Raw genomic sequence first — 72,089 nt, 5'->3', positions numbered from 1 at the left:
CCTATTCACCCCCCTCTAGGTGTGTTTGGAGTCTGTTTAATTACTTTCAAAGTATTTGATTGGAAGCAACACCATAGATAAAAGAACAAGTACTGAAACAAAAGACACTCTTTGAATTTGCTACAAGAACACACAACCCAAAGAATTCTATATATTTACAAGGAAAGGAACCGGCACGAAAATCTACAATTACCATAGAGCATCAACCTCCATAACTGTGTGCAATACAAATACATGATCAAGGAAAGAAATAAGCATCAAGCATGAGCAACACCATATCTCATTAGGAAAAATTATATCCAGCAAGTCAATGGAAAGCCATAAGACATTTTAATTCTTCAACATCACACAACCAAAAAGAACTGTCATCCTAAATCAGTTGACATAAGTAGTGGGGTAGTTACTTTTTGTGCCTGCACATAATTTACAAGAGGGTGACATATGCTATGCATGTGCTGACATTATGTATTCCTTTTTCCAGTTATTTATAGCCTAAATTTTCTCCACAAAAAAAAAAAAAAAAGAGCACAAAAAGGGTTAAAAATAAATAAACCTTGGACGCACCATTTGAATAATATGTAAGTACCTTTTTACATATGAACACATAAATCAAGAAGGACACTTTAGTAATTCAAAGGATCATCATAAGAAGACGGACAAAACTTGACCACTATTCAACATGCATGGAGAAAGAAAGAATTTCATCACCATCATTATCAAACTAGATGTCCATTGACACTTCTCTAAAGCAACCATCATTCGTAGGATTTGTATAACACATACACTTCCCATCCATTCTCAGTCTGTTCAACAATCAAACATGCAGAGAATTTTATATTGCACACAAGTTCAAGAAATACACAGGAATGTTAAGATAGTTTCCTCATGAGTGTCAAACATAAAAAAAATCACAATCAAAAAAGAAAAGTTCATTGAAACAACTTAAAAGTATCACAGTTCATCACTAAATCAGTGTCAACCCCGGCCCATAATGTCCCAGAGCTAAGTCCAATAAAAGTACCTGGATTCCACAGATGTAGCATCCCCGGATGGTCCCTCCTTCTACAACAGTATGCGAGCCAAATGATTATAAGAAAGGCTCACGGTATACACACACACATTAGTTTATTTCAATTTAATTTTTAAACAATTTATTTAAATAACTTTAAAATTTAAAATTTACTAATGTGTCAAAGTTTGACACGTCAAAAATTTCTGATGTGTCACTTTGACACGTCAGAAATTTCTAACGTGTCACTTTGGCACATCAGAAAATTATTGACGTGTCTCTTTTGCACGTCAATACTTTCTGACGTGCCAAATATGGCACGTCAAAAATTTCTTTTAAATTTTTTTTTTTTTTTTTTTTGGTTTAATATCATGTTTATAATATATTTTATATATTTCATCTAACTTTTGTTTTTTATTAGGAAGGATTTTAAATGAAAATGAGACTCAAAATCTTTCCAGATCTTTATTAAATAAAACCATTAATGCTGCTCTTGGCTTTGATTTATTATTCTTCATTCGCTTAGTATAGAAATAAAAATCTAATTATCTCTGTCTTTTTTTTTCACGGAAAAACACTATTTATTTGCAGATAAAACAAACAAACATGAAATGAAATTGTCATTGCATCTAAATAGGTTTTCTTCTTAATTCATGAATTCTTTCTTCCTTGTCTTGATCATCTTCATTTCGATCTTGTCAATCAATCGGACCATTTTACAAAGTTGTTTTAGTGTACAACAAACAGTTATATATAATACGGAAACGATGACAACTTGATATATTTTTCCTATATATATATATATGTTAAAACTTCAATATGAATAATGTTAATTTAATTATTTTAATTATATTCCAAATGAACGAGGAAAATGTTACATATCCTTTAGGTTTGAACCGCATGCACGTTACTAAATTATTATCAATTTAGTGATCATTAGTGTGGTTTAATTTAACCACATCGTACTTATTGAGTGGATGCATTTTTTCGTTCACATTAAATTATTTAGACTATTCAATTTAATTTTCACCGTCGATCACCTTACTTATTAATTTGACTTTGCCAAAAACATAAAATAGAAAAAATAGAAAAGAAATTTATGACGTGCCAAGGGATGGCACGTCAGAAATTTCTTTTATTATTATTATTATTTTTGTTTTTTTTTTTTTTGGTTTATACAACGTTTATTTCATATATATATATACTTCAATATGCTTAATGTTACTTAATCTTATTATTTTAAGGAGATTCCAAATAAACGAGGTTATTATTATATATCCTTAATTTAGGTTTGACGTACACATGTCATTTTTATAGCTTTGATTTGGGAAATTTGCTTTAATCCAATTTGAAGAAAAACTTTGTGATTTATATATATATATATATATATATATATATACACATTTGATTAAATTACAGAACCAATCATTCCAAAACATATTTTATATATAAATGTACATGTCGTTTAACTATTTTTGTAAAAAATGACATTTTAAAATTGGAAACTCAAATGGACCAATATTTAGTATACTATATTTTTTTTGTCAGAAAAAAGTTTAAGATGGGATTTATTCCTAGCGTGCCAAGCTGGCACGTCAGGCATGTGGCCTTGGGAAGGCCAGCGCTTGCTGGCCGTCCCATCGCCCACGCCTTCTTTCTTTCTTTTTTGGTTTTCTCCCTCTCTCCCTTAATTAATTACTCTTCCTTCTCTCTCGCGCGCCCTACCAGTATTCTTCCCGCCCCCATTTTTTCTTTCTTTTCTTCTCTCCTCTGGCCCTCAGCTCCCCCTCATCTCCCTCTCTCTCTCTCTCAGCTCTCTCTCCCAACTCTATCTCTCAGCTAGCACTCTAGCTCTCGAGTTCACTCCCCATCTCCAGCGGCCAGCTCCATCACTTCGCCGTTGCCGTCTTCGGCGGTTCTCCGGCCGAAACTTCTCCGTCAATCTACTCCATCTCTCCTGCAGGCTCTGATACCAACAAGGGGAGGGGAGGAAGCGCAGTATCAAAAGATGCAAGGATTAGGGGAAGGTGATGTATTATGCAGAAGATAATTTAAAATAAAGCAGTAAAACCAGCCATGAGGCGGTAATGACAATAATATAATGAAATTAAAAAACAACTGAAATTAAAATAGTTGAGAAGCTGAAATCAAAACTTAAGATTGATAAGATATCTTACAAAAGTAAGTGATAGAACTTACAGAAGTGATAGAGGAAGAGATACAAGAGGAAATCGAAATAAGAAAGCAGGGAATGGCTAGAAAGTTTCTGAGAAATTATAAGTCTCTCAAAAAACCTCTGCCTTACAATGGGGGAGGGAAGTCCGTTATATAGGCAATTATAGAAAGTAAAACAAATTACAATCATGCAGCAAACAGTAAAAGTAGATTCCGCAGTACTGTGTAGTCCGCGGTCAAAAGTAAACAGTAGAAAGCAAGTTCGGTGCCAATCTGGAACAGTAAAAAGTCTTCAATTTGAAATAGTGTTGTCGGCACTGTAGTGTTGGCAGACAAAACACGAACAGTGAGTGGGAACAGTAGTCCTGTACATTGTCGTTAGCAACAACGAACAGTAAAAGTGAACAGTAGTTTAGCGCAGTAATCTTCAAATAGTGGTGAATAGTAATCCAGAGAAAAAACTTTAGAAAATTCTTTTTGGAGAGGAAGGAAATCAGCCGTCATGAGCTAATCTGCAAATCTGAACAACAACTAGCCGTTATGGAGCTAGTCTGGAAACTAAGAAACTTAGCCGTTATGAGGCCAATTCATCATAAGTCTTCTATCCCTAGGTAGGGATAATAATCTTGGGAATCTTCGAAATATGGGGGAACTTGAACAAGACTTTGAGACGATGCTTCAAATTTTTCTTCTTCATCGTCATTATCAGAATCATCTTCAAGGGCAGCAAGGAGAGCTTTGATCTTTTCTTTCTTCTTGGAAGAAGACTTCTTCTTTGAAGAGTTGGATGAAGCAGTGGGAGAAGAATCCGGAGGTTTAGTCTTTTCTTTCGTTGGGGAAGAAGTGAACGTACTAGGAGTAATCAATAGAGAGGATTTATTCTGGTGCAAGATAGAAGCCTTGGGAGCTTGAGCTAATTCTTTAACAGAAATGACAATGGAGTCAACTAGTGAGCATTTATCCCACCATTTGGCATACCAATGTCGTTGAATCTTATCTTCTGAAAGGATATATTGCCATTTTCAGAATCCAAGGAATTTTGAATTTTTTAACAAAGTGTAACATGGGGGGGAATTTGGAATTATAAGAATCAACTTTGTAAGCAACTTTAAAATTCTGGAAGCTTCAATTAATTGGAGGAGAATATCAGGGGGAATACCAAATTGCATCCACCACCTAGAGAACCAAAGAGGAAGAATTCCGCAAAAGTTTTTATCAAAATTAATGAACCAAGAATGATCAAAATTTGAGGATTGGTAAAGCAAAAATTTAAACCAAGATTCAACATAATCATAATAAGTAAAAGGAATGCTAAATCCGTTAAGGGATTTTGGAGCAGAGGGATGATTTCCCCATTCTTTTTTCAGAAATAATTCTTTTAAAGTAAACACTATGGAAAAGCATTTTTTGAGGATTAATTTTATTATAAATAGTCTTAAAATAGACAGAGTCAGTCTGCTTTAAAATAGTAGAATAAAATGCTAAATTCTTTTGTGGGTGTTCATGTATCCAGTGAAAATTGGGGGGAAAATAGGAGAGGGCAATATCTCCGGCAGATTTAGAAGCAGATGACCGATTTAATTCAACAAAGAATAAATTCTGGGAATAAGGAAGAATCACATAGGTAGACGTTTTATCATACCTAATGAAAGGAGGTCGGGGTTTATCAGCAAAAGGATCATAGGAAGAAGCAAGGGTGCTGGAATAAGAAACCTGGGAACTAGGATTAAAGGGGGAAAATCTGTTTGTAATAGCAATTGAAGAAATAGGGAGAGAAGTAGCAATAGTGGACTCTGGTTTCAAGGCCAGAGCCTTAGAATTAATCTTTTCTTTATCCTTTTTGCTTGCCATTTTGGCACTGCAAAAATTCAGAAGAAAAGAAATTAGGAATAAAGTTGTTAAAATCTTTAAAAATATGCAAAATAATGTCAAAATTATTTTGATGCAGTATTTTAAACTAGAAACAATAGTAATAATATGCGCCATGGAGCCACATCATAGTTAAAAATAACACCCTTATATATAAGACATCCAACGACATGTAAAAAAAAAAACACGAGATTATATATACTGCTTCATAAAACAAACACAGTGGACACACCAATCTGGTCCTACAAGATACACATCCAATTTTTGGTTCCTCTTGGTTAAGGTTCATCACTCACAACAAATCTGAACAAATGCAATGAGGTTAGTAGCATTTCAATATCCGTACTCTTTTTGACTCCTCTGTTTTTAGCCCTATTACTCACAGCAAATAGTAGATACTTGATCAGGTAAAAGACATCAAATGAGCTTACTTTCACATCCATATAAAGTAAAAACGAAATTGTGATATTATTACTGAAAAGCTTGACTCATTTATAAATTGGTGGCTAGGTGGACATATAAACTATATATCCTCAAATGCCAAGGGAATAGAAAAGTTGGCCATAAAGCATGCATAGTGGACACTGGACATACCTTGTGGATCGAAGTTGAAGATCAAGTCCAACTCACAGACATGCAAAGCATGAGTAAATTACAAGGATGTCCATCCTTTTATCATAGCCAAATGAAAAGGAAGAAAAGTACTCATATGAATGAGTCACTAATAGTACTACCAAAATAGTGATGAATTGTCAATGTAATTAATGCAGAAATACAGAGTAGCATAACTGCACAAACACAATATTGGAATTCCAGCTCAAAGTTCATGTTAAAGATGGCCAAAAATATTCCTCAGGATAGAGATTCACATTCTTATACTTTCTTTTATAAACAACTTTCTATCCTCTCTATTCAACAAAATTACTGAGTTTGAACCCTGAACTAGATAAAGCCACTAAATGTCTCCTACCAGATTTCTGCTCCATTGCTCTCCTTGTTCTAGCTGCAACAAAGCAATCAAGAATACACCTTATATACACCCAGCAGTGAAAAACTAATTCATTACATTCATTGTGAATTCATAGAGGACCAAAATAACTGATGGAAATTGTAAAATCCACAAATTAAGGTTAACGAAACAAACAGATACCAATTGGTTTAAATTACATCACCTTATAAAGTCATACCACTTGTGCAATAAGAAATAAAAGTAAGAAAAGTAGAAGATAAAGCACAAATGATAACAATGCATTTGGGTGGACGTTATCTTATTGGAGTGTTGTGCTATTGGTAGTTATGTTTGCCCTTGGTGATGTACACTGGACAACGTCAAAACGCATGTGTCTCTAATTGCCCTCAGTTTGTTGACAACATCATTTGTGGGCAAACTCTCTTGAGGTGATGTTGCAGAGCACAAGAGTCCAATCTACAACACTGAGACCAAGCAATCCTCCACTCTGCTTCTTGCACTGAAATGATGACCAACTTCTTCGATTCTTGCGCTTTCTTCAATGTCATTGTTATTTGTCACATCACCGGCACTTTCTACAAAGGGCATTGACAAGTCCACTATATCCATGACATGTTCCAACAAAGCCATTGTAGTGAAATTGTGAGTGCTCAGGCCATCTGATGTGGTATTTTTGTGACCAAAAATATCAATAATAAAAATAACCACTCTCAATAGGACGAATCTTTGTAGGATACAGTTATAGAGAGGGTGTCGAACCTCAATGATTGCAGGGGTTTTGTTATCAAAATTTGAAAGATCCAAATTAACTTAATTAAAAAGAGAATTGATTTGATTTTCTTTAAAACTAAAGTGCATGAATATAAAAGAGATTTAAAATAAGAGAGAGAGAGAGTAGGATATTGACTTCACCTCTATCCGCACAACAATGGCTAATCATAATTAATCCAAGAAATTCATTCTATGCATGTTATAAATAAACAAGAAACTACCTTATTAAATAATAAGCATAATCTATCTTCGGTTGACACGGATCGTCCACCTAACCACTAAGATGCGGTACGACCTGTCTTCCCTAGGTATAAATTATCAAATTCTTTAACAGGATACATATAATCAATGAATAAGTGTAACCCATCTTTGGTTGGCACGGATTGTCTACCTAAATTACACTAAACTAGGGTGTAGTACAATCCGTCTTCCCTAGGCATGGCCTATCAAATGCTATTGATCATGTCAATTAAACCTATTGTATAACCATAATTCTCATAATCACAGAAAACAAGAATGATTTGAGATCAATAAAAGTAAAATACTTTCTAAGACAAGAGAAGAATTTCACAAATATTGATTTTGGAATTTAAGAACAATTGCATTTAATATGAAGAACATAAATCAATTGTAGCAATCCTCATAGTTATACAATCAACATGCATAAATTGAAAATCTAAAAATTATATACAATCAAACTATTGTGCTTGGATAGGGTTACATCAACACCCCACGAAGAGGTTTAGCCGCTCATGATCTTCTAAGTTCCAAAGACAAATTTCTGATTTCTAGCTCTAGGAAGCGGTGTGTCTTTTTTCTCAACGCTTAGAGGCTTATTTATAAGGATTAGGAGAACCCTAGAAGCCCTAAGAATCCCAGAAAAATCGTAATTCAGTCTCCCAGTCGGATTGGGAGACCTAGAAAAACTTTCCTTATCAATTTCAGACTCTTTTTAGTCTCTACCGCGCGTGTGCGCTTGAGCACACTGTAGCTGCGCTCAAGCATACTATAGCTACAGTAACGTGCTACAGTAAATTGCTACGGTAACTCACAACAGTACTGCTACAGCGATCCCGCTACAGTAACTGCTACAGTGATGCTACAGTACTTGAAATACATTTTGAGACAAAAATCAATGATTTTCTTGTATCTTTATGAACTATGCTAGTACCATTTATGAACAAACTGTCTAATGAAACTGCTATCCCACTTGAGAACTGCAGGGAAAAAGAGTCGCACATATTATATAGAGATGTAAATCACATGCTCGATCTTTAACCACAAATTCAGAATTCCTTTCATTTTCTGAAAAATCATACGTATTCATATTATTATTCCAAAATCCCAATATTCTCTCAAAACAAGTAGACAAAGAATGAGAAAATGATCACCATCTGCCTCCTTCTATCACTTCCTTGTTAAAATGGCGAATAGGATTCTGACAATTCAATCCACCGACTCTGTCAAGCTTTGAAGCAATTTTCCCATCACAGACCCACCCTTCTTTGGGATTTTTTTCTCCCAAAGAATCATCCACAGAATCGTCCAAAACATCATCCCTGGGTCCTTTGTCTTTTTCCAAGGCAAGCTTGGGATGAAGATCAAAGTCACTCATCATGGAAATATGGGTCTATACATGTAATATAGAAATTCTAAAAGCAATTATGATGGGTCTAGAGATAATAACTATTGCATAATAAGAAAATGAGAGAATGGTCCCACTCGAGAAATACCAGGAAAAAAAATCCCAAAAGTCATATTATGCATAGAGGGAGACGATAATCAAATGCTCTTTTACTACAAATTCAGAAATCCTTCCATTTTCTCAAATTCAATGATGATTATCTCAAATTTAATAATAATTTTAAAAGCCATGCCATATTTAAGAGGACAAAAAAAAAAAAAACTATAATACTCTTTCTAGCGCTATTTTCTCATTTTTCATAGCTATGGCCTACAGCTCGCGCATGTCTTGTGCTGTTCATATAACTTGCAATTACAATGAAATGAATGAATTGCATTTACTGCTTGTTTCACTTTAAAGGAAGACTTGATCCCTTAGTCAACTAAGAACTAATGTGTGCCTCTGTCCAAAGTCTATTTTGTTTTCCTCTATCCACCTTTTGCTTTACATCACTTCTTGCTTTAAGTCTCTTCCTACTTTCACAATAGCCTCGACTCACCCTCATTGGAACTTCTTAATATTTTCATTTCAATCATACTCCTGTATCAGACTTGGTCCTTACTTGAAAATTATATTTCCAACCAAATGAAGCACTCTTGTCTGCATTCCAAGTGGATTTTGTTTATATTCTTTCACGGAAATCTTCTTTTGTTTATGAGCTCAAGTTTGAAATCTGCAACAATTCCAGCTTTTGAAGACGAATCTGATCGCTTGGCTCTGCTTGACTTCAAGAATGGGATTAGTAAAAACCCACTTCAAATCATGAGCTTTTGGAATGACTCCATCCATTTCTGCAACTGGTTTGGTGTTACATGCAGCCCCTCCACTAAAAGAGTCATGGTTCTCAACCTTGAAGATCAAAGATTGGTTGGCACAATAACACCTTCTGTGGGAAATCTTACTTACCTTACTAGAATCAACTTGGGAAATAACAACATCTATGGTGAAATTCCTCAAGAAATGGGAAGGCTACGGCGTTTGCAGCATGTCAACTTGAGTTACAATTCTCTTGGTGGGAACCTTCCAACTAATCTAAGTTACTGTACAAAACTTAGAGTGCTTCATGTTGGTAGCAACAAATTTGTTGGGCAGATTCCAGAGCAGTTTAGTTCATTGTCAAAGTTGGTTTACCTGAATCTTGGTGTGAATAACCTTACAGGTACTATCCCAGAGTGGATAGGGAACTTTTCTTCTTTGCATAGTCTTTTCCTTCTCCTGAACCATCTAGAAGGGAGCATACCTAATGAGCTTGGCTGTCTATCAAGCTTGGGACTTTTTCAACTTTATGGGAATAATCTGTCTGGTACTATCCCTCCTCTGATTTATAATATATCTTCCATATACTATTTCTCTGTTACTCAAAACCAACTGCATGGAAGCCTTCCACCAGATGTTGGCCTTACTCTTCCTAATCTTGAAATATTTTTGGGCGCTATTAATAGTTTCACAGGACCTATTCCCGTGTCATTGTCAAATGCTTCTAGGCTTACCGTGCTCGACTTTTCTGAAAATAGTCTCACTGGGACGGTGCCTCAAAATCTAGCAACTTTACGTGGCTTGGTTAGACTTAATTTCGAAGGAAATAGACTTGGAAATGGGAAAGTTGGTGACCTGAGTTTTCTTGGTTTTTTGGCTAACTGTACTAGTTTGGAGGCCCTAGGTCTTGCTCGTAATCAATTTGGTGGAGTACTACCAAACCTCATAGCCAACCTTTCCTCCCAGCTGAGTTTGCTTACTATGGGTGGAAATATGATACACGGAGGCATCCCCATTGGGATTGAGAACCTTGTAAACTTGACCCTTCTAGCATTAGAAGGTAATTATTTGGGTGGTCCCCTCCCGAATGCTCTTGGGAAGCTGCAGCAGTTACAGGTACTATCTTTAGAGTATAACAAATTTTCAGGACCCATCCCTTCCTCCTTAGGGAACTTAACTAAATTGACAAAGCTCCTTATTAGTGAGAACATATTTCACGGAAGTATACCCACAAGCCTAGGAAATTGCCAAAACTTGCTTCAACTACACCTTTATAATAACAATCTCAATGGTACCATACCAAAACAAGTTATTGGTTTTCCTTCCTTTTTAATTTCTGTGGACATGTCTCACAATTCTTTGACGGGAACACTACCATTTGAAGTGGGTTACTTAAAAAATCTTGAGAAGTTAGATCTCTCAGAGAATAGATTATCAGGTGAAATTCCTTCTTCCCTTGGTAATTGTATTAGTTTGGAAAGTTTGAATTTGGAGGGTAACTCATTTGGAGGAGCAATTCCTCCATCTTTGAAAACATTAAGAGGTCTAGAAGAAATTGATCTTTCTCGCAATAACTTGTCAGGACAGATTCCTGAATTTCTTAGTAGGTTTTGGTCACTTAAGCATCTCAATCTTTCTCATAATGATCTCGAAGGGAAAGTGCCAAGTGAAGGGATTTTTTTGAATGTAAGCGCAATTTCAATATTTGGAAATAATAAGTTATGCAGTGGTGTCCCAGAATTACTTCTTCCCAAATGCTACAAAAAGAGTTCACGTTCATCCATGAAATACCTCGCACTCAAAGTAGTAATTCCTGTCATATTGGTACTTGTTTTGTTGTGTTTTTTCCTCACATGTTGGATGATTAAAAATTGGAGAAAGAGACCTATGGCAGCAGCTTCTTTACAGGATCAGCGATTGACCTGCATATCTTATGCAGAACTCCAAGCATCAACTAATGGTTTCTCTGGGAACAATTTGATCGGTTCAGGTAGTTTTGGTTCTGTATACAAAGGAGTTCTTTCTAGCAATGGAGCAGTTGTTGCAGTTAAAGTGTTAAACCTTCAACAGCGAGGAGCTTCCAAGAGTTTCATTGATGAATGCAATGCTTTGAGAAGTTTACGCCATCGTAATCTCCTTAAGATTATCACTTCTTGCTCAAGCATTGATCATCAGGGGAATGAATTTAAGAGTCTAGTTTTTGAGTTCATGTCAAATGGAAGCCTAGACCAGTGGCTGCATCCTATTCCTATAGAAAATGAGAATCGTGAATGCAAGAGATTGAGCTTTATTCAAAGACTAAACATAGCCATAGATGTTGCTTATGCATTGGAATATCTTCATCTCCATTGTGAAACACCGATTGTTCACTGTGATGTAAAGCCAAGCAATGTCCTCCTCAATGAAGATATGGTCGCCCATGTTGGCGACTTTGGATTAGCGAAGTTCGTCTTTGAAGCATCTGATAATCCCTCAAAAAATCAAGCCATGTCAGATTGCTTGTCAGTTGCGCTAAAGGGTTCCATTGGGTACATTCCTCCAGGTATGTTTTCAACTTGCACTAACTTGGCTTATGTTTGACATAGCAACTATGAACAAGAAATCAAGTTTCATTTTTATAGGACCAAGTCTAATTTTCAAGTCCGATATATATATATATACATATATTCTTAAGTTTAGTACTATAGTATCCAGTAATCATGTATTAATAAATTGCAGAGTACGGAATGGGTGGCCAAATTTCCATACTTGGAGACATATATAGCTATGGGGTACTCTTGTTGGAGATGTTTACTGGAAAAAGACCTACCGACGACATATTCAAAGATAGTTTGAGCATTCAAAAGTTCACTGCAATGGCTTTGCCGGAACGTGTTATGGATATAGTGGACTCATCAATGCCCTTTGAAGAAGATGAAGCTGATGAGGAGACAAATAACGTTGACATGGTAGAAAGCTCAATAATCAAAAATGTTGATCGTCATTTCAATGCCGGAAGCAAAGTGGTAGATTGCTTGATCTTAGTGCTGCAGATTGGACTGTTGTGCTCTGCAACATCACCTCATGAGCGGTTGCCCACAAATGATGTCGCCAACAAAATGAGGGCAATTAGAGATGAATTTTCCCGGAGTCCAAAGTACATCACCCGCTAATGACAATATATATCTTGCAGGTTATAGCCTATATATATCCTAGGTTTGCACCCCATATATAGCATGTGCATGTTCAGTGGCTTTATCTAGTTCTGGGTTCAAACTCTGTAATTTTGTTGAATAGAGAGGATAGAAAGTTGTTTATAAAAGAAAATATAAGAATGTGACATGGTGAGAATCTCTTTCCTGAGGAATATTTTTGGCCATCTTTAACATGAACTTTGAGCTGGTTCCAATATTGTGTTTGTGCAGGTATGCTAGTCTGTATTTCTGCATTAATTGCATTGACAATTCATCACTATTTTGGCAGTGCTATTAGTGACTCATTCATTTGAGCACTTTTCTTCCTTTTCATTTTGCTGTGATAAAAGGATGGACATCCTTGTAATTTACTCATGCTTTGCATGTCTGTGAGTTGGACTTGATCTTCAACTTCGATCCACAAGGTATGTCTAGTGTCCACTATGCATGCTTTTTGGCCAACTTTTCTATTCCCTTGGCATTTGAGGATATATAGTTTATATGTCCACCTAGCCGCCTATTTATAAATGAGTCAAGCTTTTCAGTAATAATATCACAATTTCGTTTTTACTTTATATGGATGCGAAAGTAAGCTCATTTGATGTCTTTTACTTGATCAAGTATCTACTATTTGCTGTGAGTAATAAGACTAAAAATAGAGGAGTCGAAAAGAGTACGGATATTGAAATGCTACAAATAAACCTCATTGTATTTGTTCAGATTTGTTGTGAGTGATGAACCTTAACCAAGAGAAACCAAAAATTGGATGTGTATCTTGTTGGACCAGATTGGTGTGTCCACTGTGTTTGTTTTATCAAGCAGTATATATAATCTCGTGTTTTTTTTTTTTTTTTAACATGTCTTTAGATGTCTTATATATAAGGGTGTTATTTTTAACTATGATGTGGCTCCTTTTTGGAAATGTCCTTAGTACTTAAGTGACTAACATTTTTAAAGGGGGAATAATACATCTTGACTGAGTTCTCGGGATAAAATCCTATTAAGCTTTTCTTGATGCAGCATGATTTTTTATTTTTTATTTTTTTGGCACTGAATGATCAATTTAATGGTTTTAAATGCAGATTTATTTCATGGAAAAATGCACAGTTATCTTTATATTTAGGATGCTATCGCAAGTCCTTATGCGATCCTTTAGTTGTTTAAAGGGATTTTGACTAAAAATGTATAAGTTTTCCAATTATCTTTATAGTTAGCTGTTGTCAACTTAAAAAGGGTCATCTATACCCATTAACAACCACTATATCCTCAAAGATGGTGCAGTAAAAAGCTTTCAGGAGTTTATGTTTCAATTTATGTAGAAGTCCTTTACACACTATCATGATACTTTTAGTCTATAATTCTACTAGTAAAGAAGTTACATGTTTGTCCAGAAATTATGTATACATAAGTGATAATTTGTTTCATTATGTCCAGAAAAAAGTCAAGGTATTTACTCTGGATGTTCCTTAATTAACCCACGAGTTATTTGAAGCTATTCAAACCCAGACTTAAAATGAGGTAAGGAGACAACATATATTGCTACCCAATGTCCAAAACCATGACAAATAGAAAACTGTCTTACATCTATTAAATCTTACATAGAAAAGTAACTTTTTTTTAATAACAAAATCTATGAAAGGAAAATTATACATGGGAAAAATGCCCACTTATACAACTAATTCTCCCATTTCCTATTTAGCCCGCTGAGGGGCTGTTCCTTTTGTTGGATAAATCTTGCTTCCCTATCTCAAATTTATGAGCAGCTCTGTACTTGTATTTATGTGCTGAATATAGTAAAGCACAAAAATTTAACCTCAAAACTGTAAGCAGCCAACACAAATAATCAAATCTACCATATATATATAAGGTGATTCTCTTGCATGTAAAGTACTTGATGTGTCTTGTTTATTTGGAGGCCTTTTGCCTTCGGTTGCTTTAGTTGTTATGAACTATGCTAGTACCATTTACGAACAAACTGTCTAATGAAACTGCTATCCCACTTGAGAACTGCAGGGAAAAAGAGTCGCAAAATTCATATTATATAGAGATGTAAATCAAATGCTCTTTTACCACAAATTAAGAATTCCTTTCATTTTCTGAAAAATCGTACGTACGTATTCATATTATTATTCCAAAATCCCAATATTCTCTCAAAACAAGTAGACAAAGAATGAGAAAATGGTCACCATTTGCCTAATTCTATCACTTCCTCGTTAAAATAGTGAACAGGATTCTGACAATTCAATCCACCGACTCTGTCAAGCTTTGAAGTAGATTTTCCCACCACAGACCCACCCTTCTTTGGGATTTTCTTCTCCCATAGAATAATCCACAGAATCGTCCAATTAGAACATCATCCCTAGGTCCTTTGTCTTCTTCCAAGGCACGCTTGGGATGAAGATCAAAGTCACACTCATCACAGAAATATGGGTCTATACATGTAATATAGAAAAGTCTAAAAGCAATTATAATGGGTGTAGAGATAACAACTATTGCATAATAAGAAAACGAGAGAATGATCCCACTTGAGAAATACCAGGAAAAAGAGTCACAAAAGTCATATTATGCATAGAGAGACACGTTAATCAAATGCACTTTTACCTCAAATTCAAAACTCCTTCAATTTTTTTTAATGATGATTATCTCAAATTCAATCACGATTTCATATTTAAGAGGACAATATATATATATATATATATATATATATATATATAATACTCTTTCTAGCACTATTTTCTCATTTTCATTGCTATGGCCTAGCTACACCTCATGCATGTCTTGTGCTGTTCATATATCTTGCAATTACGATGAAATGATTGAATTGAATTTACTGCTTATTTCACTTTGATCCCTTTGTCAACTGAGAACGAATTTGTGCATCTGTCCAAAGTCTATTTTGCTTTCCTGTATCCACACCTTTTGCTTTACATCACTTCGGCCCGCTTTAAGTCTCTTCCTACTTTCATAGTTTCTACTTTTTCTATCCGAATAGCCTCGACTCATTTTCATTGGAACTTTTTAATATTTTCATTTCAATTAAACTCCGGTAAGAGACTTGGTCCTTGCTTGAAAATGTAAAAATATTTTTAAAATTAATAGTTATTAAATATTATTTTGTGAACCATAGTGCAAAACTATCGCACCATGCCGCAGCCCAAAACGACCCCTTGGACAATAAAAAAATAATTTTTTTTAAGTAATAATAGAAAATTAATTAAATATTAAAAATAATCTTTTCCTTTTCTTTTTTTTTTCTTTTCTCTCTCCTTCCTTTCCCACTTGCCGACAAGCTCCACCGCCCATTTCTTTTTCTTTTTTTTTTTTTTGTTTTGTTTTCTTCTTTCTACCTTCTTCCACGTAGCTGTCCCTTTCTTTCTTCCTCCAATTTTTATTTATTTATTTATTATTATTATTTTTTTCTATAGTTCTCTCCTTCTCCCCTTCACTTTTCTGAGGATGAAGTGGGAGAGCAAAGCAAACTGAAATATCGTTTTTTTCATTCATGTTGAAGAGGGATGCAGCGCAGTACCTCGTGGGAGTGAGCTGGGTCGCAGGACTTGCAAATGTGGGCGTCTGGTGGCAGTGGAAGATCCGTAGATGGCGATAGCCAACACAAATAATCAAATCTACCATATATATATATAAGGTGATTCTGTTACATGTAAAGTACTTGATGTGTCTTGTTTATTTGGAGGCCTTTTGCCTTCAGTTGCTTTAGTTGTTATGAACTATGTTAGTACCATTTACGAACAAACTGTCTAATGAAACTGCTATCCCACTTGAGAACTGCAGGGAAAAAGAGTCGCAAAATTCATATTATATAGAGATGTAAATCAAATGCTCTTTTACCACAAATTAAGAATTCCTTTCATTTTCTGAAAAATCGTACGTACGTATTCATATTATTATTCCAAAATCCCTATATTCTCTCAAAACAAGTAGACAAAGAATGAGAAAATGGTCACCATTTGCCTAATTCTATCACTTCCTCGTTAAAATAGTGAACAGGATTCTGACAATTCAATCCACTGACTCTGTCAAGCTTCGAAGCAGATTTCCCCATCACAGACCCACCCTTCTTTGGGATTTTCTTCTCCCATAGAATAATCCACATAATCGTCCAATTAGAACATCATCCCTAGGTCCTTTGTCTTCTTCCAAGGCACGCTTGGGATGAAGATCAAAGCCACACTCGTCACAGAAATATGGGTCTATACATGTAATATAGAAAAGTCTAAAAGCAATTATAATGGGTGTGGAGATAACAACTATTGCATAATAAGAAAACGAGAGAACAATCCCACTTGAGAAATACCAGGAAAAAGAGTCACAAAAGTCATATTATGCATAGAGAGACACTTAATCAAATGCACTTTTACCTCAAATTCAAAACTCCTTCAATTTTTTTCAATGATGATTATCTCAAATTCAATCACGATTTCATATTTAAGAGGACAAAATATATATATATATATATATATATATATAGTTGGAAATAATTTTGGATGGTGCACAAATTCTCATTGATATAAAATAATTACAATATGAATATTAACAATAAAATAAATAAAATACAAGAGATGAAAATAGAGTATGGAAAGATCTCACAATGCTATAGAATCACGCAAGAGCGTTGTCCTTAAAGGTTGATTCGTGCCTCCCGGAGTGTATAACTCGGTGCGATCGGATCCTTTGACACGCAACCTCCCAGGATTAGACTATAGCGTCTACCTTCGTTAAGGACGCACTTCCAAATAACGAAAAGTAATAGAACAACCCAATTATCAAAGTAGATGAGGGATTTTGGAATATTATTTTGTAGAAAAACTAACAATATAACATATAGCTTTCTAGCTTAAAAAACCAAAGGGTTTAACAAGAGAAAGTAATATATAATATATCCAAAAAAAATATCTTTGGAGAACTCAATATATATATATATATATATATATATATATATATATGCATAAGTACAGTTGTGCCTTATATAAACAAAACATAAAACCAATGTTATGACCAACGGTCATAATAAACATAAATGCCATAAAAGCTTGGTCAACACCATTTTTCCAAGCAACGGTCGAACAATAGAAAACTAAATTAAAGTGATTTTATTTTCCATAAAACTATTTTAATACCCAACGGTAATAAATATTAATAATAAACCATAACTGAATAATAAAGATTGTTTGTAAACAATATTAATGTCCAAACCGTTATAAACCAAAATGATTAAAGCTATTTTTATTTCTCATAAAAACTCATGAAGATAATAATATCAAATAATAAAATGGTTTCAAAGGACCGAAAAATGAATGTTTGTAACACATGTTACAACAATCCCCCACATGTTACAAACATTGAAATAAGAGGAGATTGAAAGCATGCATCGATGTGGTACCCGGAGGTTTTAACCACACCTAGGATTAATAAGTTAGGAACTTAATGAATCATGGTAGAGTTAGACTCTTTTAACCAAATCCACAAGTTAATCAAACTTATCACCCACATAACTTTCTCCAAAACAAATCAAATCAAATTAAATCAAAGAAATTGGGTTGTTCTATAGCGGGTTGGCGCCTTATACAGGCCATGCGCCTCTGGGCTTCATGAGTGCTCTAGAGACTTGCCAAAGTCTCATAGGAAGCGGCACCACCTCCACACTCACATAGGTGGTGTCCATCAAGAATGTGTGCAGAGAACATCTCATCCCAACAAGTAGGGACTATGGACCCATTAAGAGTTTTAAACTCATCCTTACTCATTCTGCATCTTTTGTTATTACACCATAAAATGGCTTTCATGAGCGCTCTAGAGACCTACCCAAGTCTCATAGGAGATAGCACCTCCACACTCATATAGGTGGTATCCATCAAGAGTGTGTGCAGGGAACACCCCATCCCAACAAGTAGGGACTATGGATCCATTAAGAGCTTTAAGCTCATCCTTAATCACTCTGCATCTTGTACTGTCTTACACCATAGGGATGGACTCATAACTAATCTTTTCAACAAGATAGTTAATAAACATAAATTGACAGTATCATACCTCATTTCACTTGTGACTTCGTTTCCCATTAAACCCCATTCATGGGATCTCCAATCACAGAGGTTGGGTATCAATCACAGTGTCATGATTTGGGTATCAGTCCTATCCCCCTCGATGCTTCTCTCACTAGCCTTCTTGCTAGTGGCATGGTCAAAGAATCTGCAGAATTCTTTTATGACCACACAAAGTCCATGGACATATACCGGTCTCAATAAGCTGCCTCACAATATTGTGCACTTTCTTATTATAAATTATTTGCTCGAGCTTTGGTAGCCTGAAAATCACAATAAACACATAGGTGAAACTGTGTTAGCTTATAAAGACAAATAAATTAACCAATAGGTTCTTAGCCATTCATCTTCAGTTCCTGCCTTCTTCAAGGCAATTAACTCTGACTCCATAGTAAACTTTGCTATGCAATTTTTTTTAAGGACTTCCAAGAGATAACTCATTTAGCCAGAGTAAATACATAGCCACTAGTAGGCTTTGCTTATCTTAATCAAAAATCCAGTTAGCATCACAATATCCTTTCAAAATAACAGGATAATCACAACATGACAAACCAAAATGAATTGTGCCTTTAAAGTATCTCAACAATTTAGAGATATAATCTCAATGCTCAATACCATGATTATGAGTATATCTACTCAATCTACTAACAATATATGTAATATATATCAAGGCATATACAGTTTGTCAAAACATCAAGCTATTAATGATTTGTGCATATTTTTCTTGCAAAACACAATCTCTATGATTCTTAACCAAATATATTTTTGAATCATATGGTGTAAATATAGGCGGATAATCAAAGTGCTCATATCTTTTAAGCATCTTTCGAGCATAATATATCTGAGATAAAATAATGTAATAATTATCTCTAATAACCTTAATGTCCAACATGACATTCGCTTTACCTATGTCTTACCTATCAAAATTAGACGCAAGAAATCTTTTAACTTCATGCACAACATCAATGTTAGTTCACAAAATAAGCAAGTCATGAATATAAACAAATAATGACACATTCATTATTGTAAAACTTGCTATGTATTTACTATTAATCAAATATACATTAGAAAACATCACCTTGTCAAGCTTATTATGCCATTGTTTAGGAGCTTGCTTTTAATTCATATAGGGACTTGACTATTTTGCACAGTTCATGTTCTTGACCAGGGATTACTAGTCCCTCGGGCATCTCCATATAAATTTCTTTATCATTTAGAAAAATAACTTCGACATCCATTTGATGTACAACAAGTTTATAAATATAAACAATGGCAAATAACATTCCAATAAATGCAATTTTAGTAACCGGAAAATAAGTATCAAATAATCAACATTCTGCATTTACTTGTAGCTTTTAGCTACTAAGTCTACCATCTACTTATCTATTGTATCATCCGGTTTAAGCTTCTTCTTAAACATCTATTTATAACCATTTGGTTTGGTCTTACGAGGTAACTCAACAAGTTCCCAATAATGGTTAGACATAATTTATTCCAAATCATTATTTATAGCTTCTAACCAAAAAATGCATCAAATAGATTTAATTGCTTCACCATAACATATTAGACCATTATCAATAATATAAGCAATAAAATCATTACCGAGATTCCTTCCGTTCTAGCTTGCTTGCTTCTTTTCAATTCTTACACACCATCAACAATTTATTAGAAGCAACAGAAAATTCATGAAATAATTTTTCCTCATTTTTCAAAGGAAACACATGCTCAAGGAAAATAACATTTTTAGATTCAATAATACTATTATAATCTAAAACATCACTCTTGATAATAAGGAATCTATAGCATGAACTATTACATGCAAAACCAATAAACTGCAATCATAAGTTTTAAAACCAAGTTTCCTCCTTTTAGGCTCGGGTAATATAACATTTGCCAAATACCCCCACACTTCGAGGTATTCCAAACAATGCTTATGAATGTGACAAAAAAAATAATGGCTTCCCCCCACACTTTGGTGAATAGCCCAAAATTGACAATCATAACATTCATCATTCATTCCAATGTTCTAATTTCGGCTACTCCTTTATATTATAGTTTCTTTTCATTTTCTTGATGTAGCCGAGATTTACATATACAAATATATCATACCAAATATTAATGGAATAAACCAAATAAACATAAGAAAATAAAATTTCATAAATAGCTCACAAATGCTTTATGAAACGACTTCTATGAGCTCATCTTTCTCTAAATATGATATATCATTTACTCTTCTTTCTTTTCTGTCAATTGACAATTCTAAAGATGTCTTAAAAATACTAATCACCACTTGTGATTTTTCAACATGATCCTTATATATTATATATATAGGGGTTGCATATTTCAAGTTTTATCAAGATTTTTAAAAAACAATTTTTCCACCTAAAGTCCAATAAATATGCAAAGTATTAGGCTCAACCAAATAATAATCAACTATTAATTATTGACTCGTTGTCATAAATATGTCATTGGTATCAATCTTATGATACAATAAATTTCTCAAATATTAATTGAGCCTCAATAAGAACATCAATAATTACATATATTTTATTCATAATCAACATGTCATGAAAACTGGAAAGCTAAATGATATAGATGAAAAATTAGCAAATACTTTTAAAGTATCCATGCTAATCTAGCATGTCATAGCTAACATAAATGCTAGATACTATTTTTTTTCTTTGAAATAGAATAATTAACAAAGGATCATCACTTATCAAATTACAATATCATGTAATGTAAATTTCAACTCAATCAAGCAGCACCTTCATCACTTGATTTTTCTTTTAATAAATGAAATTATATATTATGTCATAAAAAAAAATAAGACCTATGAATCAGAGTTTAAAACTCACAGCGGAGCCAATAGCTTTACTCTAAGATCTTTCAAAATAGATTGTCGCTACCACACACCAACTAGGTGTTGTGAGAACCGATCGACTCAATACGCACACCAAATCTTTTCCTCTTACAATGTGCTTACCTGCAAAAATTTTTAGCAAAGTTGTATTCTTTGCACACATTTAGCACAACATAACATAAAGTGCTACTCATTGTTATTATTATTAATCTACATGGATGTTCTCCAATAAGCATAGCACAACACAACATAAAATGCTAAGTTCTAAAATCATAAAAGGCTTAACTCTTTTTGTTACAAGATTCATAACCCAACAATAAAATATTATTTTACGAACAAATTAAATAACACAAATTTTGGGTCAAATAAAAACTCTTTCAATCAAAATATTTTCACTTTCAATACCTACGCATTTAATTAAGCCCTTCTTTTGATAAATGAATCAATTATCAGAATTTTCAGAGAAAAATCTTTCCATTCAAGAATTTCATCTTTCTTGTATGCGAATTGCATACCGCAAATTAATCATAATATTTGTGCAACCATCGAATCAACCTTTAAGATTGTTGGAAATAATTTTGGATGGTGCACAAATTCTCATTAATATAAAATAATTACAATATGAATATTAACAATAAAATAAATAAAATACAAGAGATGAAAATAGAGTATGGAAAGATCTCACAATGCTATAGAATCACGCAAGAGCGTTGTCCTTAAAGGTTGATTCGTGCCTCCCGGAGTGTATAACTCGGTGCGATCGGATCCTTTGACACGCAACCTCCCAGGATTAGACTATAGCGTCTACCTTCGTTAAGGACGCACTTCCAAATAACGAAAAGTAATAGAACAACCCAATTATCAAAGTAGATGAGGGATTTTGGAATATTATTTTGTAGAAAAACTAACAATATAACATATAGCTTTCTAGCTTAAAAAACCAAAGGGTTTAACAAGAGAAAGTAATATATAATATATCCAAAAAAAATATCTTTGGAGAACTCAATATATATATATATATATATATATATATATATATATAAGTACAGTTGTGCCTTATATAAACAAAACATAAAACCAATGTTATGACCAACGGTCATAATAAACATAAATGCCATAAAAGCTTGGTCAACACCATTTTTCCAAGCAACGGTCAAACAATAGAAAACTAAATTAAAGTGATTTTATTTTCCATAAAACTATTTTAATACCCAACGGTAATAAATATTAATAATAAACCATAACTGAATAATAAAGATTGTTTGTAAACAATATTAATGTCCAAACCGTTATAAACCAAAATGATTAAAGCTATTTTTATTTCTCATAAAAACTCATGAAAATAATAATATCAAATAATAAAATGGTTTCAAAGGACCGAAAAATGAATGTTTGTAACACATGTTACAACATATATATATATATATATATATATATATATATAATACTCTTTCTAGCACTATTTTCTCATTTTCATAGCTATGGCCTAGCCACACCTCATGCATGTCTTGTGCTGTTCATATATCTTGCAATTACGATGAAATGATTGAATTGCATTTACTGCTTATTTCACTTTGATCCCTCTGTCAACTGAGAACGAATTTGTGCATCTGTCCAAAGTCTATTTTGCTTTCCTCTATCCACACCTTTTGCTTTACATCACTTCGACCTGCTTTAAGTCTCTTCCTACCTTCACAGTATCTACTTTTTCTATTCGAATAGCCTCGACTCATTCTCGTTGGAACTTTTTAATATTTTCATTTCAATTAAACTCCGGTAAGAGACTTGGTCTTTGCTTGAAAATGTAAAAATATTTTTAAAACTAATAGTTATTAAATATTATTTTGTGAACCATAGTGCAAAACTACCGCACCATGCTGCAGCCCAAAACGACCTCTTGGACAATAAAAAAATAATTTTTTTGAAGTAATAATATAAAATTAATTAAATATTAAAAATAATCTTTTCCTCTTCTTTCTTTTTTCTTTTCTCTCTCCTTCCTTTCCCACTTGCCGACAAGCTCCACCACCCATTTCTTTGTTTTTTTTTTTTTGCTTGTTTTTTTTTTTTTTGTTTTTTTTTTTTTCTGAAGTTCTCTCCTTCTCCCATTCACTTTTCTGAGGATGAAGTGGGAAAGCAAAGCAAACTGAAATATCGTTTTTTTCATTGATGTTGAAGAGGGATGCAGCGCAGTACCTCGTGGGAGTGAGCTGGGTCGCAGGACTTGCAAACGTGGGCGTCTGGTGGCAGTGGAAGATCCGTAGATGGCGATGCCGATGGCTTAGCCGGGGTATATGCTTTTGGAGATGGCACCGATGGTGTTGACATTGGACACCCCCAAAACTCAAACTTATATATATTTTTTTTGCTTTTGACCTTACCCCCTTGGCCATAGGGTGGTTCGTCCATCCTAGACCGGCCATGGCTAAGGGGGTAAGGCGGTTCGTCCATCCCAAAGCCACCCTTTTGGTTTTTATTTTTTGTTTTTTTAATGGTTTTAGATTTTTAATATTTTTCTTTTTTAATTATTAATTTTTTAAATTTTAATTAATTTTATATTATTACTTTAAAAATTTGTTTTTTATTGCCCAAAACAACCCTAAACAAGGTCGTTTTGGGCTACCGCACCTAAACTAGGTCCTATTTTGTGTCTTGAGAATCTTTTAAAATAAAAAGTTTTAAAAAGTATTAAATGAAGAGAGTCTCATATTAGGAAAAGAGTAAGTAAAGCTGACATTTATAAGACTCAACAAAGCTTAATCTATTAAAAAAGCACTGGAAGCCAACATGGGTTGTAGGGCGCTAGTGCCGTCTTAATGTCGTGTTTTTCTGTTGTTGGTAGGTTTAGATTTTTGTCTCCCTGTTTTTAAATGGTTAGATTCAATAGCGGAGGCTTCTCATTCGGTGAAAGTGTTGGTGCCTCCCTCTTCTTTTATTCCTATTTTGGGTTACGACAGTACATTTTCTGCTTCAACTTTCATCAGGTGGTTGTTGCAATTTACTAGCAGGGGTTCAGATAGGTTTATCCCTATCTGTTCCTCTTTTGCTTCTGAAATTATTTTATGTAGCCTCTTGAGAGGATTGAGACACTTATTTGTCATATTTCTTACGTTTTGTATTTATTTATGCATTGTGTTTTTCGTTTTGAGGATGATGATGGAGAGTACTATTTTTTTCAATCTCTCGATACATTATACCCTTTCCTAATTTGATTAAAAAAAAAAAAATCATGGGCTTTGACAAATAATCAATATTTTAACTGTTGACAATATATAATATATAATATCTTTTAAGAAATATCTCTTGTATTGCCCCACTCCAAGAAAAACTAGAGTCTTCAACCGACCCCATGTCTCCGGTATGCTTCCCCCCAAAACCGTTACCTATTAGTGGGGCTAAAGCTTTATAACCTTTAATTCTTTACCTATATGCTCAGACAAAAAAGGACTGTTTTATATATATATATTTTAAAATTATTGTGGGGCTGTTCATATAACTTGCAATGACGATGGAATTGCATCTACTGGTTCTCTCACTTTAAAGGAAAACTTGACCCCAGAAATGTGTGAATCTGTCCAAAGCATGGAGAAAACTTTTGCTTTACACCTCTTCCTGCTTTACATCTACAATTTCTCTATACCAATCGGTCGACCTACAAAAAATTATTTTCTTTAAACTCTCATTAGAATTTTTTAATATTCTCATATCGAGCAAACTCCGGTATCAGACTTGGTCCTTGTCTGCATTCCAGATGAAGCACTCTCACTACAAAAAAAAAGAACTTTTATTGACGGAGGTTTACTGACGTGTCAGGTCGTCTGACACGTCAGTAAACCCTCCTGACGGGGCCATCCTGATGTGTTTCAGTCGTGAAGAATGTGGGTGTCAGGAATTGGGAATTTCTGACGTGTCATTTTTGGCACGCCAGAAATTACTGACGTGCTAAATCCAACACGTCAGGAAATTCTGACGTGTTGTATTTAACACGTCAAAAATAATTCCTGACGTGTCAATTTTTGACACGTTAGGAATTGCTGACGTGTCAATTTTTGACACGTTAGGAATTGCTGATGTGTCAATTTTTGACACGTTAGGAATTGCTGACGTGTCATTTTTTGACACGTCAGGAAATTTTTTGACGTGCCAACATGGCGCGTGAGGAATTTTCTGACGTGTCAATTTTAACATGTAAGGATATTACTGACGTGTCAATTTTGATACATCAGGAAATTCCTCACGTGTCAACCACTCACACGTCAAGAATTTCTGACGTGTCAATTAAATTGACACGTCAGAAATTCTTGACGTGTCAAATATTGGCACGTCAGGAATTACTGACGTGTCAAACACTGACACGTCAGTAATTACTGACGTGTCAATTTATGACACGTCAGGAATTCCTGACGTGTCAATTTTTGACACGTCAAGAATTCTTGACGTGTCAATTTTTGGCACGTCGGCAAATGTGGTTCGTTTTGAATTTTTTTTCCCTCCCCCCTATTTTTTTGTGATTTATTTCAGGACTATACCCGAATTTTGTGTTATGATTCACCTGATATTCAATCTATCCATCAAATCCATGCAAATAATATTCAATTTTTCCATCAAATAACATACATCATATCCATTAACATCAATCACAAACTATCCACCAAAACTAACTTCAACACACCATAATGACACAAATAACATAATATATATACACCAATCACAAACTATCCACCAAAACTAACTTCAACACACCAAAATGACACAAATAACATAATATACACCAATCACAAACTATCCACCAAAACTAACTTTAACACACAAAAAATGGCACATACTAACATAATATACACCAATCACAAACTATCCACCAAAACTAACTTCAACACCAAAAAATTTCACATACTAACATAATATACAGTTCTTCACAAATACAATTACATCAACTTATACACAAGTGTGAATAGCCTCAAATTCTCAACCAGACTATCGATCATTGCCATCCATAGCATCCTCTCGATGATGTCCATTACCTGCAAATGATAAAACAAACAATATTCACCAATAAAACAACCACCAAACAAATAAAATCCACTAACTGCAGATGATAATACAAACAATCATTGTGCCCGAATACAAACAATCACGTCGGTAACGTGAAAGAAAAATGCCCGAATATTCACCCAACTCAGTTGTTAATTATTCCACAGTAAATGATATAACTAAAATAGGTAAAACGTTGAAGTTAGCAGAAAATTCATATAAAAAAAAATAGAAAAAAATTAAGTCAATATATATATGCATGGTCACAGAGCAATCAATAATATATAGACATGAGAAAATGAACTTCGTTTTTCCCATGGCAATTATGTGAGATATATGATCTTTTTCAAGTTTTCCATTGCAATTATAGAACTTCCATATAGGTTATTAATGTTGGGGGTTCAATGGAAGAGATGATAAACAACAGAGGAAAAGCACCCTCTCTAGCATTGAGTACATTTATATCTATTTATATTTACAGTTACAAAATTAAGTTTATGAAGAACTGTTCTTGATGATATTGATATGCATGTATTGCTTTGTGCCATGCAGTTATATCCATTTATACGTGCATGAATAACTCTAAATAATTATCTCAACCAACACTATTTCATAGTAGACCAAATTGAAGCCAACAATTTGAATTATATTTATAATGCATGCAGCATTTTGATAATCTTCCCGTAATATTTTAATTTGTTGATGATATTAACACATAGGAGTTTATATATATTCAAATCAAAATAAATTAACTACATAAAATTATGATACTCATCTACTGTGAACTTGATCGTTTCATACTCTCACGCAATCACATACACTAGATTCTTAATATTCTACAAGGACCATAGTGGTTCATCTCATAATACAAATAAACACTTCAACATGCAAAACTCTAACCCATATCCATCACCAAACCAACCATGATATATAAACCAAATTTAAGCAAGATTTACAACATCATTAATTATTTAGAATGACTACAACATATCCAAACTCTTAGTTTAGTAGTTCATATATATATATATATATATATATATATATATACATATATGGACAATTCTAAAACTAAATTGACTACTAACAAATGTCATACCTGATCCACTGTCGACCGACGATCGCACCATCGCAACAGGTGGGGAAGCATTGTCTGGTGGAGTGTACAACCGCATCAGTTCCTCGAGTTGGCGGAAACGGGCATCAAACCTTGCCTGACGTTCAGCCTCCTGTTCAGCTACCTGTCGAGCTACCCGCGCATTGTTCTCGGCCAACAACGCATCTATCTCTTCCTTGTGCTTCGCCCTCTCCGCCTCAAGCGCTCTATCAAGTGTGTCTTGTGATATCGTGGAGTACCTGGCGTTTTCTGACTGTGCCTATAACGGTGTATAGTATGAGCGTATGGTCCCCTGCACAGGCAGAATATTTGGTCCAGCCATCCGAACCCTACCGGCATACTCAGGCTTATTTCCAATTGCCTGGTCAAATGCGTCGTTTGGCGCCCACCTTACCGTTCCCTCTGTGATGCTAGACGATGCTGTAGGGTCGGTGGGTATAAGCTCCTTCATCCGTTCCTGTTTGTCACATTAATTATTGAGTCAGTGGGGCGCACAACTGTTAATTGAAAATAATTTATGAAATATACAAGCAAAACAATATATGAAAGGTGAGTAGTAGCATACACATCTCTCCTTCACAATATCATTCGGATATGAACCGTTCTTCTTCGTGTGTGAACGGACGTAATTTTGTGCACGAGTAGGTTAATGGCCCAAACGTTCGGCCTACAGATAAAATAGGACATACATATACGATATTAATATATCAAATGATGACATGTACGTTCACATCTATAAGTAGCGCACAACTGTTACACACTTACCTCCTCATATGTCAACCTGGCATAACTCTTTGATCCGGTGCAATGTGGTGAATAATTTAATGCTCGCAATGTCTTCATTTTAGTCGCATACTCCTACACAGTTAACAGTTTTAATATGTTAATACTAACGCAATTACGTACAATTAATGACACTACACAACACAAATAGTTTAACTCATGACCTACCCTATTCTCCTGGGTACACCATCTCTCCAATAATATATCCAAGTCGGCGGCATTGTACTACCCCAGCCTCTGTCCCCCTAGTCTTGCCTGTATAGTGTCTGGAGTATCTTCCTCGGTAATGGCACAAATTTTTTTAAGATCATGCCTCCAAGTCCGCAGCTTGGAGCCCATATCCCAAAATGCTTCATCCTTGATGGCTTCCAAGTTGTACTCGGGCGGGACGAAAAAGTATGCCTGCACAAGATCAACATTGATAAATTAAAAAAAAAACTTAAAATATGTGTATATGCATATAGATATAACCACACATATATATTTGCAACTTAGAGCGTATATATACATATATACATTACGAGTGTTTGACATATTATTAAAAAACATACCATCAAGGCATCCCAAATATCATCCTTGGTACGGTCCGGTACCTTCGACCAATCGTCCGGTATTCGGACAAAATTGCCGCTCCTTACTATGTCCCCGGTCATCCGCCTAAACCTCACGGCGCTAAATCCAACGGGCTGGAATGATGCATTGTACTCCAGTATGATCCGTTTGCCAGGGGGGAATCCCGGCCGCCTGTGCGAGTCTAGAATGGTGCACACCTCAATAATGGTGTTTCCTTCAGAATCAGTACCTAACAAATTAAAAATTAGAAAGGTAAGTAATTTCGAATTCAATATTAACTAACATGTAAATTAAAACCTAATATGCACGACATTAGAGCATATACACTTACTTATGGTCCGGACCTGCCGAGGGCCTAACCGGTCGCCGGGAGCAGGGTCGGTGGGCTGCGGGTCATCCGTGGCCTGTGCCCCACCAACCATGTCTTCTGGGGCCTGTGTCTCACTATCCTCCATACCTGCTTTGTATTTTTTTAGAATGTTTAGAATTCTCTGAAGTTGTAGTTGTAGTTAAATATAATTAATATTGCACCAATATAGTTAAAAATTTTCAAACTTATGAATCTTTAAAACAAAACAGGCGGGCGTACCTGCGCTATGCTGGGTGTCTAGCCGCTCGACATCGCCCTCAGAACACTGTCGTAACTCGCTGTCCCAGTACGAACCAATCCGATACCCCATCTGGGCCATGCCTACCCGACTGTATGGAGCATGGACAGAGGTCTCCCCTCCCATAGTACTTGGAAGGACTGGTCGATATCCTTCCTGTATCCCTAGAAGTTGAGCAACGTCTTGTTGCTCGCTGTCATCAAGTTGGCCTGCCAGAGGCCCAGGCGACATAGACTGCCGCAATACAGACGAGCCCCTGCGTGCTCTCTTCTTCCCCCTAGTACTCATGGTACCCTGTAAAAAAACACCACAAACCCAATTAATTTCGTATACAATGTATGAAATATTCACTACCTTAAGTATGCATGACTCATAATGGTACATGAGATATATATCAGATTTTAGCAAATGCACAGCTTAATTAAGTGTGTTGATGTAATGTGCATGTAGTGAACAACTACCAATCTAAACATAAATATAAAATTAATTATATTAATATATATACATACGCTTCGGTTGGATCTAAGTCGTGTCTGACGTATTCGATATGATCTTGTAGATCGTGATCAAAATTTCTGGGCAATATGAGAGGCTCACACTCGTGGTAGTTGGCACATGAATCTTGATGTCCTTCACCCTGACCAACGTCGTATATGTTTCTAGGTTTGGTTGTTACTGCGCAAGCCCAATCTGGGCACCTATCATCTTGTACGTAAAATACCTGGTCAACTTGTAAAGTTAGCACATACGGCTCATCAGAAGCTAGTTCTCCCGTGTGGACTAGGTTTTTTAAGTTGACAAGTACTATACCATACTCATCCACCTTGTACCCCTTGTCCCTGGTGTTGTCTGCCCAGTCACACCTAAACATTACGTACTTAGTCCTGTCGTAATACTCAACTTCAAGTATTTCCGTTAACTTCCCGTAGTACGTGTCGCCATCAAGAGTCGGCACACACACCCCGTTGTTCTGAGTCCTCTTTCCGGCATCAGATGTAATAGTGCGAAATAGCTTGCCGTTAACCACATATCTATTGTATCTGACTGCTGCCTCCCTCAGCCCTCTACAATGCATTACCAATTTCTCACCAAGTTCCTTCCTGGATTGCTCGTCCAATCGATCGACCTGTGAATATATTACGTTCAATGGAAACGCACAGTTACTAACTTTAGTTGATTTTAAAAAACATAGCACGCAAATAACTTCGACAATTGCTCTAGGTAAACATCACATTATTCTTACGTAGTCACGGTACCACTCGCAAAACAAGTCATAATATTGGGTTTCCAACTGAGCCTCTGTTGTTCGTCCCCTATTGCATGATCGCCTAAGCGTATCCATGTGCATCCTACAATTCGAAATTATGTTAATTATAATTCAATACGAACAATATTGTCACAAGTTCATTGAGCATGCAAGGTGCGGGCAAAAGATCTCGACTTACGTCCGCAATTGATGAAACTCGTCCAAGTTGAACATAATATACCGGTGTATCTGTGTCATTGTGATTCGGTCGAGGCGGACTCGTGTTCCATTTCCCTTTGAACCATCCGGATTTCTTTGTATCCTATTGTGAAAGGTTGGTGTGTTCTCTAAATATCTCGAACAAAACGTCACCAACTCAGTTGCTATGTAGCCCTCCGCAATGCAGCCCTCAGGAGCCGCTTTGTTGCGCACATTAGATTTGAATACTCCAAGGCTCCTAAATATGAACCAATACATATTTTCAGTTTAGTTAGTACTTGACATGTATTGGCACCTAAAACCAAAAAATGCAAGAATATCCATAAACACATTTTACCTTTCTGCCGGATATATCCATCTATACTGTACTGGTCCACGGAGTCGGCATTCACGGATAAGATGCACGACCACATGAACCATACTCGTAAAAAAGCTTGGGAGAAAAACCTGTTCCATCTTGCACAACGTGATACAGACATCACACTGTAGTCGGTCAATATCATGTTCGGTCAATGTTGTTGAACATAGGCACCTGAAGAATGTGGACATCTCAACAAGAGGTCTAACCACGTTGCTTGAAAGTGATCCATGCAATGCAATAGGTAGAAGCTGCTGCATCAGTACATGACTGTCATGACTCTTAAACCCCGATATCGTACGGTCCTTAAGTCGTATACAACGAGAAATGTTCGAAGCATATCCGTCGGGCACCCTTACATTTCGTAGCACTTTCAAAAAATGTGTTTTATCATCCTTGGACATCGTGTGGGTAGCTTGTTGAATATAGGTCTTACCATCCTGCGGGTCCACAAATGGATGAAGTGTACGTCTCAAACCCATTTCTTGCAAATCTAAGCGGGCGCCGAGGTTGTCCTTTGTTTTCCCTGGAATGTCTAGTATTGTACCAAGTATGTTGTCCATCACGTTTTTCTCTATGTGCATAACATCAAGATTATGCCGCAATAAATTATCTTTCCAATACGGCAACCCAAAGAAAATAATTTTCTTCTTCCACACCACATTAGAAGTATTCGTCTTCTGCTTCTTTCTTTTTTCTTTCTCAGCCTGCCTTGCCTGACCGGCGTTCTCATCCCCAAACACCATCCCTTCTAATTGGCTTATGACTTCATCTCCACTTGGCACATCAGGGGCACATTCTAGCTCTACGTTGCCGTCAAATGTTCCTTTGTTCCGCCTCCACGGATGATCCATGGGCAAGTATCGCCTGTGCCCCATATAACACCATTTATGGCCATGTTTTAACCATTTCGAACTTGTCGAGTTCATACAGCAAGGACATGCCTTCTCACCCTTGGTAGACATCCAGACAAATCTGCGTAAGCTGGGAAGTCATTAATTGTCCACATCAACTGCGCTCGCATAACAAAATTATTTTTTTTGAGACGTCATATGTGCGTACCCCTACATTTCATAGTTCTTGTAACTCCTCAATTAAGGGTTGAAGGTATACATCTATATCCATTCCAGGTGAACTTGGGCCCGGGATAATCAATGATAGTATAAAAGATGTCTGTTTCATGCACATCCAAGGAGGCAAGTTGTAGGGCACAACCATTACAGGCCAAGTGCTGTGAGATGTAGTCATGTTCCCAAATGGATTAAATCCATCCGAGGTTAGTCCGAGCCTTACATTCCTGCTGTCCGATGAAAACTCCTGATGTAAGTTGTCGAATGACTTCCATGCTTCGCCGTCGGCTGGATGCCTCAATACGCCATTGTTAGTGCGGCCTTCTGCATGCCACCTCATAAAGCGTGTTGTATGTTCTGACATAAACAACCTCTGTAGTCGTGGTATGAGTGGAAACCACCGCAACACCTTCACCGGAGGTTTCTTGCCCGACGATATGGGTTGACCGTCCTCATCTAAATTGATTGCTTCACTCAATTTAGATTCTCCACATACGGTACATGAATCCAACTCTTTATTGCCCTTCCAGAATAGCATACAGTCATTACGGCACGCCAGAATCTTCTCATACCCTAGTCCCATGTCTTGTAAAAACTTTTTCGCCTCATACGTATTAAGTGGCAAAGTTTCATTACTCTCAGGCAGCAACTGATTGATGAACTCTAGGAAAGCCGAGAAAATCGAGTTACTAAGTCCACCAACACACTTCAAGTTGTACAGGTGAACAGTCGCACTTAGTTTGCTATGTTTTGTCCCAGTATGAAGTGCTTTCTCCGCCTTTTTAAGTAGGTTGTAGTACTTTAGTGCATCGCCTTCAGCGACTTCTTCGGTCACAATTTCCTCACCCCCTTGCACCACGGCCTGAGGCTCACAATTGTCTTCCCTGACTACTTCGTGCATGCCGAATAAATCACACAACATTCCGTGCATGTCTCCACCCTGATTTGCGCTTGCACCCGCATCTGAGGCCGGGCGATTAGAATTAGACCCGGTTTGAAGACCCTGTACATGCTTCTCACCGTGATAGAACCAAAGTGTGTATTCTGGCATCATTCCTTTTCCCCCTGTCAAGTGGTCGAATAAGATACCCGTCGGGTGGCGCCGGTTATTTCGACAAATCTTACAAGGGCAATAGATGAATCCATCAGGGGTTCTACAATTACTAAATGCAAACTCCACAAATAATCTACACCCGTCTCTGTATTCCCTCGTACCCTTAGACTTTGTCATCCAACTCTTGTCCATTTTTATCTACGTACATGAATTAGGAATAAATACATAAGACTTAAAAATTGTATACCTAATTTCAAGCACATGCATGTATATAAACATAAACCGAAACCTAAATATTTGAACCACATTAAAAATATAAACCTATATATTCTCATATAGGTTTAAATTGTTTATGTCCAAAATATATACATATTCATGCGTATCTACATTCATCCGTACTGAAGGGTGTATTTATAACCCTTATCTATTATAATTAATCTACAAAAACCAAATAAAAAAAAAATACTTGATACAAAATTTAAGCATTTTCTTTGGTGGGGACCTTAAACAAAATAATTCTAGCTAGGTTATTTTATAAGGTTGTTCTAGTACATCTACCGAGCTAGGTTCATTATGAGGACCCTAAATACAATAAATATAGCTTAAATGTCATTAGACTTTGGCATTAATTAGTAGGTGATGACATGCATGGGTCATACAACTCTTTTGTTTGGTGTATTTATTTATTTTTTATATGATATATATAAAGGTTAAAAGAATTTTGAGTGTCTTGCAAATATGGTAAATGTTTTCGTAATATATATTATTGGTCCGAACGTTTCTTCGGTTATTGACACATTAGATTAATTTCTTTCATATTAATCACAATTGTAACAAAATTCCAACTAGTTTTTAGGTAATATTAATTTTAATGCGTTATATTTCAACTTTTTTTTTTTTTGAAGAAAAACTTTACTGGTCTCATTAAAATCAATCCAAGATTACAGATTGCTCTCCTCGGATGGTCTCCGAGATACAATCAGGGATTTCTCCCAGCCACTCCCTATTTATTCCCATACCCGCAGCCAATTTTGCAAGGTGATGAGCTGCAAAATTAGCTTGACGTCCCACAGAGTGACACTCCCAAAAAATGAACTGGTTTAGTAGAGATTTCGCATCAGAAACTAAGTGGCCAAATTTGCTCCAATTTTCTTCGCTCGAGTTCACTGCTTCTACCACATTTCTTGCATCACCTTCCAAACTTATGTATTGCACGCCCAGCAGTTGACAGAAACGGACAGCATTTACCATGGCCATAGTCTCCGCAGTTGTGGCATCCATAATTCCTTCACTGATTTTACACTGGCCGGCCATAAAAACTCCCTCATGGTCACGAACCACTACCCCCATGCCAATTCGTCCACTGTTACGGTTGAGTGCTGCGTCCCAGTTCACTTTCAGACGACCCCTCGGAGGTTTCTTCCACCTGACTTCCGCAATGGCCCTCTGACTCTGCTGCTCATTACTGTCTCCTTCCTTAGCTTGCTCATACTCCAAAACTGCATTGGTAGCCCTCCTAATCAAGATATTTGGGTGATCAAACTTTCCCCCATGGATCAGCTCATTTCTTCGGAACCAGATTTGTCGAGATATTCCCACAAATTTTTTAACTTCATCTTCAGTGCCAGTCCTCATAAACTCTTCAAAAACATGGATAAACGCCGGCCCCTGCATTGAACTCTTCTGAAATTTTTTGCAACTCGCCCCCCATACGTCCATAGTAGAAGGGCACGACCACAGTATATGTAGCGATGTCTCAGCCTCCAATCCACAAACCGGGCATAACGGGTCCTTTACAATTTTACGCCGCAAAAGGTTGTCCCGAGTTGGTAATATATCTTGACATGCACGCCATATGAAGTTCTTCTCCACATTTGGAATATTTAACTTCCAAATCAGTTTCCATACATCACTCTTATGTAAACCCATTGAGCATCCAGCCTTATCTCGATCTTCCACCTCTTTAGCCAGGTGATAGGCGCTTCTTACCGAGAAGATGCCATTGGCTGTTCCCCTCCATATCAACATGTCTGCTTGGTTGGTACTGCTAAGGGGGAGGGATTGAATAGCTACAACTTCCTCCTTGTTGAACAACTGTCCGAGGAGTCTTGAGTTCCACCAGCCAGTATCCTCATCAATTAAAGCACACACCTTGGAGTCATGAAATTCCGGAGTTGGGGGGGATTGGATCCTAAAGCTGTTCGGCAATTGTACCCACTTGTCACCCCAAATGCAGACCTTAGCTCCATTACCTATCCGCCAGAACAGTCCTTCATGTATAAGATCTTTTGAGCTGATAATACTCCTCCAAGCGTACGAAGGCTTCGTTCCCACAGAAGCATTCAACACCTCACACCTCGGAAAATATTTAGCCTTCAAGATCCTTGCCACTAGACTATCAGGTGATTTCCAAAGGCGCCACACTTGTTTGGCCAAAAGTGCCTTATTAAAACACCCAAATTCCCGAAACCCCATTCCTCCCTTCGCCTTATTAAGTCCCAAACGTCCCCAACTCATCCAATGGATTCGGCTATCATTTGTTTTGTGACCCCACCAGAATTTCTGCATCAAAGAGTTTATGTTATTACATAACTCTTTTGGGATTTTAAACACGCTCATACTGTACGTCGGGATTGCTTGCACCACCGCCTTCAGTAAAATCTCCTTTCCCGCCTGCGATAGAAACTTGAGCTTCCAATCATTAAGACGTTTTTCAACCCGGTTTAGAATAGTCTTGAACTCCTGTATTCGAGACTTCCCAACCAACGCCGGAAGTCCCAGGTAGGTATCATATCTTTGGGTTGCCGGAATAGCAGCAATTGCGAGAACAGCTTCCTTGTCTGCAATCGTCGTATTGCGGCTAAAGAAAATTGCAGTTTTGGTAGCATTCAACTTTTGGCCGGAAGCTCGTTCATAGAGCTTCAAGACACCAGTCAAACGGTGCCAGTGTTCAACATCAGCTCTGCAAAACAATAAACTATCATCAGCGAAAAAAAGGTGATTCAAGCGAGGGCCCGTCTTAGAGGTAGGAACACCCCTCAACGGTCCTTCACGATCCCCTCGGGACAGCAGGCCACTAAGAGCTTCCGCACAGAGAATAAAAAGGTATGGCGAGATGGGATCTCCTTGACGTATACCCCGTGTGGGAATAATTGGTCCCACAGGGGTTCCATTAACCAACACTGAAAAATGAGCCGTACAAACACACATCATGATAAGATTAATCCATCTATTTGCAAACCCCATTCTCCTCATAACTGCCTCCAAGAAAGACCATTCCACCCGGTCGTAAGCCTTGCTCATATCCAACTTGACAGCCATGAAACCTTTCTTCCCATACATCCTAGATTGCATGGTATGAAGAGTTTCGTAAGCTGCCAAAATATTGTCTGTAATAAGCCGCCCTGGAATAAAGGCGCTTTGGTATGGTGAAATGATAGCGGGCAACACTTCTTTTAGCCTGTTTGCCAACACCTTAGAAATCAACTTATAAAGGACATTACATAGGCTAATAGGACGATAGTCCGAGATAGACAGAGGGTTATTGGATTTAGGTATCAGTGCTATATACGTAGAATTTAATTCTTTATTCATCACTCCAGAATTAAGGGAAAAAAGTACAGCATTGCAAACCTCCGGTCCAAGCAAATTCCAATTTTTTTGGAAAAAACAAGCATTAAAACCATCCGGTCCCGGGGCCTTCATAGGGGCCATTTGATGGAGAGCACAGCTGACCTCCTCTTCCGTAAATGGTCGCAGCAGCCTCATATTCATATCGTCCGTGATTCGTCGGTCGATGGCCCCTAAGCATTCCTCCATGCAATCCGGTCATCCAGAAGTAAATAATTCTCTGAAGTAATCTACAAAAGCATCTCCAATGGCTTCTTGAGTCTCCATACAGTTTCCTGCTAGATCACATACCATTCGGATTGAATTGGATTTTCTTCGCTGATTTGCACATGCATGGAAAAAGCGAGTGTTTTTGTCTCCATTCCGTAGCCACTCTACCCTCGCACGTTGTTTCCACTTAAGCTCCTCTTGCTCCATTAAAGACTGCACCTTAAGTTTGATAGTAGAAATTTCGGCAGCATACTCCGGTCCCTCTTGCGCTAGTAGGCCAGCCAACCGAGAACTCAGATTTTTAATTTCTGTTTCTGGTTTTTTCTTTTTTTCCTGCCACCTTTTCAGCTCCACTTTGCACCTCCCAAGCTTTTTAAACAGGCCTCCCCATTCGCCAACTCGTGTGTGTCGTGGGTTCCATGCAGAATTTATAACTTCTGCATAGGTCCCATCCAACACCCATGATGCTTCATGAATAAACCGCCGTTCTGCTCTTCTCCTTCGCCACTGTTCATGGAACACCACAAACAAAGGTAAATGATCAGAACAACTTGAACCCTCCACCAACATTTCCGCCTGGGGGAATAGGGAGCTCCATCTATCATTTGCGACAGCTCTATCCAAACGTTCTTGAATAAAAGCTTCGCCCTCCCTCCCATTATTCCATGTATATTTGGGTCCCCTAAAGCCCATGTCCACTAACTCACAATCTGCCAAAGTAGTGTGGAAGTCAGCCATTAAACCTCTGTTTCTGCCATTCCCTCCCCATTTTTCAGACAGAAAAAGGATTTCATTGAAATCCCCCACACAAATCCAAGGCTTAGGATCCAAAGTTGCAAGATATCGAATAAGGCCCCAAGCTTCTTTCCGTTTACTCGCCTCCGGGTGCCCATAAAAGCCCGTAAATTTCCACCATCCCATCGAAGGTTTTGTGCTTACTTTTGCATTAATATGACGCGAACTGTAGTTTTGAACCTCCACCTCAATTGTTTCTGTCCATAGGAGCGCCAACCCCCCGCTTTTGCCAACACAATCAACAACTAACATATTGGGAAAACCCAACCTACTTCGAATCCGCTCCATTTTATTTTTTCCCATAATCGTTTCCATGAGAAAAACCATTTCGGGTTTCTTTGCCTTCACCAAACGGCAGAGGTCACGAACTGTCCGGGGGTTCCCAAGCCCCCGGCAGTTCCAACTCATTATGCTCATTGCGGTCGGAGGGGCTGAGAACCAGCCACCGCCACTCCCGATCCAATTTCATTCTTTTTTGTTGCTTCTGCTAACCCCACTTGTGATGAGTTACGTCCCTTCTTTCCCGAGACAGCTCCCCCTCCCTTAGCATCACCCGTCTTTCTTTTCCCCAACTGTTCTACTGGAGAAGACTGACTGGCCTGGGAGACACCACGGGCTCGCCGCTTCCAAGATAGTGTTTTTGTTTCCTTGCATGGGCCATTTTTCTCACCCAATGACGTTTTGGCCATATTTTTTTCCACATCAGCAAGAGTTGGGCCAGGACATGCACTACCCGTTCCCCCCAATTCCACGTTGCTTTCCCTTCCATTCTTTCCGTGATAGACCGACGCTCCCTCATCATAAATTCTGCCTTCTGAGTCCGCATCTATATTTGGCTTCTTTCCATTTAAAGTCCATTCCTCTCCTCCCTTTTCCATAACGGTTTGTACATGAGTAACGTCTTCAGCATTAGCATTAAATGGCGACATTTCTCTCCAAGCTGCAACGGATTCTTGCCCAAAGTAATTGATTCCTCCATGATTTCCGTAATTAGCATTAATACAGTTATAATGACCATCCTTTCCCTTCTCCGTCGGATCTTTCCCCTTTGAATGAATTTCCGCCGTTGGATTAGCGGTTCCGTTTTCTTCCTCCATCGCCGCCAGCGTTCCATAGTAGGCTCCACTATCTTCACCGGAAGTAGTCTTTGTCCCCTCTCCGGCCATACTTTTCATGCCTGTCCCTGTTCGGTTTCCAGACATGGACTGATCAGTCTCCATTCTCTCAGACATTGCATCTGCTCCCCCACGAAATCGCCGGCCAGGTGGTGGTACCCTCAGCCACGGACCATATTCGGTTGCACTCCCTAAAACACCAGGTCCAGGTTTTTTCAAACACCCCATCCTACCATGGAGCACAACGCCACAGTGAAAACAAAATCGTGGGATTCGTTCGTATTGGAAATTAATCCATACCGATGAACCCTCAATTTTTAGCCGCCGGCCCCTAGCCAGTGGCTTGGTTAAATCTAATCTGATTTTAACACGTAGAAACTTTCCCCATCCAATACCATCTTCATCGGTGTCAACCTCCTCCACAAGACCTACCGTGGAACCAATCTGTTTCCCAACCTCAGTTCCCATGCAAGCAAGGGGGAGTTTGTACATCCGCACCCAGAACGCCACCTTCACAAAATCGATCTGCTCCAACGGAGTGACTCCATCGAATTCTGCCACTGAGAATACATTCCCTTCAATCACCCAAGGACATCCCTCGAGAATTCGAGTTTTGTCCCAATAATGCTCGAAATCGATTAAGAACGTGTTTTCCCCTACGACCTTGAGAGTTAGTCTGCCCGTTGGTTTCCACCACCGTATTAGTTGTGATCTGATTATGTCTTTTCCAATGAACCTTTCAGTAAGTAGCTTCCCCACTAAGCAAGATTGTCCTCTGGAGACAATCCCGGATAAGGCTTCATGCTTAATCTCCACCTCCACCTCTTCATCCTACGTCAGGGAGAGATTTCCCCACAATCTAGACAGGTCTTCCTCCATAGAATCTGTCAAACCGTTTGCTACACCCTACGATTGTATCACCTTCTACCACAGCCGTCAAGACTTGGAAATTGTTTTCTTCTCCTCTAGGGTTTGCGTGTCGAGTTTAGGTCATGTCAAGGTAGAGATATAAGACTAATTAACCCTTTAATTTCGTGTTAGATCCATCAACTTGAACAAGCTTATAAGTTCCTCAAATTAACCAAAACTGTAAACCGTTTTGTATGGTTTTTTTTGTTTGAAAAATAATATATGTGGGATAGAATGAAGTAAGAATCGAATTGAATATATTTTGCAAGTGTTTACGTTATGTGTTTAATTATGATTAGACTTGTTAAAAACACTCAAAACAAAAGTGTGAAAAAAAAATAGTGTAAAAAACAAAGTCATGACTTTTTACTTATTCATTTGAAGTCTCTCTAAGTTTGACAAGGTTTGCACGTTTGCCAACTCTTTTTCCCATTAAATCCATGTAATTCGAAGTGAACCATCGTGTGTGAATTTATAACTTACAAATTAATCCATAATGTTTATGGTTAAAAGAATATTAAAAAACACATTAACTTTGAATATTAATTAAACCAAGACTTAAATTAAATCTCTATCAATATTATATGTCACCACGCACTACACGTACTTAATTAGAAGGTCAAACGATATTGAAATGAATGATAGATTAAAATTGACGTAATGTGTTATAAATTCCTTACTAATTAATAAGCCTACATTTTCATTTAAACAAACCTACCAAAAAAAAAAAAACAGAGCCACATTTAAAAAGCAATTATATTTTCAAACAAAAACCTACCTAGCATAAGAAACATCATTTTCCATGCATCTGCATATCCAACGTACAATAAGTAATTAATTAATAGATATTCCTAAAAAAAAAAAAAAATTTAACATCAATTACATGCTCACAAATACTCAATCCCGTACATTATTGAAACATCATGCGAATATATGACAAAATAAAACATAAAATTCTGCAATATACAACACAATGTATATATTTTATATATTCTGCAATAATAAAACAATATATATATATATATATATATATATATATATATATATATACCTGCAGGAGAGATGGAGGAGATTGGCGGAGCAGATTCGGCCGGAGAATCGCCGGAGACGGCAACGGCGAAGTGGAGGTGGTGGCCGGCAATGGGGAGTGAGCTAGCTAGAGAGAGTGGTACGTACTTCGCTCCGGCAGAGAGATAGAGCTGATCATAGAGAAAATGAAGGAGGAGCTAGAAGAAAATGAGGAAGAGTGAGGGAGGAGATAGAAGAAAATGAAGAAGAAAAAAATGCAGGGGCTGGCGGGAGAGAAGAGACGAGTGTAGTGGCTGGAGGGATGAAGCAGGGGAGAGAGGTAAAGTCAAAAAAAAAAAATATATATCAGGGGTAGGTGCATGCGATGGACGGCCAACAGGCGCTGGCCTTCCCAAGGCACGCTCCTGACGTGCCACATGTGGCACGTGAGGAAATCCTGACGTGCCTATGTGGCACGTCAGTAATAAAATTAATATATATAAATATTATTTATATTAATTAAATACATATTAATATATATTAATTTTATATATTTATACATGTTTTTTTAAATAGCATGCATATATATATATACATGTTTATATGTTTATAATATAGTATTAATTATATTAATACTAATATAATTTATGTTTTCCTCTTTTGTATTTCATTTGAGTTCCCATGTATTTGGTTTTATTTTATGTACGTAAATAGTGCGCGCAGTTAATCTTACAAACAACAATTTCATTTTAACGTGCATGGCTCAAACCTAAATGATATATAGCGTGCATGGTTTATATATATATATATATATATATATATATATATATATATATATATATATATATGTGTGTGTGTGTGTGTGTGTGTGTGTTTGTCAAAACTTTAATATCATCGATCACCAATATTGTTACTTTAATTATTTTAATTAATGAAATACCAAATTTGGTATCTCATAATTAAATGAACGAGATCGAGAAAAATGCATGTTATATATATATATATATATATATATATATATATATATATATATATATATATCCTTTAGTCTAATTTGAACCATGCATGCACGTTAAATTAATGTTATATATATATCCTTTTGCATGGTTTTGCTATATATATATATATATATATATATATATATATATACGGTATCTCGAGTAAAACATAGCTAACAGTTGGAAATTAATTTTTTATTTATTTATTTTTTTTTTTTTTAAAGTTTTGAATGTTCAAATGGCACGGGTTACGGTACGTGTTATAAAAGAAAAGTATATATTAAAGTACTGGCCGGTGTTTGTTTTCTAAAAATTAATTTTATTGAATGTTAATTGGGATTCGATCATATTGTACAATATTAAATTAACCTGATAATGTTGGGATCATATATATTATATATATATATTACATATATATATATATATATATATATATATATATATATAAAATGTAAATATATATTATATTTTCTGACGTGTCACTTTGACACGTCAGTAATTATTGACGTGTCAAAGTGACACGTCAATATTTCTTGACGTGTCAGTATTTGACACGTCAGTAAATAATTAATCAATTACTTATTAATTTTAAAATGATGTCAGATTAAATTTGGTTCAAATTTACTGACGTGTCAATTATAACACGTCAGTAAATACTGACGTGTTATTTTCAACACATCAGTAAATGTTGACGTGTAACTTTTAACACGTCAGTAAATAATTTGTTGACGTGCTACTTTTGACACGTCAGCATTTCCTGACGTGCCAAAAAAATATTACTGTTTGCCACGTGAAGAAATGGCCTTTTTTTTGTAGTGTCTTGTCTGCATTCCAAGTGGATTTTGATTATCCTCTTTCACTGAACTTTTCTTTTGTTTATGAGCTCAAGTTTGAAGTCTGCAAGAATTCCCGCTTATGCAGATGATGAGTCTGATCACTTGGCGTTGCTTGACTTTAAGAATCGGATTAGTGAAGACCCACTTCAAATCATGAACTTATGGAATGACTCCGCCCATTTCTGTAATTGGTTTGGTGTTACATGCAGCCCCTCCACTAAAAGAGTCATGGTTCTTAACCTACAAGCTCAAAGATTGTCTGGCTCCATAACACCTTCTATTGGAAATCTCACTTACCTTACTGGAATCAACCTGAAAAACAACAGCTTCTATGATGAAATTCCTCAAGAAGTAGGAAGACTACGGCGCCTGCAGCATCTCAACTTGAGTTACAATTCCTTTGGTGGGAACCTTCCAAGTAATCTAAGTCATTGTACACAACTTAGAGTGCTCCATGTTGTTGACAACAAACTAGTTGGGCATATTCCAAAGCAGTTCAATTTATTGTTAAAGTTGGTTTTCCTGCAACTTGCTAGGAACAACCTTATAGGAAGTATCCCAGCGTGGATAGGAAACTTTTCTTTGTTGTACGTCCTTTCCCTTTATCGGAACATTCTAGAAGGGAGCATACCCAGTGAGCTTGGCCGTCTATCAGGCTTGAGATTTTTTAGTCTTGCTGTGAATAATCTATCTGGTACTATCTCTCCTCTGATTTATAATATATCTTCCATATACCATTTTTCTGTTGCTGCAAACCTGCTGCATGGAAGCCTTCCACCAAATGTTGGCCTTACTCTTCCTAACCTTTAAAGATTTTTTGTCGATCTTAATAGTTTCATAGGGCATATTCCCGTGTCATTGTCAAATGTGTCTAGACTTTACATGCTTGACTTTGGTGAAAATGGTCTCACTGGGACGGTGCCTCAAAATCTAGCAAGTTTTCATGACTTGGTTCATCTTAATTTCTATGACAATAGTCTTGGAAATAGGAAAGTTGGTGACCTGAATTTTCTCGATTTTTTGGCTAATTGTACAAGTTTGAAGGTCTTGGCTCTTGATTTTAATCAATTTGATGGAGTACTGCCCAACTCTATAGCCAACCTTTCCTCCCGGTTGAGGTGGCTTGGTCTGGGTGGAAATATAATACGTGGAGGCATTCCCAATGGGAATGGCAACCTTGTTAACTTGACCGATCTGGAATTACATGGTAACTATTTAAGTGGTCCTCTCCCCAATGCACTTGGGAAGCTTCAGCAGTTATGGGTACTATATTTGAACAATAACAAATTTTCAGGGTCGATTCCTTCCTCTTTAGGTAACTTAACTAAATTGATAAAGCTCTTCATGGATGAGAACAAATTTGAGGGAAGTATACCCCTAAGCCTAGGCAACTGCCAAGATTTGCTTGAACTAAACCTTTCTTCTAACAATCTCAATGGTACTATACCAAAACAAGCTATTGGTCTTTCCTCTCTTTCGATTTATTTGGTCATGTCTCATAATTCTTTAACAGGTACACTACCATTTGAAGTGGGTAACTTAAAAAATCTTTGGAAGTTAGATCTCTCAGAGAATAGATTATCTGGTGAAATTCCTGCTTCCCTTGGTAGTTGTACTAGTTTGGTGAGTTTGCATTTGGAGGTCAATTCATTTGAAGGAGCAATTCCTCCATCCTTGAAGACACTAAGAGGTTTAAACGAAATTGATCTTTCGCGCAATAACTTGTCAGGGCAGATTCCTGAATTTTTTAGCAAGTTTTTGTCACTTAAGCATCTCAATCTTTCTCATAATGATCTCTTTGGGAAAGTGCCAAGTGAAGGGATTTTTTTGAATGTAAGCACAATTTCAATCTTTGGAAATTATAAACTATGTGGTGGTGTCCCAGAATTACATTTGCCAACATGCTACAAAAATAATACACGTGCATCCATGAAATGCCTTGCACTCAAAGTAGCAATTCTTGTCATATAGGGACTTGTTCTATTATGTTTTTTCATCACATGTTGTAATGTTAAAAAATGGAGAAAGAGACCTTTGGCTGCATCTTCCTTAAAGAATAGGTGATTGGCCTGTATATCTTATGCAGAACTCTCAGCATCAACCAATGGTTTCTCTGTGGACAATTTGATCGGTTCTGGTAGTTTTGGTTCTGTATACAAAGGAGTTCTCTCTAGCAATGGAGCAGTTATTGCAGTTAAAGTGTTAAACCTTCAACAACGAGGAGGTTCCAAGAGTTTCGTCAATGAATGCAATTTTTTGAGAAGTTTACGCCATCGTAATCTCCTTATGGTTATCACTGCTTGCTCAAGTGTTGATCATCAAGGGAACGACTTTAAGAGTCTAGTTTTTCAGTTCATGTCTAATGGAAGCCTAGACCAGTGGCTGCATCCTATAGAGGATGAGCAACATCAATGCAAGAGATTGAGCTTTATTCAGAGACTGAACATAGCCATGGATGTCGCTTATGCATTACAGTATATTCATCTCCATTTCCAAAAACCGATTGTTCACTGTGATTTAAAGCCAAGCAATGTCCTCCTCAATGAAGATATGGTAGCCCATGTTGGTGACTATGGATTAGCAAAGTTCGTCATTGACGCATCACATAATCCCTCCAAAAATCAAAGTATGTCAGACTTTTCAATTGCATTGAAGGGTTCCATCGAGTACATTCCTCCAGGTTTGTTTTCAACCAATAACTCGATTCAGGCGAAAGTATGAACGAAAGTTCAAACCTAATTTTGATAGGTCCAAGTCTAATTCTTAGGTTATATATATGATTAAGTATAGAACTATAATATCTAGTGATCATGTATTAATGTATTAATAAACTGCAGAGTATGGGATGGGTGGCCAAATTTCCATACTTGGAGATATTTATAGCTATGGTGTACTCTTGCTGGAGATGTTCACTGGGAAAAGACCTACCGATGACATGTTCAAAGAAGGTCTGAGCATTCAAAAGTTTACTGTAATGGCTTTGCCATATCGTGTAATGGATATAGTGGACTTGTCAATGCCCTTTGAAGAAAATGAAGATGATGATGAGACAAATAATGTTGACATAGAAGAAAGCGCAATAATCGAAGAAGTTGATCATCATTTCAATACCAGAAGCAGAGTGGTGCATTGCTTGATCTCAATGTTGCAAATTGGACTATTGTGCTTTGCAACATCACCTCATGAGTGTTTGCCCACAAATGATGTCGTCAACAAAATGAGGGCAATTACAGACACATTTCCCTGAAGTCCGGCATGCATCACCAATTGATGAAAACATTTATCTTGGTATGTGCATGCTTAGTGGGTTCGGTGTAGGTTTAGCTTATATATCCTAGGTATGCACCCATAGATATGTTCATGTTTGGTGTGTCATTGTTATCATCTGTTTTTTTTATCTCTTATTTCTTATTAAATAAGTGCATGGTAGAATGTTATGAAGTTGTGTAATTTGAACTTATTGGGATCTATGAGAATTATTCAGTTTATCCCATATTCCTTGGGAATGAGACGTCTTTGATAGCTTGGTGAGATTCCATATACAGTTGTGTTGTGTTTTCTTACATCCTGTTGTGTTTGTCATGAGTGCTGCATCAAAGTGGTATAAGCGGCAAAGGCTCCTATTTGTAATTTCATTTCTAGCGCAAGTTTTCATTGTAATTAAATTTTAAATTTTTTTTTAAACAGAAAAAACTCAGAATGAATAAGTTATACTCACGTTCGAGTTCATTCAAAAAATAAATGGATCAAATTTAAACATATTATCTAACTTGATGATAAATTCAAGCTTGACTTGTGATCAAAACAAAATTAAACAAACCGAACTTAAAAATTTAATACTTAGTTTGATGGAAATACATGATGATTGCACGCTCTTATCGGAGATTCGGAGAATGCCCTCTCAAGCCTAGACATGATCATGGTTGGGCCAGGCTCGAGCTACATGGAGTCAAGCTCGGCCCGGCCTGGGAACAAGAGCACCAGTGGCCCTGCTTGGGCTTGAATACCAGGTCGAATAGGATCCGCTCATTTACATAATTATATCGCTATTAGGCCCCACCATTTATATAACCCATTAAGGCCACGCCTCACAGTCACTTACTCACAGCAATAACAGCCACTAGAAACAGATTACATTGACTCACCACAAACAAACAAAACCCTACCGAGTTGCAGCGAGTGAGCGAGCGAGTGATGAACACCCTATCAAGTTCGTCCTCCAAGATCGTCGTCGACAAGTTCGTTGTTTCACCGAAAGAGTTGTTTCTTAATAGACCCGAACCTCGTGTTTTACGGTCAAGTGAAGTTGCTGATTTCGGGTTCTCTCATTCGATATATGTGCAACACAAGGCCATACAACCGGTGGTTGCTCGTCTCTCGTAGGAAACCCAGGTCTTGTCGGTCTCTAGAATCTCCTTATTGTTTTTTGGTTCTTGTTGTTTTTTGTTTTTCGCTTTTGTTTTGTGCGAGACCTTTTCTTTCTTCTTCTTCTTCTTCTTGCAGCTGCTGAGCAGAAACACACTATTTGGTTCTCTGTTTTTGATGAGCAGCTTTCAAGCTGTGTGGTTAAGATGTGTGTATATATATATATATATATATATATAAAATAAACACACCCACAAACGCTTCCTTTGCTTTCTTTTGATAGATACATATAACCGTGTAGATTGAATCGTATATTGACAAATTTGTATCACATTCTCTGTGCAGGCAGGGTTGAAGATTCAAGAAACTGGTAAGTTGTAGTTGGTCTTTTCCCAAATTGAAGAATCATGTAACTTCTCATTGGTCTTTAGGATTCTCCCTCAATCTCTGAGTCTCAATACCTGGTCTCTGTTGCGCAGATCCATCAAAGAGTACTGTTCATGTCAAATTCCAGTTACAGAAAGAATGCATGTTTGGTGAGCAATTTCTCATGGTGGGGGATGATACTATGTTTGGCTTATGGGACCCTTCAAGTGCGATACCATTGAATTGGTCAGATGGGCAAATGTATGGACTGTGGAGCTGGTGAGTCAGAAAAAAAAAAAAAAAAAAAAAAAAAAAAAAAGGTCAATGTAGAAGATTTTTTTGTTTTTGTTTTTGTTTTTTTTTTTTTTTTTAAGACAAATTGATCTAATACGTAGTCATTGTTGTCAATTAGGATATTCCTATTGGAAAGGCAATCCATTTCAAGTTCATACTAAAAGGAAGTAGTGGAAATACCTGGTGGCAAACTTGTTAGAATTTCAAAAAATAAATCTGTCTTATTTCATAGCATGTGAACAATAATAAAAAGAATGTAAATGTACCTTCTTTGTTAGAAAATGAGTCTGCCATCTTCCTCCCTTTGTTCTGTTGTGTTGTGTGTATAGAGGGCACTAGTCTCTCAACTCTAAATCCTCTGATGACCTAATGAAGTTAGCCCACCTCTAATGACCTAATAAAGTCTAATAGGCTAACTTCATTATATATGTAGGGTGAGAGTACATGGCTTCTTCAAGTGCTTATAGGATTGGTCCAGCCTATTATAGACCCAAATATTAAAATGACTATGCAGTCTACCTAAAAGTGAAATAAAACCCAACAATCTCCCACTTGGACTGCATAAGTCATTTAATTACCAAGTAAACACAAATAAGCATCCCAAAAACATAATCTGATCCGGATGTGTTTGCAACTACAAGTTAAGAGCACATCGATAGGATGTATAACATATAACAAGTATTTATAATCACGTGGTCTAGAAAAATAGAATGCAATTATTGCACACAAATAGTGATCCCTATATTTTCAAATGAAGCCTACTAAAACTAATACACAATGTCTCACCGAGACTCACACACAATATCTCATATCACAACACCAATGCCATAGTTAACACAAATGCGCGTAGAACAATATATGACAACACAAAAAAAATACTCACGATATACACAAGGCACATAACTCACACTAATTTAATAGAACAAAAGACTCTAACAATCTCATATGAATCACATGCTCCTGAAACACTATAGGAGCCAAATACCCTTGGTTAATGGGTTCGTCAACATATGTTCTGTGGGAATATGCATAAGTCAAATGTGAGATTCAACTAATTTTCTCTCTAGAAATAAATACTTTTATGTCAATATGCTTGTATCACAAGGAGCTCCTAGTATTTCGAGAGAAAAAAAAAAAATTGATGCAGAAAAAACTCAAAATATCTCTAACGACATCACAGTGGCATCTAGACTACCTAGCCCTAAGATAAAATTATGCAATTATGTATCCTGACACGTAACCTCACAATAAGCTACATATTATGTATGTCTCAATAGTTGAGGAAGCTATAAGTGTTTGTATGACACTTTTCCACGTAATAGTTCTTCCCACCATCACAAATACACTACCTGGACAACCACAGTAATCGGCATCACAATATCCAACTACATCAAGAATGTGAATTACCGTTACGTTGGCATAAAGTCCCTAGCACCCCTGCAAATACCTTAGTACTTCTTTGCAGCTTTCAAGTGACTCAACTATTTACCAAGTACACCCACAATATAATCATATGATTTTATGTAAATAATTAAGTACACATCAAGCTACGCACACTTAACACAAATATGATTGCTTAGGGCTATTGAGACTTAGAAGTTATCACATTTTCACAATATGTGTCTTTCCAGGAGAGACATGTCAGGATCACCAAAGATTGAGGATGTCACAATCAATTTAAGATGCATTTGCAAAAAGAAATATGCATTCATAAATATCTGCATTCACCAAATAGTAAGATTTTTATCTTACACATATGCTAGAGCTCACAACACATATTGCACTCTTACACATTATTTTCATCTCAAACTCATACTAGAGTCTCTAACACATAATGAACTCTTACGCACTATTTTTTTTTAATTTTTTTAATTTTTTTTATCTTACTTTCATGCTAGAGTCTGCAACACATAATTGACTCTTACGCATTATTTTTTTATGTCAAATTCATGCTAGAGTATGTAACACACAATTGACTCTTACACATTATTTTTTATCTCAATTTCATGCTAGAGTCTTTAACACATAATGAACTCTTACGCATTATTTTTGTCAGAATTATGTGCTAGAGTCTGCAATACAAAAAAAAATGGACTGCTACGCATGATAAAGCAAAATAATTAAGTACAAAGACTTAAAATGACCCGCTATTGAGAGGATAAGATTGGACAACCAAGTGCAAAGTATCTAACCAATTTCTTCATCGTCCCAAGCATCCTACCATATAATAATTTACCGATAGGGCAAAGTTATCATCCGTATGGACCTTAGTATAATTGTTACAATTCATAAAATAATAACCCCAAATTTATTTATTTATTTATTTTGAATAATATCTAATAAAATCCAATACTTCATCATGGTTAGTCTCACGATAGGTGAATACATAACCACTCAAATCATTCAGTTTGATGTACAACAACATATCCACATTGAACCAGTAAATTCCAATAATTTATCATGATTAGTCCTGGATAACATCCACCCAGATGCATGATCAAGCTAATGTTGAAGAAGTCTTTCATGTCTGGAGTTGGTTTATGTCATGTCTGGAGTAATAGATATGTGTTAGGAGTGTTATTGTTATCATTTGTAACTCTTGTATTTTCTTGCCTCCTATTGTGTTGTTCTTGCCTCCTACTGTGTTTTCCATCAGTGTTGTGTCAAAGTGGTATTAGAGTAAAGGCTCCTATTTGCGAAGCTTATGTTATGATTTTAATATCTACAAATCTTAGGCCAAAAATGGAGAACCATTGTGAGTATTTAAATTATATTAGGACAAATATTTAATGTGTGACTATTTGCTTCTGTTAATATTGTTTTCTCATGACATACATCATAGTGGTTTTGAAGTTTTAAGGTTAACAAACTTAACCCTCACAGGCTGAGGGCGTTACAACACATACAATCCTTCGTGTTTGTGTGAACCCCTCTAAACCCCCATTGTTCAGGGATTGTGATTCCCTATTATTACTTATTAGGCTGCTTGAATTTTATAAAAACTTAGATAGCCAAAGAGACTAGTTGTGAGGCCCTCCGGCCCCAGACATATATGTCCCGCATCCTAACTTACTCGGGCAGTTGGACTCTAAATCCCCATCTTAGACTGTCTAAATTTCACATAAATTCAAGCAATCTAGAAGCAAGGAATCCTCATCCCTTTTTTGTTGTCCTAATAGGTAGAGTTCTATCATGGAAATGCTAGCACTACAAAAAACAAAATTTTTGCCGACTTATATTTTCTGACGTGTCAGGTGGTCTGACACGTCAGAAAATCCTCCTGAAGAGTCGGTTTTGGCGTGTCTCAGGCGTTAAGATTATGCGTGTCAGAAATGGAAAATTTTTGACGTGTTAAATTTAACACGTCAGAATTGGCACATCAGAAAATTTTTCTGACGTGTCAAATTTTGACACGTCAGTAAATGTTTTTAATTGAAAAAAAAAAAATCACGTTAGGAAATTTAAAATTATTAAAAAATAATAATTTTTCTTTTTTTTTTTTAATTTGCTTTCTCCATTTCACTCTCTCTCTCTCTTCTTTCCTCCATTTTCTCTCTCTCTCTCTCTCTTCTTTCCTCCATTTTCAAAAATCCAAACCCAAAAAATCAAAAACCGAAATAAAAAAATAAACCTTATCCTTCTTCGATCTTCTTCTCTTCAAATCAAAAATTTCTCTTCCACGATCTTCTTCTCACCTCCTTTTTTTTTTTTTTTTTCTTCTACTTTCTCTTCTTCGATCTTCTCTTCTCCTTTTGTTTTTCTTCTTCTTGATCTGCTTTTCTTCTAACTCTGCTGCCGTGCAGAGAGATTGAGAGAGAAGAGGGAGATTCAGAGAGGGAAAGAAGATTTGGAATTAAATAAGAAAAGTATATATGGGGAAAGAATAAATAATAAAAGATGGAAATAAGAGGGAAAATTAAGTTGAATGTCCCACTATTTTTTTTCTTGACGTGCTAGTTTTAGCACGTCAGAAACATATATATATATATATATAATAAAATAAAAAAATAAAAATTGAAGGCATGGGCGATAGGCCTGACCTTCCCAAGGCACATTCCTGACGTGCCACATAGGCACGTCAAGAATATATATATATATATATATATAATAAACATGATATAATAAGAATAAATAAATAAAAAAAGATAAAAGAAATTATGACGTGCTAATAATTATGACATGTCATAATTTCTTTTATCTTTTTTTTTTTTTTTTTTTTGGCAAATTCAAACTAAATAATAAGGTGACGGTGAAAATCATCAACAAGAGTAAATAAGATGAATGAAGATATTAACTCACTCAATAAGTAAGATGTGGTTAACCCACACTGATCTAATACTAAATAAAAATTTATTAACGTGCATATATATATATATATATATATATATATATATATAGGAAAATATCAAATTGTCATCATGCCTGTATTATATATAACTGTTTGTTGTACACTAAAACAGCTTTGTAAAATGGTCCGATTGATTGACAAGAAAAGAAGAAAAAGAAGATGAGGAAGAAAGAATTCATGAAGAAGAAAACCAAGTAGATGCAACGACAATTTAATTTCATCTTTCTTTGTTTTATCTGCAAATAAATAGTGTTTTTTCATGCAAAAACAAAAAAAAAACAAAAAGACATAGAGCAGAAAACAGATTTTAATTTTTTTAATTTCTATTCTAAGCGAATGGAGAATAATAAATCAAGGAAATCCGGATCGGAAGGCCAAGAGCAACAATAGAGTTATTTAATAAAGATTTTGAAACATTTTGAGTCTCATTTTCATTTAAAATCCTTCCTAATAACAAACAAAAGTTAGATGAAATATATATAATATAAAAAAAAATGATATAAAAAAAATTAAAAGAAATTCTAACGTGTCAAAGTGACACGTCAATATTTGCTAACGTGTTGAACTTCGACACGTCAGTAAATATTAAATTATTAAGTTATTTAAATAAAAAGTTTTAAAATAAAATTGAATTCAAATTTACTGACGTGTCAAATATTGGCACGTCAGTAAATCCTGACGTGTTATATTCAACACGTCAGTAAATGTTGATGTGCCACTTTTGACACGTAAAAAAAAAATTTGTTGTGGCACATCAAAAAAAAAAAAAAAAAGAGGATATTGTTTGCCACGTCAAAAGATTGCCCATTTTTTGTAGTGACTCTTCGTACTTCTTTTTAAGATCCTCCATGTCCGCACTCATCTGGCCCTCATTCTGGCCATGGTGGTCGTCTTGATGATGTTGGTCTCGTTGAGGCCTAGTTTGCTGAGACCTCTCCGGGTTCTCCGGCTCGCTACGTTCTTCATTCTGGACAGTAGTATGATGGCTGGCTTGAACTGAACTTGTTTCTTTGTCGCGATGCGAACCGGCAATCCGTTTCCCATCGCGGATGTCCGCACGTCTTTGCCTCTCACGTCTTTCTTCGACTTTCTTCACTCGCCTTTCTTCGCGCTCTTGGTCCCTCTGGCTATTGCAGCCTTCAGCAGCTGTGAGCCTTATAGCCAGGTCTTCATTCTGCTTCGTTAGAGCCTTCATGGACTCGGTCATTTGCCTCATGAACTCGGCTAGATTGGGTGGTGGTGGTGCGTTGGAGGCTCCTGCAGTAGAGCGAGTAGTCACCATATTAGATTAGTGAATAGTAAGAACTGATGAAAATCAATTCTCACAGACGGCGCCAAACTATTGATGCACAGTTTTCCTGATGATGACATGGCACGCCTGCTGAGTCTGAGTTGATCAACACATGAGTGATTTGACTGCACAACAAAGAAGAAAGAAGGATCGAAGAGACCGGGGGTGAGTCGGCGGGAACACTCTGATGCCAAAGTCAGAATGGGAAAAAGAAAAGATATTAGCAACAACCACAAAGCTTAGATAGCAAGAGTTGCGATTACCTTTGCATTGATAACATGACTTGTATTTATAGGCAGGGAGAGAGTTTGATTTCCCACATGTTCAGGAATCTTATCCCGTGATATTTGCTATACAAACATTCAAATGAGGGATCATGTTTGTTAGCTGTTCCGTGATCTCAGTGGCCTAAGATCAGGAGATAAGCATTATAGCTTTTAGGCCATGCTAAGTTAGAGCGTCCGAGTAGAACTCGATCGCCTTCATGATCTTAGATGTTAACTGGCGTATCTTGATTGATATATGGATGATCTGGACTGTAAATAGATATGGTAGCTTTTGAATAAACAAGATCACTTATCTATTAACAGCAGTATCTTCCAAGATATCTAAGTTATTCCCTTTACCGAGACTCGTATGTCCTGAGTTAATCTCGGACTTTATTGTCTCGGCTAAAGGGGTCTCGGACATGTAGGGCTCGGATCACATGGGTCTCAGCTCACATGGGTCTTGGACTGCTTGCCCCAATCCTTATTGGGCCTGGGCCTTTTCATGATCAAGCTGGGCCCGAGGATTACCGGATATTGAATGATTTGATCTATGACCCAACTGTTTTCGTTGATTATATTCAGGGCTTCCTCCTTGTTTCCTTTGGCAAAACAATGGTATGCGGAAAAAGGATTCTCTCCATTTAAAATTCTCTTATTTTCTTTGATTAGTGTATTTAGAAGGATAGTATTGTCCAAAATTTTAACTTCAAAAAAATTTGGACAATTTTACCCTTCTAGATATACTAACTGAAAAAAAATTGAGAAAATTTAAAATGGAGATGATGATTTTCCATGGTATGCAACCTTGATAATTGACGACATGGATGAATCTTCTTGTAGGGATTTGGTGGATTTGGTGGAGGAGGACCTTTTATTTCCCATTTCTTGGACGCATACTACGTTTTTTAAGAGGAAATGTTAATGATAGTACTGGGAAGACTGATTTCAAGGCTTAAAAGGTGTTTATATGTATTTATATTTATATTTATATTTATATAATGCGGTTTTCTTTTTCTTTTCTTTTCTTTTTTTAATAAAGAAATGATTTTAAAATTTACAACAATAGGAAGAAAAAACCCCGTTTATATATTAAAGATGAGATATATTCCATGGTTGCTTTTTTCGGTTGGAGATCTTTAATTTAATTTTGTCAACATGGTGGTTTAGAGTACCATACATTTTACTCTATTGCTCTCTTTATTTGGAGGTTCTAGTAGTATATAAAATACGAAAAGAATAACAATCTACTTTCACTACTAGCAAGTGCCCTAAGGTTCTTCCAAAAAAGAAAAAGAAAAAGAAAAAAAAAAAACCGGAAGGGCAATATCTTTATTAAACTAAATTGTATATGATATTTATAAGAAAACTATGGTGTGAGGAACAATATAATTAAGATTATGAGGTAATTAAGTAACGCCAAACAAGGTAAGTTGCTAAGAAGGAAAATATAGATGTCCCCAAAGAATAGTTTGATATGCTGGTACCACAAGGATGAATTTAAACATTAAATTAATATTATTAAATTAAACCTCTTAGATTTTTGTAATCTATATTATCACAAGACTGTAGGTTCAGTTATTATCTCTGTTGATTGATGATATTTAAACTATGTTTCATTAATAAAAATTAAAAAGTATGCTGAGTAAGGAAGTTAGTATTATCCTAACAGTGAAAGAAAAACCTAATTTAGTTTTAATTTTATGTTTTTTTTATTTTTTATTTTTATTTACATGTCCACAAGGGGAGGGGAGGGTGATGATGATTCGAACTAGTGACTTTCGCTTCATGAGGCGTGATTCATAGCCAATTGATCTATTCTTAAGGACAATTTTAATTTTATGATGATTTAACTTTCAAAGAAAAATAAAAATAAAAGCTTACCGCACCTTTGTTTTTTTTTTTTTTGTTTTTTTTTTCATTCTCTCTTTCTTGTCCGACTAGAAAAAAAGGAAAACAAAAAATTACTTTTTAATATATAAAGCAAAATATCATCCTTAATATTCCTTATCATTTTACCATCTTTATTTTTATCTTTATTTATTTATTTATTTTTTGTCTTTTAGTTGACAGGTGAAACTTACACAGCATTATTTTTCCCTGCTCACCACCTCCAGTGGGTTTCACGAACATTGATCAACTGGGATGCTTCAATTGATAAACGTAGGAACAAGATGGGAATTGGTGTTGTGGCTAGGGATTTCATGGGGAAGGTGCTATCTACTTTCTATGAGACCAGACCTTATGTCCAAGACCCATCATCAGCTGAAGCGTGGGCTGCCAGACAAGTGGTGGAACTCAGCGTTAACCTGCGTTGGGGGAGAGTTATTTTTGAAGGAGACGCTTTAGAGGTTGTCCAGGCACTACGACATGAAGAAACTGGGTGGGGACGGTATGGGGTGGTGGTGCATGATGCCAAGCAACAGATGGCACGGCTTTCGGATTGGCAGGTGGCTCATGTATGTCAACAATCCAATGAGGTGGCACACAAGCTCGCAAAGCATGCATTATCCTTACAGGATGCGCAACTTTGCGTGGCAGATTTCCGGCTCCTTCTGATCAATGAATTATCTATTTTCTCAAAAAAAAAAAAAAAAAAAAAAAAAAAAAAAAAAAAGAAGAGAAACTTACACAGCATTATACATGATTTTTTTTCACATCAACTCTCATGAATTCTAAAACATTATAGAGTAATACATAAAAAAAATTGGTTACAGATGAATAGAAATATACTAGTTCATAAATTAATGATATCGGCCTATATATACTTTTTCACCCCTCATTGAACTTGTCATATGAACATTTGATTTCCTCCAATAACTCAAGTGTGTAGATAAACATTAAAAATATGTAAATAAAACTAATCATTTTAAAACTTTCACATAAACTACAACATATTTATACCTCCTTGCAAGAATATGTGTTGCAATCATTTTCTTGGGATCAAGTGTCACATATTTATTATTTTTCTAAGCGAACATATTTCTTGTTTTTGGTTGTTTTTCATGAACTAAAAACTACTCTACAGTACACAGCTATCAAATAAAAATTAAAAAAAATATATATATATATATATTGTAGCATGCAATCAAATAACTATAGTTATTAAATAAGAATCTTATTATGAAATGTCTCAACAATTTTCTCAGAGTGATGTGATTTTGTCATGAATCTCATAATGTCGCTGCAACCTGAAAGATAAATTGACTGCTTACTTGGAGAACTTGAACTCTACTGCAGATTTGGATAATGATAAATCTGCTGCAGCCTGCTGGTGATGTGGACTTGGACTTTAGTACGTATGAATAATGACTTTCACTTTCTAAAAATTGATGGCCGTAGAAACCTTTCATGAATATGAATAATAACTTTTAATCTATAATTATTGTTATCATAATTAGGGACTTAATTAAATACTGTTTATTAACTTTTACCATATTATAACTTTAAATATTTTTTTAGAAAAAATATTTTTTGTACAGTTATTAAATGGGGACTTAATTAGATACTATCTATTAATGTTTTTACCATATTAAAGCCTTAATTTTTTTTTTAGAAAAAACATTTATTGTATAATTATTAGATGAAGGCCTTATTTAATTGGGGGCCCTAAGCGATCACCTAGCTCCCCTTGGCCTTGAGCCGCCCCTGTTCTCCTCCTCCTACCAGAAGGGATTTGAAGTTACAAGCTGAATTAATGTTTCATAGGGATACACATCCTTGTGAATTACTGAATCTAGTGTGGATTCTTGTTGATGTCAGTTATATGATTCCCACCTCTACTTCTTGGGTAGCCTTCTCTATGGATTACCACTTGCAATAGAATATATATATATATATATATATATATATATATATACCTTCCTATTTATTTATGAATGAACGAAAATGCTGGTACACTTGCAGTAGAATATTGCATTGAGGTGTTCGCAGAAGAAGTAAGAACGTTTAAGAAAACATCATATATATATATATATATATATATATATATATATATATATATGATAAAATAACCTATTAGATACTTACTTGAAGAAATGAATTCAACAGGCTGGTTGCATTCATTTTTTCCATTTGAATGTACTCGGTGAAACTTCTAATTAATATTATAAAATTAAATAAGAGATTCAGTTATGAGCAGAGTTCTCTTCCAAACTGAATTGAAGGAATTTGCTCAAACTCAATATTTAAAAATGACATGTCACTACAAAAATTTAGCAAAATATTAACATGTGGAAGGTGACATTTTAAGCCCAAAAAACATCTCCATTTAATTAGGGATGTTCGAATAGTGACATTTTGCAAATGACCCTAAACATAGTGACTAGAATAAAAGTTAGAGATTTTTGAACGTACAATGAACATGTCACTATAATGTGACATTTTTGCAAAAATGTACCCTTGGAAAGTGGACGTGTGAATAGTGAAACATTACATTTTAAAAAATTAGAGATGTTTGAACAGTGAAAATGCCGCCACAATGTGACATTACACTATTTATATGTCCCCTTCCAAAAGGAGACATGACAATAGTGTGCATGTCACCCTTTTGAAATGTGATACTTTGCACTGTTTATATGTTGCTATTCTTAAAAAAAATTAAAAATTAAAAAAAAAAAATTCCCAAAAAAATATTATATAACAAAAAAAAATCAAATTATTTTTTTTTTTAATAAAATAAATTCAAATAACTTTTTTTTGTTTAAAAAAAAATAATAAATTAGAGGAATGGTTGCCCCCAACCCTCATTGGGGGTCGGGGCTGGCCCACGAGCCACCCTAAAGGTGCCAGCACCCACCCAACTTTTTAAAAAAATAAAAAATAAAATAATAATAATAATAATAATTAGTTTTTATGTGTTGGTGAAAGAGGATAAATTTTGAAGTTTTTGGGTGTAGGTGGTTATTATAAACGCAAACTTTGAGTGCCAATATTTTCAAAATTAGAGACGGTTGAATAGTAACATACTCTTCGAACATCTCTATTCGTAAAATAGGGACGCGTGGATAGTGTTACTATTCACGCGCGGAAGGCTATGTCACATGTGAATAGTGTTATTGTTCAAACATCTCTATTTTATGAATATTAACATTTGAACAGTAAAAGGTCTCAAATTAGTGACATTTTCCAAAAATGTCACTAATTGAGCTTTTTTTGTAGTGTGTGTCAGTTGAACATGTGAAATGCATATGTTTTTTTAATAGAAAGGATAAAGTTGAAATATATTTTACTAAAAACTCATGTGCATCTCACATGTTATTAAAAAAATAGACACATGTTATTTTTATAGACTAGGTTGGACGAAGTTCCTCTAACCGAGTTTGGAGGAAAACTCTGTCTTTCAATTATTATCTCAGCTGGTTAATATATATATATATATATATATATATATATATATATATATATATATATATATATATTAAAGGGAAACATTCCATACTCATTCATTGATAAAAAGTCGCGAGCAAGAACTCTTACAAACAGAGCAAAAAACTCTGAAAACAAATTATAGCCGAAGCTACAGCAACATACCAATCAGCCATAACCAAAAACATCCGCTAACCCATGACTATTCTCAGGTTTAATATAAGATCTGCACCAAACAGATATAATCCAATGTATAGGTAACGTTTATTCCTCGGCCGTAAGAGCAAAGACCCCCGTTCTGATACTCATCCTCCTCGACTCGAAAGCCAGGATATCATTCACATCCACAACCAAGGTTTGGACCAAAGCAGTAATGGGTAGATCAAAGAAAGAGGATAGAGCCTTATTACAAGCAAAAAACAGGAAAGAAAAAAGTACAGGGAAAAAATGGAAATACAAGCAACAACAGAGAAAAATAGAAAAACAACAATAGGAAACCAACAATACAGGGAAAAAGCAGGAAAAACACATTATGCGGATAAAGGCAGCCGGAAAGAAGCTGATCGCATGCTGGCCGGAAACCGAAGTGGAAGGTGGTGTTGGAAGTTCATTGCGGTAGGGACACGTGAAAAGACCCGGCAGCGAACGGTGGGCGGCAGAGTAGGTGCGGAGGAGATCAGCTGCGCACACAAAACAATCAGGGGGGAGAGTTTGAGTGAATCCCCCAAGAGTAGCACCCACAAAGTGTACCAAACAAACAGAAGCAACAAAATAACAACACACCAAAATAAACGGCAAAAAAAAGGCAAAAAAAGGAAAGCAAACTACTCAAATCAGAAACGAACAACAGAACCATAGTCGAAGAGAATAGAAACTCAAAACACAGCCGGAGAGACGGATCCAGTGCAAAAGGTGGGATGGGCATGGTTGGATCTGGTTTGCAAGGTGGTGGGGCATGAGTCGAGGTGGAGGGCGGAGGGCTATAGATCGGGCAAAGACGCACCGATCCATAGCCAAGCCCAATCCAGCAAAAGACACGGCAGAGGGTGATGGCGGGGGAGGAAAGCGGCAAGGTGGAGAAAGGCTAGGTGGCCATGGCAGCAAAGGAAGAGAAAAAACAAACCAGAGGAAAGGGGCGGCAGAGAAAGGGGAGAGAGGAGGCAACGAGACTAGGGGCATCAGATAAATTGCTAGCACCCAGTGCGAAGAGCACAAGGGGAGGAGGGAGGCAGCCAACGGCCATCCCTCCTCCCCTTGCCTGGAGTTACCTTACCTGTGTGGCTGCGGCGCTCTATTAGTTGGTTATAATGGATTAATATAAAATATGTTTTAGCAAAATAGGCAATGACATTAATTTTCGAACGGCTACTTATGTCAAATTAGGTGATTAAAATGAGATTGGTATAAAAGCTCAGGCTAGACAGCACAAATATTGACGGATACGCTGCTAAAGCTTCTCTTGTAGACTTAGTTGCCTGCTTCAAGCGCTTATTCCTTGTTATACCGGGATGTAAAGTATATTTCCACCCATATGCTGTAAAATGTCGCAGCCTCTTCTGCTAAGGTAGAAGGAAAGGCTTCCTCCTTGTTTCCTTTTGCAGACAATAGTTTGCAACCTTGTTAATTGACTATATGGATGAATCTTCTGGTAAGGGTTTGGAGGAAGAGAACCTTTGCTTTCCCATTTCTTGGACACGTTCTGGGTTTTTTTAAGAGGAAATGTTAATGATAGTAATGGGAAGACCGATTTCAAGGCTTAGAAGGTGTTTAGATGTAATAAAAATAAAAAAAATTAATGTTTTACACAACATTATACATGATTTCTTTTTTTCACATCAGGAATTCTACAGTGTTATAGAGTAATGCATAAATGTGTGGATCATATTTCTGAACAGGGACAAGAGCCAATTTTTATAGAAAGGGGTCAAGGATGAATGAGAAATATACTAGTTCATAAATTAATGGTTTCTGGCCTATGATACAAACATATATGTTGCTAAGTTTTTAGAAATATTTCCCCATACTTTCTTACATCTCTCAACTTGGCATAGGAACAGTTGGAAACAACTAACCTAAAGAATCTCACCTTATCAATAAACCCGGAGCAGATAGACAGATATGCATTGGGTAAGTAAAAACAGGCAATATATATATATATATATATACACTGCAGACATTCATTGACATTTGCCAGGACAGTTTCATCACAGTTCTTGCCGATGTTACAGTGTTTGCTACAGTTACACTACAGTGCTTGCCGACACTACAGTATTTACTTTTACTGTTAAATTTTCTGATGTAATTTTATTTACCCGCTAGACTCTGTCTATAAAAGGATAAGTCCTCTTCATTGTAAAGCAGAAGCTTTCAGCCTAAACACCTGAAATCCCTCTGCAACCATTCTGCTGCTTTCTACTTGTAATTCTTTATGCTTTTGTGTAACCTCACTACTTCCAATTTACGTTTGAATTTGTAAGTACTCTTATTAATCAAATCCTTTGATATCTTTCCATTATCTATTTGTTTTATTTTTCTCTTACCCTTTTATACGCTCTATTTTCGCGCTTACTCTAGAAAATCTTGCATCATGTTTATTTTAATTGCATATACCTCCTACATGGATGGTTCTACTGCATTATTTTCATTTATTTTCAATTATTTATTTATCCCCCCTCCTTGGTAATATATATATGCCTTTTCAAACTATTTCATCTTTTAATTCAAACAATTTCTTGTTCTCTGTTTTAGCCCTTTGAAGGGATATACTCGCGCTCAGGAAAACCCTATCATGTTTATTCATCAATTAAAATGAGTAAATATGGGATTTTTCTTGAATTAATTTTCACTTTCTCTCTTCCGTTTTTTTTTTTCAAAGGAATTTGTCAACAAAGTCTTTTTCAAAGCTGAGGTTTTCCATCTCTAGGGTTAGCTGAGCTTTTACATTACATGTTATTGTTGCGTGTGTATATATATTGTTACCTGATTTTGTTTTGGTTGAAGTATCCTTGACATTTGATTATGTTTTGATACTTGCTGCTTACGTTAAAGGCAACATATTGGTGCTTTACATTGCATATTTGACTGTTTTACTGCTATATAGCATGAGATATGAAGGGTGTTAAGCCCTTTATGTTCAGTGTGATTTGCCAAACATGTTATGACCTTTGGTAACTTATTTTGTGAAAACCCTTCTCAAGGTTATAATAATTTGTCACAAGTATTTTGATAGAAGGAAAGGGAATGGTGCGCAGGAAGAAGAATAAGAAAGACTTAAGCTGGGGGAGATAAAGGTGGAGTGCGTGGCAGAATTGTAAGGGATTAAGTGAAAGAGCAGTTGGGTATTTGACATGTGGAATCCAGCTGGCTGCAACTTCTTAACTGATTGTAGTTGTAACTGACTTGAGTTTTATTCCTCTGTGAGAAGTTCCATTGTAACACTGCCTATGGATATAAAAGCTGAATTGTATTCTTTGATTTGTACGCAAGCATTCAGTTACATTTTGGAATCAATTAGCTTAGCATTTGTAAAGTTGTTAGCTAGCTAGTTTTGAAGTGTAGAAGGAGTTGTTCGATTAGTTTTGAATAAAACTCTGTTTCGCAGTTTCTCAAGAGAAATTCCCTCAACCAAGCACTAGTTTTCTCTTAATTTCTTGTAAGAGTAAATTGTGTGCTACAAGTGGTATCAGAGCAGCACAATCCTGAGGAGAAATGGCAGATGGTACTAGAATGAACCAGATGGCGGAAAATATAGCACTAATCAGGAAGCTACTCGAGAAGCATGATAAAGAATTGGAGCGAGTTGAGAGCCAAGGAAAACAACTTTGTGCTGAGATGAACCTGTCTAATGAGTAAAAGTTTGAAGAAATGATGTTCAAACTTACTCATCTTACTGACATAATGGAATAGCAAAGGAGTCCAAAAGTATTAAAGCTGGAAGGTGATACCAGTGGGAAAGCAACAGGAGTGGAAGAGAAGAAGTTGACTTCAGTGGAGGGAATGGTGCAGTACCTTGGCATAGAAGAGAGGAAGTGGATGTACCTGGAGGAAGTGGTCCAGCACCATGGCAGAGAAGATCTCAATTTCCTCAACATTGTGGTGAGTCTCTGCAGTTTCCTTATCTAGGGAACAGAGATGCAAGGTTGCACTGGCAGCAAGGCTTCTATGAGGATTATAATCCAATAGTTCCAAAAGGAAGAATGGAGGGCAGATATTCCCAACATGCACAGCGACACACGAGACGACAGTATGCAGAAGATAGAGTTTATAGAAGTGATCAGCAAGAGGATGATCAGTTGGCTATTATAACTAGGTCAGTAAGAATTGAATTTCCTAAATTTGATGGTACTGATCCTTCTGGATGGATTTATAAGGCAAATAAGTTCTTTCAAGTTCATAACACTTCTTCTTATCAGAAGTTTTTGCTTGCTTCTATTCATATGGAAGGCAAAGCATTAGTTTGGTTTCAGGACATGGAAATGTCTGGTTGCTTGCATGATTGGACTGTTTTAACTCAAGCATTGCTAGAAAAATTTGGTCCTTCGGGGTATGATGACCCTATGGAGGCTCTTTCTAAACTGAAACAGACCACTAGTGTCGATGATTATAAGGAAAAATTTGAGGCTTTGTCCAATAGAGTAAGAGGAATTGATGATCAAAATAGGCTGAGTTGTTTTTTGGGAGGGTTGAAAAATGAAATCAGGCTTCCTGTTAGGATGTTTAAGCCTCAATCATTGTTAGCAGCCTATGGGTTGGCTAAGGTTCAGGAAGAACATGTATTAAATGGGAGAAGATTTAAGACTTATGGTGGTTCTGGTGGAAATTTTTCAAGCCTCGGCATGCCACGGGGTGAGGGTTTTAATAGCCACAATTTAACCTTAGGAACTCCTAAAGCCACAGTTTCTATCTAGAAAATTTCTCAGGCAGAGATGGAGGATAGAAGGAAAAAGGGATTATGTTATAATTGTGATGCGAAATGGCAATATGGGCATAAATGCCAAAACCCTAAACTCTTTCTGTTGGAAGGATTAGATGAGTTAGAAGTGAGCCCTAACTTGGAATTGGAGAAGGAGGATTTGATGGAGGTTAGCTATGCTAAGGAGAATCCAGAAATCTCCTTGCATGCTATTACAGGCAGTCAACATCCAAAAACTATGAGACTTGTAGGTTGGATTGGGAACTTGAAAATCATGATTTTAGTGGACAGTGGCAGTACTCATAACTTTGTAGATTCTTCAGTTTGCAAGAAAGTTAGGATGTCAATATGTAGTGACCAAAGGATTAAAGTGAAGGTGGCTAATGGGGAAGAAGTTTTGAGTGAAGGAAAGTGCACTAATCTGAAAATTCAGCTTAAGGAATTCTCTTTTCTAGCTGAAGCATTTGTCATTATGTTAGCTGGTTGTGATATGGTTTTGGGAATTCAGTGGTTGGTAACCTTGGGGTCAATCACTTGGAATTTCAAAGATTTAACCATGGAGTTTACTTTGGGGCAGAGAGCAATTTTGTTACAAGGATTGATTGCCCCACAATTGTGGGAAGAGGCACAGCTGGATAGCTCTATACAGAAGAATTCAAAAGGATTGATGTTACAATTGCTTGACAGTGTGGAGGATACAGAAACAGTACCTAAAGGGTCAGAATTGGAAGGGTTGCTAGCTGAGTTTTCTGATATCTTTGCTGAACCTAAGGGTTTACCACCTCATAGGTCTCAAGACCATGCAATTGTTTTGAAGTCAGAAGCTAAGCCAGTGTGTGTAAGGCCTTATAGGAATCCGTATTTTCAGAAAACAGAAATTGAGAAAATAGTTAAGGAGTTATTGGAGTTAGGGGTTATTAACCATCCCAGAGTCCTTTTTCTTCCCCTGTGTTACTAGTAAGGAAGGCTGATGGCTCTTGGCGGATGTGTATGGATTATAGAGCATTAAACAATGAAACAATCAAGGATAAGTTCCCTATTCCTGTGATTGATGAGTTGTTGGATGAATTACATGGCTCTAGGGTATATTCTAAGCTGGATTTGAGGTCTGGCTACCATCAGATCAGAGTGAAGAAGGAAGATATACATAAAACAGCATTCAGAACACATGAGGGTCACTATGAGTTTTTGGTAATGCCCTTTGGCTTAACCAATGCACCATCAACTTTTCAAAGTTTGATGAATGACATCTTCAGGCCATATTTAAGGAAATTTATTTTGGTGTTTTTTGATGATATCTTGGTTTACAGTCCTAACCTGATTCTCCATTTACAACATCTGCAAGTTACCTTAGAAATTTTGAGGTCTCATCAGTTGTTTGCTAAAAGGAGTAAATGTAGATTTGGCTGTTCTGAAGTTGACTACTTAGGTCATCTGATTTCAGCTGAAGGAGTGAGGGCTGATAGTAAGAAGTTATCTGCCATGGCAGAATGGCCTAGACCTAAATCCTTGAAAGCTTTAAGGGGATTCTTAGGTCTTACAGGCTACTACAGGAAATTTGTTAAGGGTTATGGTTCCATTGCAGCACCCTTAACTGCTTTGTTGAAAAAGAATGCTTGGCAATGGAATGAAATGGCTGAGAAAGCATTTGAAGATTTGAAAAAAGCTGTGGTGAGCCCCCCAGTGTTGGTTTTACCAGATTTCAATTTACCATTTGTAATTGAGTGTGATGCTTCAGGTAGGGGAATTGGGGCAGTTCTGATGCAACAACAGAGGCCAATTGCTTTTTTCAGTCAGATATTGAAAGGGAGATTTTTGTTGATGTCTACATATGAGAAAGAGTTGCTTGCTTTAGTGGCAGCAGTAAAGAAGTGGAGGTCATATCTCTTAGGACATCCCTTTCTTATCAAAACTGATCATCAAAGTTTAAAATTTCTGTTGGAACAGAAAATTGGTACCCCCATGCAACAAAGATGGGTTGCTAAGTTGCTGGGGTATGATTTTGTGGTGGAGTATAAGAAAGGGCAAGATAATAAAGTAGTTGATGCCTTTTCTAGAAGGAATGAAGAGGAAGAGCCCTGGTCACACTGTCCATCATTTCTTATCCAACTTTGGACTGGTTATCAGAAGTAAGGAACAGCTATCATAATGACCATAAAGCTCAAGAATTGTTGCAGAAGGTACTGAGTGGGAACATGGGACATACAAAATATTCTGTGGTTCAAGGGGTACTGTTTTACAAGAAGAGGGTCTATGTCACCGAGGCCTTAAAGAATCAGGTTTTGCATTTTATTCACGCAAGTCTCCTGGCAGGTCATGCAGGATATGACAAAACCATGAATAGGGCTCGAAAGGATTTTTTTTTTTTTGGCAAGGAATGAAAACAGATGTAAAGACATACATTCGAGAATGTGATACTTGTCAAAGAGTGAAGGCAGAAAACCTTTCACCTGCAGGATTACTTCAACCATTGCCTATTCCAGAAAGGCCTTGGTTGAGTATTTCAATGGATTTCATTGAGGGATTACCTATCTCTAAAGGGTTCAGTGTTATCTGGGTTGTGGTGGATAGGTTGACAAAGTATTCTCACTTTATACCTCTCAAACACCCTTATACAGCAGAGAAATTAGCTCTAATTTTTATGAGTCAGATATTCAAGCTTCATGGAATGCCTCAGTCCATCATTTCAAATCGAGACTCCACTTTTACAAGTAGGTTTTGGACTGAAGTTTTTAAGCTGCAGGGGTATTCTTAGCTTTCAGTACTGCTTACCATCCTCAATCTGATGAGCAGTCTGAAGCAGTCAACAAGTATGTGGAAAATTACTTACGTTGTATGGTTTGTGATAGACCAAAGGAGTGGGTTACTTGGCTGGATTTAGAAGAATATTGCTACAACACTTCATTTCATCACTCTACTCGAGTGACACCCTTTGAGGCTCTCTACAGTTACTTACCACCCAGGCTGCTGACCTACATGCCAGGAACAACTAAGATAGCTGCTGTGGAAGACCAGCTTCAAACGAGGGATCACTTGCTGCAACTTTTAAAAGAGAACATACAGAGAAGTCAAAACCGCATGAAAAGATATGCTGATTTGAAAAGAACTTAAAGGAGTTTTCAAGAGGGAGATTGGGTGTATTTGAGGTTGCAGCCATACAGACAATTATCTGTGAGTTGGAGGAGAAGTTTAAAACTGTCGCCCAGATTCTATGGCCCTTTTTAGATAGTGAGGAAAGTAGGAGCTGTGGCTTATCGATTAAACCTTCTAGCAGGGTCTTTAATTCACCCAGTGTTTCATGTGTCCCAGCTTAAGTTGAAGCTAGGAAGATCAATCATTCCAATTTCACGCTTACCTCCAGTCGATGCGCAGGGGATCATCAAACCAGAGCCAGAGGAAATCTTGAACCGCAGATCACAGAAGATTCACAATCGCGCGGTGGTGGAATTACTGGTGCGTTGGCAGGGACAGCTTCCAGAATAAGCTTCATGGGAAGCTCTCCACTCTCTCAAAAATGCCTACCCACACCTTGTGGGCAAGGTGTTTTGATCGGAGGGGGTATTTGTCACAAGTATTTTGATAGAAGGAAAGGGAATGGTGGGCAGGAAGAAGAATAAGAAAGACTTAAGCTGCGGGAGATAAAGGTGGAGTGCGTGGCAAAATTGTAAGGGATTAAGTGAAAGAGTAGTTGAGTATTTGACATGTGGAATCCAGCTGGCTGCAACTTCTTAACTGATTGTAGTTGTAACTGACTTGAGTTTTATTCCTCTGTGAGAAGTTCCATTGTAACACTGCCTAGGGATATAAAAGCTGAATTGTATTCTTTGATTTGTACGCAAGCATTCAGTTACATTTTGTAATCAATTAGCTTAGCATTTGTAAAGTTGTTAGCTAGCTAGTTTTGAAGTGTAGAAGGAGTTGTTCAATTAGTTTTGAATAAAACTCTGTTTCGCAGTTTCTCAAGAGAAATTCCCTCAACCAAGCACTAGTTTTCTCTTAATTTCTTGTAAGAGTAAATTGTGTGCTACATAATTATTATTATTTTGATGAATAAAGATCAATTTCATTAAACTCCAAATGAAAACCCTATATCAAACGCACCAAAACAACATCGTTTTATATATATATATATATATATATATATATATATATATATATATATATAAAAGGGTATGCAGCTAGTAGTTATTAACCGCCGCCTCTTACTTCTAAAACTGCTAAGCACTAACCCTATATCAAACACACCAAAACAACATCGTTTTATATATATATATATATAAAAGGGTATGTAGTTAGTAGTTATTAACCGCCGCCTCTTACTTCTAAAACTGCTAAGCACCAACAGTTAGCTATTTTTTTTTAATTGCCTACAAGTCAAGTTCAAAATGAGTTCACAGGTCGTGTCAAAAATTATTAGCCCTAAGTAGATCCATGACATTCAAAGGACTTGCCATGTGACATAATATTCTAAGGTTGGGGGTTCAAGCCCCTAAGGTTGGATTTGTGTGATTATGCACAAACGAAAACTGAAGATTTTCTCATCAATGAAGTGGCAAGCAACTGCAGTGCTCCTTGAATTTTAAATAAAATATGTATATATATCACATTAAAGTACATATGACCCCAAGAAATGCAAAGCTGTCTCTACATTTGATCAAACTGCATATGGCCTTAACCAGATATTTGTTTAAAGAACCATTGGTTAACCTGCTTGGCAACAATCCAACACCCCAGGGGTGGCAACAATGTGGCCAAGGAATTTGATAGAGGGAAGTCCATAAAGGTCACATCCCCAAAACGACAACAGTTCAGAAATGTTCAGAAATGGCACATCATCTCATACCGGAAACCTGCCTAGCTTCAATATCCTGAAGCCTAAGAGTTACAGCTCTTTTGTGGGCTTCCAATCCCTCAACTTCAGCCATTGCTGCCACATATGGGCCAAGCTTCGTCAGACCTTCCTCTGTCAAAGATTGTACTGTCATATACTTGAGGAAGGAGTCCAAAGACACCCCACCATACATCCTTGCATACCCATATGTCGGAAGGACATGGTTCGTCCCACTTGCATAATCTCCCACGCTCTCGGGCGTCCACTGCCCTAAAAATACAGAGCCTGCAAAAGTAGTAGACCACATATTAATTCTGAGAGTTACATTCTCTGCTATAATTTGGATCTTCTAGAAACCATTAACTTGTTTCTGACGGATCTATTGATGGTCTTTTAGTATAATTAGAATACCCTATGAGAAATCTATGCTCAACTAGTGTGATAAAAATGAACAAGCAGGAGCAACTATTTAAAACCAACATATGTAGTAAAGAGCTCTTTACGGATGGGAAAACCGTGTTTAGAAGAACACTAGCAACAAACTTCGTAAATCTCATTTCCTTTCTTAAATGTAGGGAAAACTCTCAAAAAGCCCTCTACAACAGACTCCTGTGTTTCCTAAACCAAGAAAAACCCAAGTGAACCAAAAGTGCTACCCTTTGCTCCTCGTACCATTATTTTACTCAAAAAAAGGCTTTCTCTTTCCTTGTTAGCTCTGTTTTCCCCTAGTATTTATTTAAAATAATATTTAAATGGCTTTCTCTTCCTCACTTTTTCTCCTAACATTTATTGAAAGAATTATTAAATAATATTTAAATGGTATACAGAAAGGATAAGGCAAGTTATTTAAACAAAATTTCACCTGCATTCTCAATGAAACTCTCCCACTTTTCTGCATCCTTCACATTAATGATCAGATGCTCGGGTGCATACAAGTTTGAAAAAGAGATTGCCTGAAAAGGTCAATTTGATGTCATTCCAAATAATCAAATCTACAAGTTAAAAAATATACAAACAAAAAATATTTAAGTGCACGCGCATGTAAGCTTGTGTGCACTTAAATCAATAATGATAAAAGAGTAAAGAATTTCTCATTTGTAACACGTTTAAGTTTCAAATTATAGCTGGAGTATATATATGATCTGAAGGGATGTAGACAATCACAATTTACAATTGGGCCTAAACATAGGTTCTACTTGTGGGCACCATCCTCAAACAGAGCGTTTTTGTAACTAAAAGAAAAAAGGTCAGGAAACTTTGACCTGTCAAAGGGACAAAAACCAAACTAACACGCATTTGATTAATTTAGAACACCATAACTTCTTTTAAGAAAGTTTAGCATTTTATTCACAAAAATGCATGATACAACAATAACAACACCCCAATGATGACACAGAATGGATTTCCGACAACTCACACAAAAAGGGTTTATAAAGGCTTGAAAACATCAAGTCATGATAAAAGGACGAACCTCAAACATATCACGTGCTAACACCGTGTAACTGTGGCTCAATGCTTTTAAAGCAATCTCTCCCCTTGGAAGGCTTTGGCACTGCTTGCCGATTTCCTCCTCTATAGCTTTTAAATCGACACCATCCCCAGAGACAACAAGAACAACCTGACTGTCAGGACCATGCTCGGCCTGAAAATTGACTCAAGGCATCGTCGTAAGGTATGAGCATTAAACAAACAAAAGCAGGACCAATTTTTTATGCATGTGTTCTAAAGGACTACAGCACAATTCAACATGTCAGGCAATAAATTCAAATGAAGAGAAGAGGGAGTGTCTATCTCAGGACAAAAAAAAAAAAGGTTTTGTGAGAGATCCAACATTAATTATAGGTGCACATGACAACAAAACGTCATGTCATACACAAGTACATGAAATCTAGAAACAAATTGGTACCTGTTGATAATCAAATCAACCTCAACTTTACTTAATTACTGCAGTTACATTACAGACACATACAAGGCCAATTAACTACAGTTGTTTTTTTTTTATAAGTATTTTAACTACAGTTGTAATACTCCTATTTCATATCAAATACTAAAAACAGTATCATTTAAAAAAAAAAAAAAAAATTAAGTACTTGGTATAAGATTCATGAGAATAGGAAAAAAAACATAAAAGTGGTCCAGAACTGTCTTCGGTTATAAACTCACCAAAAACCATTATACCTGGATTTTTTTTTTTTTTTTTTTAAATAAGTAATGCTTTTCATTAATAAGCGCTGAGGGGCACACCCACTATGCCTGGAATATTATACAGCAAAGTGAAATAAGTCTGCAACGTTGCAATCTCTGAGGTTCCAAATCAAAAAAGCAGTTCCTCCAGGCATTCAACAATGCCAAGACTCAAAACAGTCGAACTCTATTATCTAATATTGTTGGCCCATGTATAGCTACTACCCTAACAATAATGTAATAAGAACTTTGTAACTCTCTGGCGTATTTTACTACCAATGTACTTTTGAGTTACAATTATTTAGTTAGAACAAGAAATGATGAAAATCTTGAATGTTAACATCTAAAATCTGCTTGAAAATGCAACATGATTTAACACTCCTTTCATTACCATAGCCCTAGACCCAAAAGACTGATTATCCAGAGCAGGTGTAAGAGTGTATTTACCTGATAAAGTCAAATATCTGTTATTATGAATGAATTGAGGTTCCTCTCTATTAGTTTCAAACATATTAATATAAGTGTTCCCTTCGTGCATTTTCTTGATTGGTCATTGTTTTCCTGTATGTCTAGTGAACTTCCGTCCTAGGAGGAGAAATCCAAGTCGACTTAACCGTTTCTGACTTCAAAATACATTTTCTTTATAAGTAATTCAATCTCATCAGAAAGCACAGAGGAGCAACACTAGTACATAAAAAGTATACAAAAAGACCCCTAATAAGGAGAAAAGAAACATGAGGCCAAAAATTTGGAAAAACTAGAAAAATGCAGACTATTGTATGCCGTTGTCAATGTATACAAGGATATGAACATACCTTTCTTTAGCTCTACCACCTAAATCTCACAATCTTCAAAGCTCCTAGTGTTTTGTTTTTTCTAAATGCACGACATTAAGCACAAAAGTGACATCCTCCAAACTTTTAAGATGTCACAGCTTCCCATCTGACCTTTCCAACTTGCCAACAACTCTAGTACCCTTCTA

The 72,089-nt window shown here is 36.3% G+C and overlaps 5 protein-coding genes and 1 pseudogene across 12 annotated transcripts in view; 3 read left to right on the top strand and 3 right to left on the bottom strand.

The window, feature by feature from the left end:
- The first annotated feature begins 9,021 nt into the window (after positions 1-9,021).
- On the top strand, positions 9,022-12,629 carry LOC132187236 (receptor kinase-like protein Xa21). Its single transcript, XM_059601479.2, has 2 exons — positions 9,022-11,776; positions 11,953-12,629. The coding sequence occupies exons 1-2, from the start codon at positions 9,064-9,066 to the stop codon at positions 12,384-12,386; spliced, it is 3,147 nt and encodes a 1,048-aa protein (XP_059457462.2). The 5' UTR covers positions 9,022-9,063; the 3' UTR covers positions 12,387-12,629.
- Positions 12,630-28,117: 15,488 nt separating this feature from the next.
- On the bottom strand, positions 28,118-32,136 carry LOC148584977 (uncharacterized). The gene is made up of 10 exons (XM_088517618.1): positions 31,238-32,136; positions 30,881-31,138; positions 30,679-30,784; positions 30,514-30,561; positions 29,417-29,729; positions 29,159-29,284; positions 28,806-29,056; positions 28,510-28,656; positions 28,237-28,329; positions 28,118-28,138 (listed from the first exon to the last, which is right to left on the bottom strand). Exons 1-10 carry the CDS (start codon positions 32,134-32,136, stop codon positions 28,118-28,120), a joined length of 2,262 nt encoding a protein of 753 aa, XP_088373744.1.
- A 5,074-nt stretch (positions 32,137-37,210) lies between these two features.
- On the bottom strand, positions 37,211-38,434 carry LOC132169841 (uncharacterized). Its single transcript, XM_088517617.1, has one exon. It carries the CDS (start codon positions 38,432-38,434, stop codon positions 37,211-37,213), a length of 1,224 nt encoding a protein of 407 aa, XP_088373743.1.
- A 4,443-nt stretch (positions 38,435-42,877) lies between these two features.
- On the top strand, positions 42,878-46,130 carry LOC132187957 (putative receptor-like protein kinase At3g47110 pseudogene; annotated as a pseudogene).
- Positions 46,131-64,105: 17,975 nt separating this feature from the next.
- Positions 64,106-65,050, top strand: LOC148584976 (uncharacterized). Its single transcript, XM_088517616.1, has one exon. It carries the CDS (start codon positions 64,106-64,108, stop codon positions 65,048-65,050), a length of 945 nt encoding a protein of 314 aa, XP_088373742.1.
- Positions 65,051-68,664: 3,614 nt separating this feature from the next.
- LOC132187955 (histidinol dehydrogenase, chloroplastic) overlaps positions 68,665-72,089 on the bottom strand; it is a 12,681-nt gene continuing 9,256 nt past the window's right edge. For all 8 annotated transcript variants that reach the window (XM_088517866.1, XM_088517867.1, XM_088517862.1 and 5 more), the window contains 3 exons: positions 70,395-70,565; positions 69,786-69,876; positions 68,665-69,208 (listed from right to left, as the gene is read on the bottom strand). In XM_088517866.1, coding sequence (XP_088373992.1) covers positions 68,925-69,208; positions 69,786-69,876; positions 70,395-70,565 — 546 coding nt within the window. In that variant the 3' untranslated portion in view covers positions 68,665-68,924. The remainder of the gene's footprint in view (positions 69,209-69,785; positions 69,877-70,394; positions 70,566-72,089) is intronic.

The sequence above is a fragment of the Corylus avellana genome, chromosome 6 (genome assembly GCF_965113065.1).
Source record: "Corylus avellana chromosome 6, dhCorAvel1.hap1.2, whole genome shotgun sequence".
NCBI lineage: Eukaryota > Viridiplantae > Streptophyta > Magnoliopsida > Fagales > Betulaceae > Corylus > Corylus avellana.
Note: the sequence above shows the minus strand (reverse complement) of the source record. Positions and strands in the feature narration are given on the sequence as shown.

Excerpts from the sequence above, each read along its gene's own strand:
- LOC132169841 (XM_088517617.1), bottom strand. The coding sequence starts at position 38,434 with ATGAGCATAATGAGTTGGAACTGCCGGGGGCTTGGGAACCCCCGGACA.
- LOC132187236 (XM_059601479.2), top strand. The coding sequence starts at position 9,064 with ATGAAGCACTCTTGTCTGCATTCCAAGTGGATTTTGTTTATATTCTTT. Across the intron at positions 11,777-11,952 it reads CATTGGGTACATTCCTCCAG|AGTACGGAATGGGTGGCCAA; the intron begins GTATGTTTTCAA and ends AATAAATTGCAG.
- LOC148584976 (XM_088517616.1), top strand. The coding sequence starts at position 64,106 with ATGGAGGATAGAAGGAAAAAGGGATTATGTTATAATTGTGATGCGAAA.
- LOC148584977 (XM_088517618.1), bottom strand. The coding sequence starts at position 32,136 with ATGGGGCACAGGCGATACTTGCCCATGGATCATCCGTGGAGGCGGAAC. Across the intron at positions 30,562-30,678 it reads GCGAGTGGTACCGTGACTAC|GTCGATCGATTGGACGAGCA; the intron begins GTAAGAATAATG and ends ATATATTCACAG. Across the intron at positions 29,730-30,513 it reads AGGAACTTGGTGAGAAATTG|GGTACCATGAGTACTAGGGG; the intron begins GTAATGCATTGT and ends GTTTTTTTACAG.